Raw genomic sequence first — 72,089 nt, forward strand, 5'->3', positions numbered from 1 at the left:
ATCTGTCCTTCTGAGATCTGTTTTTAATACTAATACTGGTTGCTTCATTTATTCTATTTTTCAAGAATTTGACAATGCTTAATACTTATTTTTTCCAAACTTATACATGCTTAAAAATACAATGCTTTTGGTTCTTCAAAATCTTATTAAATAACTTAGATGTCATCATGTCACGATTTGCGATTTCATTTGTCCTTGAATCCCTCTTATAAAATTTTCTTAGATTCTTATTTAAACTATAGAATTTGACTGCGAATTTAAGAAAATTTGTCACAATGAAGTCCATGAACATTGATAAATGATTCCAGCATCCATGACAATGATTACGCATACCCCTTTGTGCTATTGAAGATAATATTACGCGCATGTACGCACATAGGGATAAAGTGTCATGCGCTTTACAAAGCAGAATGACTGGACAAATAATCCAGGCACTATTCAAATAGCCGGCACTCCAATTAAAATATATAAAAGAACAGTAAACAAATTATAAAGAAAGTTATTGTAGATTACAATGAAATGGGTATATATGCGATGAATCATGGATGAAAATCCAATTCAAATTCGTTTAGAAGGTTGCTAATTATTGATATTTGTATACGTTTATAAATAAAACTTTATTGTATTTACTGTCTTCTGATTGGTTAATATTATTACGTTTATTTTCAATGTTGTAATTTTTTATTGCAACACGTCCACTCTGACGTTATGTATTTATACACTAACATGTGCGTACGTTCGTATTTTTCATATACATAATATAAAAGTTCGTTGAGACTTGTTTTTGATAGAAATTTATTCATAATGAATGGCAATCATTTGCACTTGTTCAGTTTACTGATATGCGTATACCTTCTGTGTGAATTTTTAATATGTTAAAACAGATTATCCCGATATGTCCATGAAAATTTTTAAGGTAAAATGATTGTAACATTTTGCATTATCTATCACAATTGGCAGCACATGGTTCTACTGTAGCAGTAGTTGTTCTCTCTGATTTATTTTATAGAAATTAAAGGATTTAATTTTCATTTGAACCTTATACATTCTTAAAAATTAAAAATGGAATTATGGAATGTGTAAATGAATGAGACAGTCACATGATCAAGACCAGAAAGCAGTCGAAGGCCACCAATTTGTCTTCAACAAAGCTAAAAAAAGCTCTCACCCGGAGTCGGGCTTCAGATGGCTCCTTTAACAAATGTTTACTAGTTCAAACTCCAAGACATAAAAATGAACTTACAATCAAAAACACAAGACTAACACACAAATAGAGACTCCTGAATTGAAACAGGCGCACAAATGCGGCGGGGTTAAACATGTGTTTTTGCCTTTGGGTCTCTTATATATGCAAGAACGACTTTATCTATCAAAATAAGAAAAGCCTAACTCATTCGATGGATATTATATAATACATATAACAAAAACACAGAGTGGACGAGGAATGGTACTTAAACAACAAATAAACATTATTAAAGTACATATCTGAGAGTAATCGCAGTTACTAGAAATCCTGATGACAAGGATTAATTCCGTTCAATTAAAATATGCTACCGTTTAGTATCACACATTAATTCATATCATTAACCTAAGGTTAAATAGTCGTCAAAACATTTGTATACTTGACCCGTTGACGCTATAGTATGATCTAGTAAGTATAATACACAATGAAATCGATTTCTTATAGCCCGAGGAACTTAGGTATACATATATGAATGACAACACTGGCAGAGTTAAAATTGTAGAACGTGCTAGATATTATGTTAAATACTTATTCATAACAAGTTCAAAATGAAGAACGTTTTTAATGCCTATATTTAAATATCGATTATAAAACACGTATATGTACGAACACATCATACATGCCATAGGTTAGTGGATATAAATTCAAGTGTTCTGCACACAGGTTTTCAAACTTAGTATTAACAAATTCATCAGCTAAGCTTTGTAGGATAATTTATACATAGATAACCCGGTATGCTGAGGATAGTGGAATTCTTATAGTAGATCATAGTTTACAATTCACAGTGTATCACTATATTTAATTGTGTATTCTTGAACATGTTCAAATGATAAGTCACATTTTACAATCCGTTGATATATTTGTTATTTTAACATTTTTGATTACACTTCTCGTTGCTTACATTTTGTGGAACAATGTGACCCGCACTCCTATTAATATCCCTGGACCTACTCCGTGGCCGATTGTCGGTAATTTGCCTACATTGGTAGCTTCTTCCTTTCAAAATAAAAGTTCTCAGAACAGAAGTGATCGATTTTTAGAACTCCGGGAGAAATATGGAGATTTAGTGGGTCTCAGTTTTGGAAACTTTACTCAGGTTCTTGTCTTTGGATACGACAAGGTCCATAAAGTGTTGGTCCTGAATGCTGACAAGACAAAATTTCGACCATCAAATGCAGCTGTTGCAAAGAAACTGTTTCCAAAAGAAGCAGGTAAGAATTAATTTAGATAACATGTAATAGAATAGAGAATGGAAACGTGGAAGTTTTTAAAGAGACAAATTAAAAACAACCAAAGAGTTAAAAACAGCCTCAGGTCTTCAACGTACCCGGAAGAAGGCATCAGCTGGCCCTTACAATTATAATTTGTATTCCAGATCAACGTAATGGACGACACGCCATAGTCCGAAATATATAAATAGCATAATGATGAAGTTTTGTCATTGTTTTGGTTTTTATGAAATTTCTACATTCTGGCGAGAAAAGACGTTATATAAGTTACTTTACTATTCAAACAGCATATCATAAGGAATTCGTAAGGTACAAAATATGTTAGCTTTAATTCACCGTGTAGAACGCCACTTGCGGGGTGTCGGCTATGTTTGACATGGGGTGGCAATTTTGAAGCGACGAAAAAGTAAGAAGGTAAGTTCAAGCATCAATATTTCTTATTTCTAGAACTCTCAGTACCATATAATGTATTGCACGGAAGGAACCGCAACATAATCTATTTCCTGAAAGCAGAAGCAGTCGTTTTCAGTGCTCAGTTTTCTCAAACACCTCGCCCTAGTTTTCCGTGTTGCAGATTTTGAGGCTTTATATGCAAATTTCGGTATAAAAAACTACTTTACACAGCTACCCTCCGTATCATTTATATAGAAGTGTATTCCTCTCATTGACTTATACCAAATACCAGTTTCTTAGTTAAAATTAATTGGTTTTAAAACTGTTATTCATCAAAATATAAAGTGTCGCCCGGGGTGTCAGATTTTGCGTCGCAAGGGGTAGAGGCTTGTCATAAAAAAGAATACATTTTCTTATAAATCGATCTCTTTCTGATACTTTTTAATTTCAGATTTTATGAGGGCGCAAAGCGCCCGAAATGAAATATTGATTATATGATAAGATTAGAGTGAGATATAATAATGCATTGACCTTCAATTCTAATCAAATAACAGCTCTTTAAAGTACACCCCTGAATAAAAAATGTTACAATCCAGGTAATACCTTACTGCGCATGCCCATAGGTAACATCGTATACCTCGGGCTACAATAGATTGACTTTCAATGAAGCCAAACCTTAAACCTCAAACAATTATGTTTGATATAAAACAACAAAACCAATATCTGAACCAATAGAATATCATGTTCTTGTTCAAAAGATCTGATACGAAAGTAACCGATTCAGTAAACAATGGATATAGTTCACCATAGACATATTTCTATGCATCTGGATAATGAATAAACAAATTGACACCCAAAATACTAATTATCAGTTCACTAAGCAAAAAGCAAAATCCAACATCTGACCAAACATCTGAATACTGAACTGTTTGGACTGAATAGATACAAGGCGGTTACTTAAAAAAATAACTACAGAAAATAATCATTTGTATTATCAAATGTACATCAAAATATTTCACAGAGTATACACGTTAAAGTCAGTAATTACTTTATAGTCCACGAAAAAACTGCATACGAATGTTCTATATCATATTCCGCCACACTGCTACAAAACTGCAATTATTGTTTGGAATACCAGTCATATTCAAGTCCATCCAACTCTATCCTTTCTGAAAAATTTAATGATATAGATGTATATTTCAAGTTAGCATTCGAGAATAAACATTCTGTGTAATATTTCATATTTTATTGAATACTGTTTAGAAATACTTAGATCAAGAGTCGTCTTATTGTTATCATACCACATCTATTTGCAATGTATTTAATTTCTCTATAATAATGCATTTGGGTGGGATGGGTGGGAAATGCATTATTATATCTCACTCTAATCTTATCATATAATCAATATTTCATTTCGGGCGCTTTGCGCCCTCATAAAATCTGAAATTATATTTCTAAGATTTTCGTGAGATATAATAATGCACGTTTAAAGCAAGCTTACCATTTCTAAAACTTTATCTGCAAAACCCGCTTTTTCATTAGTCCTAAAATAAAATTTATTAAACGTTCTAGTGTTGGACCAATCTGCCATGGACATAATATCATCCATACTGATGCCACTCATCGCTGCCTTGCTAGTTGAGACCATGCGACAAGAATGTGCTTGAAACAATGAGATGTCGATTCCTGCCTCCTTCATAACCCATTTAATCCAATTTCCAACTGTCTGTGAAGATAGACCTTTAAAAGGTTTCTTAGTTGACCTTAATAAAGGATCAGGTTCATGTTTACTAACAGGCCTTAAATGTTCCGTTCTCAATTCATATTCATGTATACAAGAAATAACACATAATTTTTTCTTTGAAAATTTGCAGTATTTCACTGATCTGTTATTGCAATCTTTTTGTGTTTTAGACAGACCCGGTAAATGAAAAATTATACTACTTTTGTTTCTGGACATGAATCTTCTGTCTAACCTTGCAATTTCAGATATCCTTTTTGGCGCTGCCAAAGCCAATAAAATTGATAATTTTTTACCTAAAACTGAAAAATCAAGTTTTTTGTTTATTGGTAAAGCGGATAAATATTTAAGAACAATATCCAAATCCCATGAAAATTGGTATTTTGGTAAAGGTGGGTTATTTTGTAGAACACCTTTTATTAATTGTTTTACTATAGGTAATTGACCAATTGGGACACCATCGATATATGGCAGGACTGAAGATATGGCCGAACGGTGAACATTTAAAGTTCTGTATTGATACCCCTCTTTATACATCCAAGTCAAAAAATCTAAGATAGCGGCCAAAGGTGCTGAAAAGGGATCAATTTCCCGTGAGCTACACCAGCTAGACCACTTATTCCAGGCACTGTCGTAAGAAGATCTTGTTCCCGATTTCCAAGACCCAAGGAGTAATTCTTTAGTTTCCTCTGAAATTCCAATTGAGTTAAATGATCTCCGGAGACCGTCCACCCTGCTAGTTTTAATGTTTTGTTCAGAATCAGTGGGTGTGGCTCTTTCATTGGAGACAATACAGTGTTGTGACTCATGGGAAGTAACACTGGATAATCTACTGACATTTGAAGTAACAGAGGGTACCAAGCCTGGGATTGCCAAACTGGAGTTATCAGAATTATCTGACTGTTTTCCTCTCGAACTTTCGCCAGACACGTACTTATTAGACAGAACGGGGGAAAAGCATAACCCTTTATCTCTCTCCAGGATTGGAGAAGGGCATCTACCGCTTTCGCTTGGGGATCTGGCTTCCAGCTGAAATATTGATTCAGGTGAGTATTTGACCTGTCTGCAAACAGATCTACATTGCAAGGACCTATGCGTTTCATGAGACTTTTGAAAAGTATCGGACTTAACCGCCAATTGCTGAAATCCGCATAATGCCTGCTTTCCCAGTCTGCTATAACATTGCTTTTTCCTGGGATATAGTCCGCAGTGATTGTTAATTGCCTTTGAAGACACCAATCCCAAAACTGATTTGTTAGGGAATTTAGTCTTTTTGACACCGTTCCCCCATTTTGTTTACATAAACAATTGCTGTTGTGTTGTCCATTTGTATAAGAATATGCTTGTTTTGTAGATTTTTGGCATAAGATTGTACTGCGAACATTGCTGCTTTTAGTTCGAGTTGATTTATATGGAGGGATTTTTCCTCGTCTATCCAAAGCCCACCTATACTTATCTGTTGACATGTTGCTCCCCATCCCGACAGACTTGCATCCGACTGAATGGTTAAATGGGGTTCTGGTCTTAGTAACGCTTTCCCGTTCCAAGACCCCAGCTTGGTTACCCACCAATGCAACTCGTTCTGAACTTCCTCGTTTAACTGGATTTGGTGATCGTAATGGCCTCCCAAATGCAGGGCTTTTGTTTTCAATATTTGTAAACTGCGATAATGCAGAGGACCTGGAAGGACAGCTTGATTGGTTGCTGTTAACTGACCTATCAACTGAGCTAAATCTCTTGCTGACACTTTCTTGTGTTCTAGCATTAATTTTGAACTGTTCTTTATTTGCTCTACCTTCTCTTTCGGGAGAGACAAAGTCAACAACTTTGAGTTTACTGTATAACCCAGAAACTCCATTGTTTGTGAAGGTTCCATCACTGACTTGTTTGTATTGATCAGAAAACCTAAGCCCCTTAATATTGACAAAACTGTTGAGAGATCTGACAAAATTTTCTGATTTGACTGATTCATTATTAGAATATCGTCTAGGTAAACTATCAGACGTACACCTAAACGTCTCAATAAAGTCATGGGAACCTTCATCAGTTTTGTGAATATTCTTGGGGCTACTGCAATCCCAAACGGGAGGGACCTGAATTCCATTATTTTTCCCTGCCAAAAAAATCTGAGGTATTTTCTGTGTTCTTTTGCTATTTGCAATGTCAAATATGCATCGGTTAGGTCTATTTTTACCATCCAATCGTTCTTCAAAAGAAGATCTTTTAACAAATGAATTCCCTCCATTTTGAAATGTTCGTAACGTAAAAAAACATTTAGGCCTTTTAGATTTATAACAGGTCTTTGACCCCCTCCCTTCTTTGGTACTAGAAAAATGTTGCTTATGAACGAATCCTTTGTTAGGAAAGACTGTGTTATGGCCTTCTTGTTCAAAAGTCCTGTTATTTCTTTGTTTATCAAATCCTGATTCTCTTGATTGAAAAAGGCTTGATTTGGTATTTAATTTTGGAAAGGTGTTGCTAAGAAATCTAATTTTATTCCTTTTACACACTGGAGAACCCAAGGATCTTTTGTAATTGAGTTCCAATTCTGTAGGAAAAGGCTTACTCTTCCCCCTACAGGAATAGAATTTTGATTGATTATGCAATTCATTGGTAATTGGAAATAGTTTTGTATATGATTGAAAGTTTTCTCTTGACCTACCCGTTCTATCGGTTTGCAGGTTTCTTGAACACTTGGTTGTTCTGAGGTTGAGTCTGGATTTGGTTCTGGGTCTGGTTCTGGCGCTGATTCTGGCGCTGACCATAACTGTTCCCCTGTCTGTTCTGTGACTGGTTTCCCTGCCAAGGTCTCTTCCCTGAAACTTGTGGATGGAGAGCTTGTCTGCCGCCGACAGACTGCAGGTTGTTTGTGGGCCCCTGCTGAAAAAACTGATCATTTTTTCTATTAAAATGAGGTTTACCAGCATGTTTTGTCTTGTTAGAAAACAACAACATTTCTCTAAGTTCTTTGTTATCCTTGTTTTCTTTAGCCAAAGATTTTAGAAACTTATTACCAAAAAGTTGACCCTTAGATTTTGCCAAAGCTTTCTTGCCTTTCTTCTCATTTAAAAAATCTAGACTATCTGGCATTGTTTTAACTAACATTGCTTTTCTCCTGTCAGTGTTATAAACATAGTGAGCATTACCTGCTAGCACAATAGCCCTCTGTGTTAACTGAATTACATCAGAAGGGTCCATACCTTGATTATCTTTCTTAATCCTATGTGCTTCAGACCATAAACGGGACAGAGGACCCATAACATCTAGAATGCGTAGCTGTGTGTTTATTTTACTTCTCTCTAATCTAGCATTCCATTTTCTACCTTGAAAATAATTTTTCTTAAAAAATCTATCTGTTTCAAGAGCCGTTAATCCTTTAGACGAAGGAATAGGCCAATTCAAAGACATATCTTGTCTCGTCTTTTTACTTATACCCTTTAGAGCATACTTCTCTATATATTTGGTTACATGAGATGGTACTTTTTCTTTTTTATCTTTAGACAAAGAAGGTTCTGGGTCAAACGCTTCATTGTCTTCTGAACTCTCTGATTCAGAGTTACTAGAAGATGATTCACTGCTACTAGTATTTTCAGAGGAACTGCTAGAATGATTAACAACTTTCCTGTGTTTAATCTTACCTTTTCTGCTAGGTACGGAGTCGTCCCGTTTCCGTTTAGGGTTTTTGGTATCTAGGTCAGACCAGCTCTGTCTGACATCTTCTTCTGTCCCGTCGACTAACGACATTTCATCATCTTGACGAGAAGAGATATTTCTCCTCGCCTTGTGAGAAGAGCCCAAAGACTCGACTACCTTATCAGTTTCTACCGCCACTGCGGTAAAACTTACATTTTCATCAATGACCCTATGGTCTTCCGAATCAAGTGCACCGCTCTCTCGAGACGGTGTAGCCATCCCTAAAGGAATGTCATTGAGTTGGGCGTTAGCCATGCTAACTAAAATAATAAACCCACTAACCTTTAAATAATTTGGAAAAAAACGTCTTTACTCAAAGAGAGCTAAATTGAAAGTCGATCTATTGTAGCCCGAGGTATACGATGTTACCTATGGGCATGCGCAGTAAGGTATTACCTGGATTGTAACATTTTTTATTCAGGGGTGTACTTTAAAGAGCTGTTATTTGATTAGAATTGAAGGTCAATGCATTATTATATCTCACGAAAATCTTAGAAATATAATTCAAACACACCTACACAAATAGGAACATAAATGTAACCGAAATTCAACCTAGAAAAACACAGGTTACATCAAATTCTTCAAACTTTATTCAATTCCGGTTCGTTTAGAGATAGGTATATAGTCAGAGTAGACCTTCAAAGTATATATGATATGATAGATGGGTAACAGAAAACGGATAGTTCTAGCTGGGCGATTACGAACGAAACAACTGTCTTGAATCATTTTTTTTTTGTAAACCTGTTCCGTTGTATATTGTGTACAAGTCGTTGTTTTCTCATTGACAATTGTAGTGTCATCGTCTTCAGGATTACTTGAAGTTGTGTTGTCATTTGCTGAAAAAGATGCCGGTGGGTGTTTCATTGGATAGAGTGTTCTAGTTCTTTTAGGAGTAATGGATTTTTGCGGCGTGCACGAGTGCTTTTTAGATAAACCTGGTGTTGAACTATGATGCATTTTGGCTGGTGGAGGTTTTCTACCATGTTTTGGTTTATTTAGCCATAGCCTTGACTTTTTTTACCATGATAGTGACTGAAAAGGAAAAGCAATCGTTTACCAGCTTGAAAACTAAATATTTTAAGCCATTTTTTTTACTATGAATGAAATCAAAAGCACATGTTTTATACCACCAAAAACAGGCAAAATGAAAAACCCTTATTTTGTCATTGTAAAGTAGATGTGAATGAAATCAAAAGCATATATTTTATAAGACCAAAAACAGGCAAAATGAAAAATCCTTGTTTTGTCATGGTAAAGTAGATGTGTTTGAAATAAAATGTATCATATGAAGACTAATTTACAAGCAAAAATGTATTTTTTTTATGACAAGCCTCTACCCCTTGCGACGCAAAATCTGACACCCCGAGCGACACTTTATATTTTGATGAATAACAGTTTTATAACCAATTAATTTTAACTAAGAAACTGGTATTTGGTATAAGTCAATGAGAGGAATACAATTCTATATAAATGATACGGGGGATGGCTGTGTAAAGTAGTTTTTATACCGAAATTTGCATATAAAGCCTCAAAATCTGCAACACGGAAAACTAGGGCGAGGTGTTTGAGAAAACTGAGCACTGAAAACGACTGCTTCTGCTTTCAGGAAATAGATTATGTTGCGGTTCCTTCCGTGCAATACATTATATGGTACTGAGAGTTCTAGAAATAAGAAATTTTGATGCTTGAACTTACCGTCTTACTTTTTCGTCGCTTCAAAATTGCCACCCCATGTCAAACATAGCCGACACCCCGCATGTGGCGTTCTACACGGTGTAATTGATAATATGTAATTTTATTATAGGATACAGGTTCGTGGTTATCTTCTTTTGTGATTCTTAAGGGCATATAACATGTACGATACGGATCGGACTGACATATATCTGAAAATAGGTCTTGATTTAAAGTATATTGTTCTTGATTTATTTCGATAGAGCATATCAAAATTGACTTTGGGTCCAATTCTAAATATATTTAGCGTAAAATCTCTTTTGAATAGTATTACAACAACAATTTAAATATGAAAACTCGTCTAATATGATGATTTGAAAATTGCAATCTATTATTTGCAAAATTTCTTGCTCCCACGTGGCCACTAAACAATACAAATGTTTTTGCTTTATGCCATTTGAAGTTGCACATATTGGTTAGCTTTGGACATTCACACGAATGACGAACTCAGTTTAAATGCCACGCTTATAATTTATAATAGACTTTAGAACTATAGTTCTCCATACACCAGCTGTAGTCCTTTAGATAATAACAAAACTTAAAATATAATTATCAAAACTTTAATGTTCATTATTATTAAACATTAAACCTAAATCATATTTTTTAATAGGAGTTGTCCTCAGTAATGGACAGGAATGGGTGGACTTACGAAGATTTACTATGGTCGCGCTCAAAGACTTTGGAGTTGGTAAAAAATCATTAGAAGAGAAAATACAGGAAGAAGCACGATTTCTAGTAGAACTGCTATCAAAGCAAAATAAAAAACCTTTTGATGTCAGTAAAGTCTTTTCAAAGGCCACGTCGAATATAATATCCAGTATAATTTTTGGATCAAGGTACGCACATATAAAATGACATTCAGTTTTTTACTCGCAGGTACAGTCATTGAGTTGTTTGGGGGTAATCCTATCTGATATCATCTGGCCTAAGACCACAATTAATCCCCATTGTCGTAGTCGTAGAAATATAGTTCCTAATTATTATATGGAGTATTTCTTCCTAAATAATCTGTCTACTGTTATCATGGTTATATTTGAAATGTTTACTATTTAAGTGGTACTTTCAGTTGCATATATATTGAAATAAGTAAATCTTGTGGAAACAAATATTGTTGAAAGTGAAAGTAGTGATTTGGCCAAAATGAAAGTAGGGTACAACATGTACAATTAGCCTTTGTCATTTATCAAGCACTGATGGATTGTTTTGGGATAAGCATATTTTTTTTAATTTAACTTGACTTTAATCTAAAAATGCATGGTAGCCAAGGGGAAGAACAATTGTGTTCAGAGGCCTTCTGACCAAATTAAGATCAATAACATGAATAATTCAGTTTGAGAGAAACTTTGATTTTATCACATTTACAATTAAGCCATATGATTGATATGGAGGAATTGGGGGAATAAATTTAACTTTAATTTTGTTTTAATTGAAAATCCACAATTTTCACTTTTGTACGGTAAAGCGATTTTTAAATGAATGCTGTAAAAAATTGACACTCTATAACGGTCACTTTAGTATTATCATAATAAATGTCAATATAATTTAAAGCATTAAGCTAATATAGACATTTTATAAGTTTTTTATACATCTTTATCCGGTCAAATCGATTACACACATAATTTAAATGATCGATGGAATGACATTTACCCTGTCACAACTTATTATGGAAGAGATACTACAAAATGAACAATGATTCTTTAGTTAGGGTAGCGGTCATTTATTTATTGCTATAACATCAAAATTGGGACGACAAAAGAAGGATAAATTAAAATAATATGTAGTATAAATCGTAAATAAATACTTCAATGAACCTCAATTTGTTTCAAACGAAACCAGTGTTACGAATGTTATGAATTTATCATTGAAACGGCCATCAAAATTATCTTTATCCTTGGTTGCTATAAGAAGCCATTCCCTCTCAAGTCAAACTACGGCATATATTACAGGGTTCATAAAATTCGCAGTAAACAAATCAAACTCCTGATAATTATGATGGAGGACCTAGGCAGCGATCCTGGTACCTCTAGCAATTTGGATGGACATATCCAACTGGTAGACTTCGATTGGCTCACGATGCGACATCGCGATTTTTTTTTTGGCTTGATTTGTTTTTTGTAATCTTTCCAAAACGTTTCTTTTGTCGAAATTAAAAGTATTTGTCATTTAATTAAGTGTCTGATCAAAACCAATCTCTTTACTGTAAAATAATATTCGTAAATTATGGATTGTCCGTTTTAACCAAATTAAAGTATAATGTATCTCCTCACAAAGCTTAAAAATAACAATGAATGGGCTCGATAATATACAGCACAATTAGGTGTGTATTATAGTCTATACGCCATCCTATTAACCATCCAGGTGACCTTGAAGAATGCCAACGGTAATATGACCTTATATAAACATACAAACAAATATAGATATACAGCAAACTCTTGCAATTGAATTTTTCTATGTCTGTTTGATTTCACGCTTCAGAACAATAGAATTAATAACTTGTTTTCATTTTTATGGAAGTTGAATTGTTTATTGCTTATTATTTTGAAACATATAATGAACTCTCAGCATTGAAAAAATCAGATGCAGGGTGATTGTATAGTTGTAATGCAAAATATCCGGTAAAATATAATGGCTCCTCGGGCCGTTTAGTTTATAAAGTTTTGGTACCAAATACCTGTTTACATTATAATAAATATTTCAGTTCAATACAAAATTACAGATTATATGTATGTTTACTTTCTCGTTTCAGATTTGACTTTAACGATCCAGTTTTTATACGTCTACTTGGAAATATAGACTATTTATTTAAAAATAATGCGGGAGTGGAAAATATGATACCTTTACTTACTTATCTGAATCCATTTAGTAAGGTAAGACAAGAAATGATTTGATTTGATATTTGGTGTTTTAGCGTCACTTTTAAATACCGCCTTTTCCCCTACGGTCAGTTTTTATTGGTTGACGAAGCCGGAGTGCCCGGAGAAAACCACCGAACTTCGTTAGGAAAATTGACAATTCCAGTCAATTAAGATTGGAGTCGAGTGCACAAGGATGAGCAGGGTTCCAACTCACAACTGCAGTGTTGACAGTGATTACAATATCGACTACATAGACTTCTCCACCACCGAGGCCCCGTAAGGACAACAATTGAGTTCAACTTACACGGTGAATAAAATCATCATAGATGCCAAGACTAAAATTATACACCTACACCAGACGCGCATATCTTCTACGAAAGACTCATCATTGACATTAAATTATTGTTACTGACAGATTATGTCTTCACAAGTTAAATGCATCAGATAAGGTGATTATAAGTTATTTGGGTCTATATAAAATACAGCTTTCTTCATCTTTAGTTAAGTTATGAAGTCATATATATTCATTTTCGTTGTATAGGTCTTCAAGTTGGTCTAGATCGTCGGATCTCAATGTTTTAGTTTGGGGCGTTTCCTAATGAGGGAATATCTACACAAATACAAGTACTAACGTATGTCTGTAGCACTTTTAAGTTTTGAAATTGATCGTTCCTAATTATGGTAAAACTAGAAAAATTCAAGTACTAACGTATGCCTTTTATACCCAGGGTTTGGAATGGAGCATTCCTAATGAATGAGGGCATATATAGAAAAACACCAGTACTAACGTATGTCATTGGCATTCCATGTTTTGACAATCGCATAATCCAACCAGATTGTGTAAATTGGTCTGTAAAATTGCAAGTTCCTTTGGTTCTCTCAACTATTGGCTGCTACTAGTCCGTATTCAGATCAAATCAAAAATGCAGTAGATGCATAGTTTTATTCTTAGTATGTCTAACAAAGTTGTACTTATGGTACTAAAATTCTTTCTTTATATCCATGCCGTTGGGTGAAAAGATAGCCACATCTATGATATATATGATGCCTTTGGTTGACTTAGTTTTAAGCTGATTAATTTTACGATTTTATCAAAACCCAAGGTAAAACAATGTGGAACTTCAATTTGTTTGGCCATTTGTTTAGGCCCCTTTTTATATTTTCATAGGTCCCTATGTAGTTATGAATCATCTGCCCTCCAGCATAGATTGTTTTCACTGTTGTAATAAGATTAATCAAGAAAATTGCAACAAATCCGCAAAACATATTAATTAATAATCTACTTTACTTTCTTACAATATACTAAGTAAATATTAGTGGTTGCCGTACCAAGATAAAACAAATTGATGCAAATACCAAATATTTGAAGAAAAAAAAATCGTTCCTGCAAATAGTGATACGACGAAAAATCCTTTTTCTTTTTTTTTTAGTTTTCTAGTTTGTAATCTTCTAAATTAATATTTAAAAAAATATATATAGAATTATCTAGAAATTATGAAGACATCAGTATGCAAGAATAACTGAGACCCCTCACATGTTTTGGTGGGGTTCATATTGATCAGTCTTCAGTTTTGTGTGTTGTGTTTTGTTGTGTTTTGTATACTGTTGTTTATCGTTTGGTCGTTATTTTGTTTTTTTACATCGGATTGCTAGTTGGTTTTCGACTTATGTGTTTGATAATCCCTTTGGTATTTTAACCTATTGTATTAGGTAAAATAAACTGTTTTAAACGATAAATACTTTTCAAAGCATTGTAATTTCTTCATCAGTTCTGCGACGCTTTAAATCGACCCAAGGAAAAAACAGCAATTAAAACATTGGAAAATATAATCATATATGAATAAGAAAATACATATGTTGTAGTTCATTCTGAAACACTAAAAAAGATTGATAACTCCTTACTATATTAGTTTAAATGACATACATTTAGACCCTGTTTTGTTATTTTTCATAGGTACCCAAGATCATAAAGAATCGCATAGAAATTCAAGATTATATTCGTTCTAGGATAGACGACGAACGACGATCGTTTGATCCAAACAATGTTCGACACTTTTTGGATCTATACCTTCAACAGGAAGGAAAGTCTAACAGTAAAATATCAGGTAAGTTAGTATTTGTTTCCATATTCAAACACTTCCAGATAATATAACAGATTGTTTGCATAATGATTTATTTGACCGTTACCTATCATAGCAGTCCTTATAGATTTGTGCAGTATTTATTTGGGAACCATGTTCATTTACACATCCCGAATCACATCACCCTATGAGTCGATACCGCTTTATATATATATATATATAGACTGTAAGTCTCTGGAGGTAGAGAGTCGATACCGCTTTATATATAGACTGTAAGTCTCTGGAGGTAGAGAGTCGATACCACTTTATATATAGACTGTAAGTCTCTGGAGGTAGAGAGTCGATACCGCTTTATATATAGACTGTAAGTCTCTGGAGGTAGAGAGTCGATACCGCTTTATATATAGACTGTAAGTCTCTGGAGGTAGAGAGTCGATACCGCTTTATATATAGACTGTAAGTCTCTGGAGGTAGAGAGTCGATACCGCTTTATATATAGACTGTAAGTCTCTGGTGGTAGAAAGTCGATACCGCTTTATATATAGACTGTAAGTCTCTGGAGGTAGAGAGTCGATACCGCTTTATATATAGACTGTAAGTCTCTGGAGGTAGAGAGTCGATACCGCTTTATATATAGACTGTAACGCTCTGGAGGTAGAGAGTCGATACCGCTTTATATATAGACTGTAAGTCTCTGGAGGTTGAGAGTCGATACCGCTTTATATATAGACTGTAAGTCTCTGGAGGTAGAGAGTCAATACCGCTTTATATATAGACTGTAAGTCTTTGGTGGTAGAGAGTCGATACCGCTTAATATATAGACTGTAATTCTCTGGAGGTAGAGAGTCGATATCGCTTTATATATAGACTGTAAGTCTCTGAAGGTTGAGAGTCGATACCGCTTTATATATAGACTGTAAGTCTCTGGAGGTAGAGAGTCGATACTGCTTTATAAATAGACTGTTAGTATCTGGAGGTAGAGAGTCGATACCGCTTTATATATAAACTGTAAGTCTCTGGAAGTAGAGAGTCGATGCCGCTTTATATATAGACTGTAAGTCTCTGGAGGTAGAGAGTCGATACCGCTTTATATATAGACTGTAAGTCTCTGGAGGTAGAGATTCGATACCGCTTTATATATAGACTGTAAGTCTCTGGAGGTAGAGAGTCGATACCACTTTATATATAGACTGTAAGTCTCTGGAGGTAGAGAGTCGATACCGCTTGATATATAGACTGTAACGCTCTGGGTGTAGACTGCTTGTGTGTATTAACAATTCAGTTATCAATGGTTTGATACTAAAATTGCTTATCACATTATTTTCTAAAAGTCGTTTTTGATGAAAACAATTAGATCCTAATGCAAAGTTAAGTTGAAAGTTGTCGAATTTGACTATTCTATTTAGGTCCATTTCAACGTCTTTGTGCATCTATATCTGATACAAAAGTAAAACAGCAAATTTTTATTAGAGTTTCATTCATATATATTGAAGTTTATTCTCTGGACAATAAATATTATACGTTTAGAAATGTTTTAAATGGTTAGATTTCACTTTCTAACGGTCAGTAACTAAGGTAAGTTAGTATTTTGAAATACGATCTTTTCTTTTGGTATGAAATTTGTTAAATAATAAACAAATAAGTCACATGTTGTGCCTTGAATTCTGTTCTATTCACACCATTCAGAAGCGGACAAAAAGTATAAATACGACTAGTGTTTGTGTTAAAATTCAGAAATATACCTATGGTGTCACATTGTTTATGTTTGAAATCAGGAGTATACCTATGATGTCACATTGCTTATGTTTGAAATCAGGAGTTTACCTATGATGTTGTAAATATTTGTTCCAAATTCCCCCTTTTAACTGATTTTCTGTGTTCTGCTAGCTAAAACGAGTAAAATGGCCTTGTATTTTTTAAAATTGGTTTAGTAATGAATATTTTATGAAGGTTAGCAGTTGACACCGAAACGCGACAAAAACTGATCTAAAGAAAGGTGCCAAGTCAAAGTGTAAAATCTTGTTTCTACCTCAATTTTTTGCAACATATTTAAAACTATACTTCTTTTGTCAGTTTTTTTTATGTTGAATATCTCAATAATATCTCTAATGATGCAAAATTGTACAAAATTTAGCAATTTTAAGCAGGAAAATGTTAATCTTTATGTTTATTGTACACCAAAGACTTGATTGAATAACTTGGTAATAGGGAATCAATTATTAACATCTGAATCAATTATACATTTGATATATGTTAAATAAATACAATTTACATATATTGTCATTCTTAAACACTCAATCCCATCAGAAGTTTATTTATAATCTAAATATCAATAGATTTGTGGTATGAAAAGTCTTAAATTATACAATTTTGAGCTTAGAAAGTATGCCATAAGGTAGCAGTAAACAGTTAGGAAAAGATATCAAAATTTGCCCGCATAAATTTTACATTTTCATTGCTTTCTTGCAATATTAAGCTTACTATTTGTGACATATATGTGCATATGTATGTAATCAGATTCTTCCATAGATTTTATATCCAGTATATAAAATGGTTAAATATAGTTTCTTTTGGGTTTATCCATGGAAACAATCTGCATTTATTTGCTATAAAATATTGCAAAAAGGAAGGAAAGATGTCACATATTTCCGGAGCACCTGCGATCACCACTAGTTTTTTGGTTGGGTTCGTGTTCCTTATTCTTTAGTTTTCTATCATGTGTCATGATTGTCTGTTTGCCTTTTTCATTTTTAGCCATGGCGTTGTCAGTTTAATTTCGATTTATGATTTTGACTTGCCTCTGGTATCTTTTGTCCCTCTTTTACCCATTTATTAACAATGTCTTCTTTTTTTATTTCAGAGAACCACTTGTTTCTCACTATAGCTGATCTGTATCTAGCTGGCACTGATACAACATCTGTAACATTACAATGGACCATGCTCTACATGATAAAATATCCGGATATGCAGAAAAAATGCAGAAATCAAATTTTGGAGGTATTGTATGCTTAAACGTTGATACAGTATTAAAATGGAGTTAATACATTTTCAGCAGTTGACAATGGTTTTCAAGATACCTGGACCACTGTTATCTTTTCGTTTTGCTTTTTTGATGTTGTGATTTTGTTTTACCACCAATTTACATTGTCTGTGTAATGCTAATTCAGATTTATATTTATAATTGATTTATAAGTCTGCTAAAGGGATTGACAATGGAGCGAGACACAACCTGCCTGTATGATAATGTGTAAAGTTATCAAGTTGTTTAATTTTGAATTCAGGTGATTGGTGAAGATAGAGACCCAGTGGGCAAAGACAAAGATAACTTACCGTATGTAATGGCCATCTTACAAGAAGTACAGAGAATAGCAACTATAGGTATTTACAAATACACAACTCAGCTCCATATTCTTAAATTGAAATGTAAAGAATCTACTTTTGTTAATTTATTTTGTTTCTTTCTCTGTACCTTTATAAATAAGTGTAAGAGAATGATTTATCTTCTTTCAAGATTTAGATCCGTGTTGCGCTGATTGTGAAATTTTATAAATTCGACAGCTTTTGTTGATTTTGATATTGCATATGAAACAAGACGCTATCGAATAAACAGAATGAAAGTTGAATTGTTACATGTTATATAAATATTTTGATTTGCAATTATGAAAGCAGTTGTAAATTGAAATAAAATTGAGAATGGAAATGGGGAATGATTCAAAGAGACAACAACCCGATCATAGAACGGACAACAGCAGAAGGTCACCAATAGGTCTTCAATGCAGCGAGAAATTCCTGCACCCGGAGGCGTCCTTCAGCTGGCCCCTAAACAAATATATAAACTAGTGAAACTCCATTAAAATGTTGTTAAATATGTATTTATAATATGAAAGACACTAGAAGAATATATGATTTTCATTTTTATACGAAAATGTCAGTCTCGATAACATTACAATGCAGTAGCACTAAGCGTTTAAATAAATATTGCTGTCGAATATTGAAGGTCAATGCAGAAAGTTAGAAAGGGAAGTTTATCTTATGTTAGTAAATATAGGCAATGATATAATGGCTATACGGAACACAATTATTAAATAAAAATGCACAAATATGCATCCTTTATTTGATAACTTCGGGTCGCTATCTCATTGATGTTAATCTCCTTTTTTATCATATTAAGTATAGAATAATGTTTTTTTATAATTCCAGTACCTCTAGCCGTACCACATCTTGCAGTTGAAGACATTGAAGTAGATGGAATGACAATTCCAAAGAATGCTATAATATTTCCTAGCTTGATGTCGGTACATCGTGATCCATCTTTATGGGAGGAACCGGATGTATTCAGACCAGAGCGATTTTTACAAAATGACAAATTTGTTAAAAGAGAAGGTTTTTCTGCTTTTTCAATGGGTTAGTTCTCATATATAGAATATAAATCAGTATTGTTACGTGCAAAATACAAGAGACTAGAGATAACTCCCCTCATGGGGTGTCCAAGTAATCACATATTCAAATTTCTTTTGCCAAACACATAATTATTATTTATTATTTATTTTTAAACTACATAATTTATCAAATAATCTAATAATTCTGAAATATTTTGTCTGGTAATCAAATAGCCACCAGGAATTGGCAACATAATCACTTAACCAAAAACACTACGAGGAGGCTTCTGAATTGGTCCTGTTTTGCCATTGGCACAATTTGTGTTGCTTATTTGATATTTGTATCTATATTCAGTAAGTTATCATCGTTGCATCAATTATAAATGAATACTATCTTAGATTAGGACTAGCTACAAATGTATCAAAGTATGAAACTCCTCCCTCATAATTTAAAAAGGATATCGACTTTGTATTAACTTTTTCACAGACTTTTAAGTGTGTTAAAAATATCTACATTTGACTAACAACTTCCATAACATTTTTGTATTTTCACTGTAACTTTGAATTCTGTTGTTCTGCTTGATTCCTTTTTTTGCAGATAGAAAATAACGTTTATATTTTTTCTAATGCAGGTCCTCGAATTTGTTTAGGAAAGCAATTAGCTGAATCTGAACTTTTCTTGATATTCGTATCCATATTACAACGATTTGACCTGTCTAAAGCTGATGAGAATGATGATTTACCTATAGATGGGACCATGACTGGGTTAACACAGCAACCAAAGAATTTTCAAATGTGTTTTCTACCAAGACAGTAAACTGAATCGTTTATAACACAGTTTTCTACCAAGACAGTAAACTGAATCTATTCTAAGACTGTTTTTTTACCAAGACTGTAAACTGGATCTTTTATAAGACTGTTTTGTTTTTACCAAGACACTAGAGTGAATCTATTTTAAGACTGTTTTTGAACATGACTGTAAACTGAATGTATTATAAGGCTGTTGTTTTTCCAAGACAAAACTGGAAATATTATAAGACTCTTTTTTTTTTAACAAAACAGTACACTGAATCTCTGATTAGACTGTTTTATATAAATGTGATAAAATGATTAGCTTTGATTTCTTGCTGAATGTATTATAAGACTGTTTTTTTTTAACAAGACAGTAAACTGAATGTATTATAAGACTGTTGTTTACAAAGACAGTAAACTGAATCTTTATACATTGTAAATGATTTGCTTTGAATTTCTTTATTAATTACAATTACACATTCTAATAATTATGTATCATTATTCAAACAATTTAATGCCACACAGAATGCAGAAATAGGGATGGAAATGCGTAGGTTCATTTGAAAGGAATTTGAACAATAACGTTACGGTTTAATCCAATACTTAAAGAAAATTGCTAGTGGACAACACAATATTTGATTACTTAAACATCTTCTACGTTTTTAAAAGAGAAACAAAACATACAACATGACTAACTATTTTCAAAAAAGTGAAAATTCAAAAGTGATGGCTGGCGCTATACTACTGCATGAGGAAAACGTAAAATACATGTTCCAGATAATTTAAATCTCATTTAAATCATTGTATAATGTGATACAATTGTAAAAACCAAGACACCAAAGACTAAAAATGACGAGACAATCAGTATTATTCAACCAATGATCTGATACCTGCCTTGTAACGTCCAGTCTACCCCTGTCTACACAAAAAGACAGATAAAATCAAGCAAACATGAAAAACGAAACAAAAATTGCAGAAGTTAAAAAAAAAAGAAATAAGACAACAAAAAAAAAGATGGTATTATTTTAAAAAAAACACCCATATACTCTTTAACAAGTGCAAACTTCTGTTAGAGATATTTTCCTTGATTTACAACTTTTATGTTTATGAAAAAATGCATGACAGACAAATAGAGCTGATATGATAAATATGGTAAAGATTGAAATGTGATTTTACTGGAATCTGGCCTTTTAACATATAAACCAGATTGCTACATCTGCTCAACCCATTTAATCACTTATTACAAAGAACGTCAAATTTGAGCAGGAAAAGCATGTCAGCTACCAACGTTAATAATTGGTCGTCTTCTATCATCATCTAACTCTATTGTTGGTGTTCAAAAGCAAAAATCGGGCCGGAACATTAAATACAATTTGAAGAGGATTCAAATTTGTTTTGTCTGAAACTGTAAGTAGGAACACGTATACTTAGCATTTGACCGGTGATTTTTTTCTAATCACATGGTAGAATATACCAACATTATTTTCTGTAAAAAAGGATCAATGCCATAGACTTCATGTATAGCAAACAATCATAATATCCGATTCATCTCAGTTTTAACTTAAGATTGGGTGTTCCATGGGTTATACAATGTCGATTTCGCGAACGTTTCATGAAAATTCATTCATCAGATTTGGACAAAAACGGACGGTCGTCTTTAAAACAGTACAAGCAATAGTTTAAATACAATTCTAGGGACATAGTATAAAATTGAGAATGGAAATGGGGAATGTGGAAAAGAGACAACAACCCAATCAAAGAGCAGATAACAGCCGAAGCTTAAGCTAGGCTACCAATGGATCTGCAACGCAGCGAGAAAATCCTGTACCCGGAGGTGGTCCTCAGCTGTACTTTAAATAAAATTGTGTACTAGTTCAGAGAAGATGGACGTCAAACTATTCTCCAAAACATATAAATGAACTAAAAATAAAAAATAAACATACAAGACTAACAGAGGCCTGAGGCTCCTGACTTGGGACAGGCTTTTTCGTTTTTTGAGAACCCTCCCCATATACCTCTAGCCAATATAGAAGGGTTGATATCTCACTTAAACTATTTAACCTCCCCTTGTTTAAGTGAGGGTCCTATAGTGTTTGTCAGTCTTGCGTGTTATTAATATTGTAACGATTTCGCCACTTAAACCAAGTGGTAAGTTAAATTGAATAAGGAGGCTCGATCGAACATAATTTGCATGGATCCTTTGAGTTGGTATATGATCGTATATGATTGAAATAATAACTAAGTCAGGTAACATTTCATAGGTATTTTATATAATATCTATATATAATCAAATATTTACAATTGATCATAAAAACATACATTAATATTTATAAACAATTTGCCGTAATCATCTCATAAAGGTTTCTCTCTGCTAAAGTGAAAGTAGATTTCTAGAAAACCTCTCTCATCGTATTTATAGAAAGTTGACTAAGTGGAACGACAGCTGACGTGACTTTCCCGTAGGTCGAAGGTCGTCTTCTTCTTCTTCAAAACAAACAATTGTCATGTGTAAGAAGGTTTAGTTTTCTTAAAACATTCAAAACCTTCACACTAAATTATAAGGACATCAAGACAGCATAAATTCCGACTGCTCTTGCAGGCGGTGAGATTAAATCTAAAGTTCGTTTCGTCAACCTTGTATTTATAATTTTCCAGTCAATGGATCGACCAATCAAAACGTTTGTTATGTTCACAGGCAATCTCGTGTTGCAGACTGCCAATACACAAATAAATATGGCTTCTCTTGTAAATAAACTATGGCACTGCTGGTATTTAGACGATTACGGCTAAAACACAAGTTATTACATTAAGAAAATAAATAAGCAAATAAGGTAAACACATTATCGCATCATGTATCATTGAAATACATGCCAACCAACTGTAAACATGGTAAATATTCTGTACGAGGTGACATTCCATCGTAAAAATAGCGTTGCGAAAACGTAAACAAAAACAGCTGACTCATAAAATTACTACTGTAAAATATGGATTACACGAGAACCATTAATTTAATAATACGATCACTAAATCGTAACACAGCCCCCTTACCACTAGGCGTTTGTCCTCAAATGCACAGACACTATCTATACATTAATTAAATTAATCCACTATTAAATTGATTGGTTGGCTCAAAACTTGAAAACAAAATTCAATAACTGCTAAGACAACAACTGTCTTACAGTATACATTTAACCTTAAAAAAAAACCTCATGTATTCACATAGAATTATTTAGGTAACACATATATAAATATATAACACAATGTTCATTTCTTCCAATAAATGTTCTAGGCTGACTGTTCAACATCTTCTGTACTGCAAACTCCACATATTTAATTAAACCAAACAGGAACATCTTCTCCTAGATATGGCTTCAACCTGTCTTGGTGCACTACCCTAGGTTTGGTCTTTAGTCCCTTTTGTATTCTGTATATGACATCATTAAGTTTATTTACAACAATAATATGGGCCTTCCAATTATTTTGTAACTTTGGACACAATCCCTTTACACGACGAGGATTGTGCAACCATACTGGATCTCCTGCATCATAATTTCTTTTCATCCTGTCGCTTGACAGTTTTAATTTACTTCGTGCAAATTTATGAATAACCTCCAACTTTTGGGATAATTTATAGGCATAAACAGTTTTTAAATATAAAGGTGACTTTTCAGTCTCTGGTCTACTCAGAATTAAATCTACTGGAAGATTAACTTCTCTTCCAAATAACATGGAACATGGAGATGTACCCAAACTCTCATGTTCTGATGACCGATAGGCTAACATTAATAAATAAATATATTCGTCCCAATCTCTCTGGTGTTTGCTTACAAAAGCAGATAACATCGTCTCAATGGTTGAATTCGACTTTTCAACCATACCATCCGATTTTGGTCGGAATGGTGTTGTACGGGTTTTATGGATACCCAAAATAATACACATCTCTTTAAACACATTAGATTCAAAATTAGACCCTTGGTCTGAGTGGATTGAAAGAGGAACCCCAAAAATGGCTACTATTCTTTCCACAAATTTCTTAGTCACTGTCACTGCTTCAGTGTCTGGAATTGGTATAGCTTCCGTCCATTTTGAAAAATAATCCTGAACTACCATCAGATAGCGATTATTATTGACACTTATTGGTAAAGGTCCTAGAATGTCAATAGCCATCCTTTCCCAAGGAGCACCCACAAGATACTGCTTCATTGGGGACTTAGGTTTTTTACAAGGTGCTTTCTTAGAAGCACAAATATCACATTTGGTACACCAAAATTTAACATCCTGTCTCATTGTATACCAAAAATATCTCTGTTTTATTTTTGATAGAGTCTTTCTTACACCAAGATGACCACCGGTCACTGTGTTATGTACTTGGTTCAACACGAACCTTTTGAAATTAGCTGGAAGAACAATGTGTAGATCATAATGTTTTCCATTATAGCTTTCCCATTTTCTATATAAGATTCCATTGTCAAGAATTAAAGAATTTAATCTTGACCAATAAAATTTAACTTCAGGACTCATATGGGATACATCTGCCCATATGGGTTTAACTTCATCTATTTTCCATTGGATAATTATACTGATTCATCATCAGATAATTGAGATTCTGAAACATTTTAAAAATTTATCTCTTTAACTGGGTCGTCCTTCTCATTTGACTGCAACCATAATCCTTAGATCTGGTACAAACTCTTACTATCTCAGACTGAACAGGGAGTACATCAGGGTTTATATCTGGACCCTTACTTCTAAATTCATTATGCATTACATGACTTTTTACTGTGTGGCAAGTTTCGTCACTTGTCATGTTTGGCCAATCTTCATTTTTACAGCTAATACTAGTTGTTGTAACTGATTGTTTGACACTTACATCTTGAACATTTCTGCAAGATTCACTAACAGTGACATTATCATTACATTTTTCAACCGTTAAAACGTTTTTCTGAGTTGGAACCAATTCATAATTAATTTCTGCTCTAGCACAGTGAGGACATTTTTTGTTATAGCAAAGACGTCGACTTAGGGCGTCTGCATTATTATGGGACCTTCCAGCTCTGTGCTCAATTTTAAAATCATATGATGCCAGGACCTCGAACCAACGAGCTAACTGACCTTCTGGATTCTTAAAATTGAACAACCAACTTAATGCACCATGGTCACTTCTAACCTTGAAGTATTTACCATATAAATAATGGTGAACATGTTTAATAGAGGCTACTACAGCTAGTAGTTCTCTTCTGGTAACACAATATTTTCTCTCAGACCTACTGAAAGTTTTACTAAAGTAACAAATTACTTTTTCTACTCCATCCTGGAGTTGGGATAGCACTGCTCCCATACCAACATTACTCGCATCAGTATCCAAAATCAATAAATCCTCCCTTGTAGGGTAGAATAAAAAAGGTGCACTAATTAAAGTAGTCTTTAATTCCTCAAAAAATTGTTGACATTCTTCAGTCCAGACAAACTTTTGGTTTTTCTCAGTAACTTTATATAAAGGTTTAGCTTTATCAGCATATTTCAAAACAAATTTTCTATAATTGGATGTTAACCCTAGAAAAGTTCTCACTCTTTTATACTCTTGGGCACTGGCCAGTCCTTAACTTTTATTAGGGTCAGTAGCTACTTTACTTTCGCTAACAATGTGACCTAAAAATTTAACTTCTATTTGAAGAAAGTTGCATTTCTTGGGATTTAGCTTTAAATTAGCTGCTTTTAATCTTTGAAAAACTTCTTTCAAGTACTTAATATGTTCCTCAAAGGATTTTGAGAAAACAATTATATCATCTAAATAAACTAAACAAATTTTCCAGGTCAAACCTGATAAAACTGTTTCCATTAATTGTTCAAAAACAGGGGCACTATTACATAGACCCATTGGCATCCTCTTGAACTACCAGAGACCACCCCCTGGAAAGGAAAAGGCTGTTTTTGGTCTATCCTCTTTGGCTACCGGAATCTGATAATATCGTGACTTTAAATCGACGGTCGAGAAGAACATGGAACCCGACTAGGAGTCTATAGTGTCATCTATACGAGGTAAGGGGTAGGATGGGCGAAAAACCAATAAATTTATGGCGCGAAAATCAATACAAAATCGCCAACTGCCATCGGACTTCTTCACGAGAACTATATTGAAGTTCCAGGGACTGGTAGAAGGTTCTATAATATCTTGCTTCACCATTTTCTGAATTTCAGCTTCAGCATCCTTAATTCTAGCTAGGGGTATTCGTCTGTGTCGCTGACGTACTGGAGGGTGATTTCCAGTATTTATTGTATGTTTAACTAAATCAGTTAAACCAATGTCCTCAGAGGACTTTGAGAATATGTCACTATATTCTATTAAAAGGTCTCTAAATTTTTCACTTTGATCTTTATCAAGATTAGCTTGACAAGACTCAAATACTTCATGTAAATAATCAGGTAATTGTCTCCCCTTATTTACTTTAGCTTGGCCACCAGCCACACTATTAACAAACTCAGAAGTTTGAATATCTTCTTCATCTACTTTATTGCAGGTAGCAATAAGTGTACCCTAATATAAAGTGCAGGGCTCTTTACTTAAATTTATTATCCTCAAAGGAATATCATACATCTCTTGATGTACAATTGATCTTGCCACCAATTAACCATTTTTCTCCATAAATTTCTCATTAGGTTCTATCAAACCAGCTAAACCTCTAAAAATTGGTCCATCTGCCTCTCCAGAAACAATCATTTCTGAGTTTGCAGGCACATCTACTGTCTCTTCAGTCTTGTATAACAACTCTATAACAAGATTTAGCACTACTTGCATAATGATAACATTGAATTATCTCCCCTTTAATCTTCAACTTATTTTGACATAATAAGACATCACAGTCATGAGTCACAAGAAAATCCATTCCAATGATACCTTCATTGGAAATATCAGCCACTTAAACATTGTGGGGATAAATATAATTTTCAAGACAAATTTCAACATCACCTTATAAATGGTGCACTATCACCAGTAGCAGTAATTAAATTAATATTCACAGGATTCATTTTTGGAAGTAATGAGGGATTTATTTCATCAATAAATTTCTTACTTAAAATAGTAACATTTGCTCCTATATCCACAAGAATACTAAACATTTATTATTAATTTCTATTGCCCTGACCAAAATTCTTATTCTGGTTATTATATCCTCTCTGACCATTTTGATAGTTCCTCTGTTGGTTACCCCCCCCCCCCCCCCCCCCCCCTTGGCTATTCCTATTCTGGTTTTGGAACATACCCTTTATATTTCTGGTCAATGGGACCAGTTCTCTTTTAAAATCACATAATTAATTTTTTAATCTTTTTAAATCTTCCCCCTTGTCATCATTCAACTCTGTATTAAATTTAGTATCAGTTTGAACTGAATCTGCTTGTCTAACCATGCGACCTTTTTGTCTCTATGCTAACTTCAATGTCTCTAGCCTAACAGCTAGTGTTTCTGCCTCATGTATAGATTTAGAGTTAGTCTCAGATCAGCATCTGGTAAAGCATCTATAAAATGTTCTAGTGCTAACACACTAGTTATTGTGGATGGGGCACTTGGATAAGCTTGCCTAGTTAATTTCTTAATTGACTGGGCCAATGCGGGTAAACTTTCTTCTTTACCTCTCATACGGGTCTGGAGTTTTGCCCTAAAAAGTTCTGATTTCTCAGCTGAACCATATCTATTGTCCAAAACTTTTACCAAACTATTGTAGACTTTCCTAGATTCTTTATCTAGTTAAAAGAGCTCTTGCTCCCCCTTTTAAACTACCAGCCAAATATAATGATTTGGTTACATCATTCCAACCATTTATTTCAGCTAAAATTTCAAATTGAGCTAAATATTCATTTAAATCATCATCTCCCTCGTACAACTGTGGCTTCATGGTTACATTACTAGACTTGGGTGAATGGGTATGGGAATTGGTCAATCTTGGAACGGGAGGTCTATCCAGCGCAGCATAGTTTTGATTTATATTATACATTTTATCTTTATTAAATGAATAAATATTATCTGTGTTTTGTTGTTGTTTTTCTGTATTTTGATCAGTCATCAAATTGCCAAATATGAGAGTACAAGGATAAAGGCTGTGGATTTTCTATAAAAATCTTGATTTATTTGCCACAAAGTCCTCTTTTTCTATCAAATGCAATGAAACAGTAAAAAATAATGCTTTGCATCAAGTTTCCCCTTGGAACATGTACTAAATGGCCTATCTCTATTATTTATTATATATTTAGTTTTGATACAACTGAGGTTTGAAAAATTCGTACAAAAATGGCTACAGAAGGGTACATAAACCTTAAAACATTCAAAACTTTCACACTAAATTATGAGGACATCAAGACAGCATAAATTCCGACTGCTCTTGCAGGCGGTGAGATTAAATCTAAAGTTCGATGATGATATGTGAATGTTTCACGTCCGGCTATCCTGTCTGGAAAAACCCATTTTTAAAGACTGGAGTCTGTTTGTCTTTTAGCTTTCATTTTACTCCGACTGCGTTGGTGTTGCTGGTACGGAGTATCAGGTCGTGCTGCTTGTATGGCTGCTTGTATTGCCTCTTTGGTGTCTTCGTTGACGACGGGCGATGTGTGTGGTGGGGTGCGCAGTAGGTCTGGGTCGTCGATGTCATACCTTTCTTCAAAGTCGATCCTACTGCGCTTGCCTCTGTCATTTGTGGAGGTGTAATATACCAGGCGATGGCAGGCCTTTTTGGGGTTGTAGGGACTGGTGACAATATCCCTATTGACTACAACCCCAACTGGTTCCCCTTTGTACTTAGTTGGTGTGAGTACATGTCCAACTACGCTGTCTCTTGCCTCGATTTGAGTGATGGTGGTTTGCTGGATAGGGGCAGCAGGTACAACGGCTGTTTTGTTTGCCATCCACTGGTCGTAACGCTTGGCGTCCCTTCTCCTGGTGGATGGTGGCTTACTCTTCAGGGCCGGCTTGGGTTTACAGGAGGGTGCCTCTTGTTTCTTAGCCTTGGTCCACGTCAACTGTACTGACTGTCACCTGGTCAGTACTTGCCGAGAACTTCCAGGCAGGTTCTTTACCAGTCAACTTCATGGCTGCTAACAAAGCATTCAGTTCATCAGGGATATCCGTTCTATTCTATTCTACCATATAGTGACAGCCTTCAACAAATTGAAGATTATGTCACATGATGATTGTCCAAAAAGTGAGAAGTGTTAAGCTGTGATCAGTACGAGTACATCAAACGCGTAAGTTCGTTTCGTCAACCTTCTATTGATAATTTTCCAGTCAATGGATCGACCAATCAAAACGTTTGTTATGTTCACAGGCAATCTCGTATTGCAGACCGCCAATACACAAATAAATATGGCTTCTCTTGTAAATAAACTATGGCACTGCTGGTATTTAGACGATTACGGCTAAAACACAAGTTATTACATTAAGAAAATAAATAAGCAAATAAGGTAAACACATTATCGCATCATGTATCATTGAAATACATGCCAACCAACCGTAAATATTGAATTCTGTACGAGGTGACATTCCATCGTAATAATAGCGTTGCGAAAACGTAAACAAAAACAGCTGACTCATAAAATTACTACTGTAAAATATGGATTACACGAGAACCATTAATTTAATAATACGATCACTAAATCGTAACAATATGTATTGGAGTTACGTATGGCATACACTGAACTTGTATACATTATTGTTTAGGGGACAGGTTAAGTATGTCTCTGTGCGTGGGATTTTCTCGCTGCGTTGAAGACCCTTACGCTGTCTTCTGCTCTTTGGTTTGGGTTTTATTGTCCCTTTGACACATTTCCAGTTCCCATTTTCAATTTCATGTATAAGATAAATTAAAAAAAAAAATAATTATAATTACTCGTTGGTGCGGTCTTTCGCATTTACCTAGCTATGAGGTTTGCAATATAGATATTCTATAGAAAGTACCCTGTTCAAAATGATTTTTATTGCATTATTACTTTTTCCTATTGCCTCAGAAGGTAATACCCCTGTCCCGAGTAACGACCCTGGTTATAGTGTCTGTCCTTTATGAAATACTAATGGTTTTTCAGTGATTGATGGATACTTATCTCTTTTAAATGTATTCACATTTTCTCGAATACAGATTTAAATTATCATATTTGAATTATTAGATATCAAGGGGTACAATCAAAATCACGTGATGGATATACACACACCGGAAGTTACAGTCGAACTCGCCGCTTGAAAGGTTAGTAGTTGCATTTTCTTGTTTATATCAATTAAATTTTGATTAATAACTTGGCACACCGAATGTCAGATAGTATGTAGTTTTAAAATACACAATTGTTTTTGCTAGAAAGCGTGCAGTTATTGCAAACACTTCGACGGTGAAATTTTGGAACTGTGTCGAAGTGTTAGCATTAACTGCACGCTTTCCAGCAAGGATAATTGTGTATTTCAAAACTAGATAGTATCCTACATTCGGTGCACTACGTTATTTATTAAATTTTAATGATATAAACAAGTAAATACGACTACTTACCTTTCAAGCGGTCTGCTCGACTGTTACTTCCGGTGTGTGTATATCCATCACGTGATTTTGATTGTACCCCTTGGATATGATAGATACAGTTTGTTGAAACCCGTATTGAATTGGTTTTGTTGAGAAGTTGATAAATGTCATACCATTCTTGTAATAGAAACAGTAAACCAATCCCTCTAATAACAATGAGACGTAGACTATGCTCTTTATAAAAGTTTGAACACCAAGAACAACATCTTTTAATCTTGTTTCGTACACACAGCAATGAAGACTATAGTCCACATCATAAATATCATTATCACATATTTATAATGAAAACATTGAGTTGAATATCCTGAAAATTGTCCTTCTCATATGCAGCCCGGGGCGAAATAGAAAATGGTTATTGGTAATTGTGTCCCTATTCAAAATGACGTCATCGTTGCGTTCTTCAATACATCGGCGAACAATGAAGGTGTTTGTATCGAAAACTATTAGAATTTTGCTACAATATCTTCGAGTATCACTGTGCTATTATTACCGATTTAGCTCAAGTTATGCCAAATTATTACTATTGGTATTACTATATTCAAAAATGAGGGGAAAATAGCACAATAAATTCGTATGCAATATGAAAAAAGGTTAATCAGAAAGTTAAAATTGAACGTTTTTCTCTTTTCTACAGAACTTAGATATGTGATAAATAGATTATAAGATGTCTAGTCCTGATTGGTGTTGGTATCATCCCTCGGGTAAAGCCTTTGGTTGATATGGGAGTCTCGGAAAGCTACTAGGGTCAATATGGAAAATGGCATGCTATAATCTATCATTATTTTTAACTCACAAACTTTGATCATACTTTAGTATGTCCGCGCATGTGCCTCTGTAAGCAGATTGCGGAATCAGATTAACTATTGTTCTTCCTTTCAATTTTACAAAGATTTGATTTGACAAAAGGTGACGTCAACGCTATACTGTCTATGATTGGTATTCAAACTTGCACTTCAAACCAAGCACAATCATTCAATATCTGCTTGACACAAAGAATAATGTCCGTCCTTTACATTGTTGTCTCTTCCGTTATTTTATTATCATACTTCTATAAATATCCATCAACGTTTGAACATTCCGTTATCCTTTAGCCGGCGAAAAATTATCCATGGCCTTTTTTTTTTTGCCTGAAATGCAACTTTGTTCTGAACCTTTTTTCATTAAGACCGTCGTTATTTACCTAATATTTGGATTACTCATTGCCAAACTAATGTTCGAAAATGGTACTAGCAAAAAAATGGTCAAATAATATACGATAAAAAAAATAATGTTTGCTCAGAACATAGTGTTAATATGGTATCGATAAGAATAATACTTTACCGAAACGCGCATAGAGGTACTAGTCATGTGATCTCATTTCGTATTACCGAATATTCCTTTTGAGGTTATTTATATTGAATCACAAAGGTTTAAGAACACTATACTCGGTGTTTGATTTATTTCAAGAATTTGACAATGTTACCCTATACATATTAAAGTCAAAGATATTGTATTTGTACAAACATCAATCATTTCGATCATTCAAAACCTGACACGGATGACTTGATCTACATACAATGTGTACGATACATTTGTGTGATCGAAAGTCTGCAAATATCATTTTACAATTAGTGATGTATATACAGCATGTACATTAACTTAGATGCTTATTGAAAAATAAAAAGATAAGTATACACGTATTGATAGGAAACGACAACGGCATTCATTAATAAATATGATATATGTACTTTTACAAAAAACGCAATTTGTGATATAAATTAAATTATCTGATAAAATAGGTATCAAATTAAAGGTACAAGGATCACAATTTATTACGCCAGACGTCCGTCTCAAATTCTTTTAATTTCTATAAACTTACAAGTACACTCCTTGTTCAGCATTCATCTATATTTTCTTGAATGACACTCTCGAAATGACTAGTCTATCAGTGTACAGCTTTCAACATTAAGTGATGATTTAATGTAGACAATACAAATACCAAATAAACCAAACAGCAGTTTTTCCCGTAGCAATTGTCTTCTACTAATTTAGGGCAGGATGGGTGGGTTTGATGAAGATAAATATATGGCTAAAATTATTTTGACGTAACAGGAGGAAAATGAGTAAACAATCAATTAAACTACAATTTCCTGACAGGCAAATACAGAATGTGGCGAGGTTATGAGGTTATACATGTATGAGCGCTCAGCTCCCCCTGGTGAAACAGTACAATATATATATATAAACGAACTATCAAAATCATTTGCAAAAAGCCTAAGTCTTGAGATGGATACTAATAGAAATACATCTAACAAAGCACAGTGTTGCCGTGCATATGTACTATCAATTCACACAACAAACAGACATTATGTACAGATCTGAAAGTACTCGCAGTTACTGGCAGCTAGAAAATAAATTATGAAGACATGGATTAATAACGTTACATGTATCATGGTGCAATGAAAATATTTGCTGATGGTTATCATCACGCATTGGTAATGGATTGATTCATATAGTAAGCCTAAGGTTAAATAGTTGTCGCAACATTTATAGTACGCACGCTATAGTATATATAAAACCCAATGATGTTGTATTCTTTTGGCCCGAGGACCTTAAGTTAACACTTTAAAAATGATAAACTGGCATGGACGTCAAGTTGGTTACTTATTCCTATTCCCTATTCGTTACCTATTCCCTATTCCCTATTCGTTACCTATTCGTTACCTATTCCCTATTCCCTATTCGTTACCTATTCCCTTTTCCCTATTCGTTATTTATTCGTTACCTATTCCCTATTCCATATTCGTTACCTATTCGTTACCTATTCCCTATTCCCTATTCGTTACCTATTCGTTACCTATTCCCTATTCCCTATTCGTTACCTATTCCCTATTCCCTATTCGTTACTTATTCCCTATTCACTATCGTTACCTATTCCCTATTCCCTATTCGTTACTTATTCCCTATTCACTATCGTTACCTATTCGTTACTTATTCCCTATTTCTTATTCGTTACTTATTCGATTTTTAATATCCTTCCCCCTTTTTAATTGTTTATACTCTTATATCTGGTAATAGTTCTAAATTTGTTGAGGTAAAATGATCTATTTATGACTTATTTATATGTGTTTGTGCTCAACCGATCCTTTTACTTTATGTTCGATACTCATTTGTTCCTTATTTGATTTTTATACGTTCTACCTTTTAACTGCTTTATGTCCGTATGTTTGAAGATGGATCTTGGTTCGAAGGGATGAAATCACCGTGTTAGCGCTTGCATAAAAAAAAGATGTGGTATGATTGCCAATGAGACAACACCCCACAATAGACCAAAATGACACAGAAACTATCAACTATAGGTCAATGTACGGCCTTCAACAATGAGCATAGCCCAAATCGTGTAGTCACCTATAAAAGGCCCAGACATGACAATTTCAAACAATTCAAAGAACAAAACTAACGGCCGTATTTCAAATACCAAAAAATAAACGGAAAACAAATATGTAACACAAAAACAAACGATAACTACTTAATTTCAGGCTCTTGTCTAGGGACAGGCACATACTAACATAATGTGGTGGGGTTAAACATGTTAGCAGGGTGTACATCGTTTCGGAGATTAAATTACCCTATTAGCGCGCATGTAGCCGTTCCAGCGCTCGGTTAATACCCTGTTACCTATTCGTTACCTATTCGTTACTTATTCGCTTTTAATACGTTTGTTGTACGTTGCACCTTTTAGAAAAGGATTTTCAATTGTGTTCATATCCTGGGTGGTAATAATGTGTTTCTATAGATGAAATACCCCTATTAGCGCGTATGTACCCGTTTCAGCGCTCGGAAAATACCTGGTTAGTTATTCGTCCCTTATTCGCTTTTAATGCACAGGGTATTTGTTGCACCTTGAAATAAATCGTTTTTTAATTATGTTCATGTCTCTGGTGGTAACAATGTGTTCTTAGAGATAAAATGACCCTATTAGCGCGCATGTACCCGTTCCAGCGCTCGGTTAATACCCTATTACCTATTCGTTACCTATTCGTTACCTATTCACTTATAATACGTTTGTTGTACGTTGCAACTTTTAGAAAAGGATTTTTAATTGTGTTCATGTCTCTGGTGGTAACAATGTGTTCTAAGAGATTAAAAATTAAAAAACGATTTATTTCAAGGTGCAACAAATACCCTGTGCATTAAAAGCGAATAAGGGACGAATAACTAACCGGGTATTTTCCGAGCGCTGAAACGGGTACATACGCGCTAATAGGGGTATTTCATCTATAGAAACACATTATTACCACCCAGAATATGAACACAATTGAAAATACTTTTCTAAAAGGTGCAACGTACAACAAACGTATTAAAAACGAATAAGTAACGAATAGGTAACGAAAAGGTAACAGGGTATTAACCGAGCGCTTGAACGGCTACATGCGCGCTAATAGGGTAATTTAATCTCTAAGAACACATTGTTACCACCAGAGACATGGACACAATTGAAAATCCTTTTCTAAAAGTTGCAACGTACAACAAACGTATTATAAGTGAATAAGTAACGAATAGGTAACAGGGTATTAACCGAGCGCTGGAACGGTTACATGCGCCCTTATAGGGTCATTTCGTCTCTAAGAACACATTGTTACCACCAGAGACATGAACACAATTAAAAAACGATTTATTTCGAGGTGCAACGTATACTTACCCCGCGCATTAAAAGCGAATAAGGAACAAATAAGTAACAGGGTATTATCCGAGCGCTGGAACGGATACATGCACGCTTATAGAGTCATTTCATCTCTAAGAAGACATTGTTGCCACCAGAGACATGGACACAATTGAAAATCCTTTTCTAAAAGGTGCAACGTACAACAAACGTATTATAAGTGAATAGGTAACGAATAGGTAACAGGGTATTAACCGAGCGCTGGAACGGGTACATGCGCGCTAATAGGGGTATTTCATCTTTAAGAACACATTATTACCACCAGGGATATGGACACATTTGAAAATCCTTTTCTAAAAGGTGCAACGTACAACAAACGAATTAAAAGCGAATAAGTAACGAATAGGTATCGAATAGGTAACAGGGTATTAACCGAGCGCTGGAACGGGTACATGCGCGCTAATAGGGTCATTTAATCTCTTAGAACACATTGTTACCACCAGAGACATAGACACAATTGAAAATCCTTTTCTAAAAGGTGCAACGTACAACAAACGTATTATAAGTGAATAGGTAACGAATAGGTAACGAATAGGTAACAGGGTATTAACCGAGCGCTGGAACGGGTACATGCGCTCTAATAGGACCATTTCGTCTCTAAGAACACATTGTTACCACCAGAGACATGAACACAATAAAAAAACCGATTTATTTCAAGGTGCAACGTATACTTACCCCGCGCATTAAAAGCTAATAAGGAACGAATAAGTAACCGGGTATTATCCGAGCGCTGGAACGGGTACATATGCGCTTATAGTGTTATATCACCTCTAAGAAACAAACCAAATCTACCACCAGAGACAACAAAACAATTGAAAATCATGTTTTAAAAGGTGCAACGTATGATACACGTATTATAAGCGAATTATAAGCGAGTGATGGAACGAATTAAACAAGGTAATAGCATGCTCCGAAACGATGTACACCCTGCTAACATGTTTAACCCCACCACATTATGTTAGTATGTGCCTGTCCCTAGACAAGAGCCTAAAATTAAGTAGTTATCGTTTGTTTTTGTGTTACATATTTGTTATCCGTTTATTTTGTTGTATTTGAAATACGGCCGTTAGTTTTGTTGTTTGAATTGTTTGAAATTGTTATGTCTGGGCCTTTTATAGGTGACTACACGATTTGGGCTATGCTCATTGTTGAAGGCCGTACATTGACCTATAGATGATAGTTTCTGTGTCATTTTGGTCTATTGTGGGGTGTTGTCTCATTGGCAATCATACCACATCTTTTTTTTATGCAAGCGCTAACACGGTGATTTCATCCCTTCGAACCAAGATCCATCTTCAAACATACGGACATAAAGCAGTTAAAAGGTAGAACGTATAAAAATCAAATAAGGAACAAATGAGTATCGAACATAAAGTAAAAGGATCGGTTTAGCACAAACACATATAAATAAGTCATAAAAAGATCATTTTACCTCAACAAATTTAGAACTATTACCAGATATAAGAGTATAAACAATTAAAAAGGGGGAAGGATATTAAAAATCGAATAAGTAACGAATAAGGAATAGGGAATAAGTAATGAATAGGTAACGAATAGGGAATAGGGAATAGGTAACGAATAGGTAACGAATAGGGAATAAGGAATAGGTAACGAATAGGTAACGAATAGGGAATAGAGAATAGGTAACGAATAGGTAACGAATATGGAATAGGAAATAGGTAACGAATAGGTAACGAATAGGGAATAGGGAATAGGTAACGAATAGGGAATAGGGAATAAGTAACCAACTTGACGTCCATTAAACTGGCAGAGTTTAAAATGTAGAACGTGCTAGATATTATAATAAATACACATAGCGCAACAATAAAATACAAGTTACTGACAGCTAGAAAAAAATTATAAAGACATGGATTAATTACGTTACATGTATCATGGTGCAATAATTATATTTGCTGACGATTATCATCACGCATTGGAAATGGATTGATTCATATCGTAAGCCTAAGGTTAAATAGTCGTCGCAACATTTATAGTACGCACGCTATAGTATATATATAAAACCCAATGATGTTGTATTCTTTTGGCCCGAGGACATTAAGTTAACACTTTAAAAATGATAAACTGGCAGAGTTTAAAATGTAGAACGTGCTAGATATTATGATAAATACATATAACGCAACAATAAAATACAAGTTGAAAATGTAGAACGACTTTTAATAAATGTATAAGTATCGAGTGTAAAACAGACATTTATCATAAGTTAGTGGATATACATCGATGTGTTCTTCACACAGGGTTTTAAACTTATTAATAATATTACCAAATTCATCAGCTTAGTTTTGTAGGATAATTCGTACATAAATAACCCGATATTCTGAGGATAGTGGAATTCTTAAAGTAGATCATAGTTTACAATTTACACTGTTTAATCGTTAATTCTTGCAATGATAAGTCACATTTTACAATCCGTTGATATATTTGTTATTTTAACATTTTTGATTACACTTCTCGTTGCTTACATTTTGTGGAACAATGTGACCCGCACTCCTATTAATATCCCTGGACCTACTCCGTGGCCAATTGTCGGTAATTTGCCTACATTGGTAGCTTCTTTCTTTCAAAATTCTCAGAACAGAAGTGAACAATTTTTAAAACTTCGGGAGAAATACGGAGATTTAGTGGGTGTCAGTTTTGGAAACTTTACGCGGGTTTCTGTCTTTGGATACGATAAGGTCCATAAAGTGTTGGTCCTGAATGCTGACAAGACAAAATTTCGACCATCAAATTCAGCTGTTGCAAAGAAACTGTTTCCAAAAGAACCAGGTAAGAATTAATATAGATAAAATGTTATAGAATAGAGAATGGAAACGTTGAAGTTTTTAAAGAGTAAGAAACAGCCACAGGTTTTCTACGTATCCGGAGGAAGGCATCAGATGGCCATTAAACAACAATATATATACCATTTCAGCGAAATGGACGACACGCCATAGTCCGAAATATATAAATAAGATAATTAAGTCCTGCTCTTCTCTCCATTTTTTTTTATGAAGTTTCTATATTATGGCGAAAAAACGCACTGACATATCTTTCTGCACTAGCGTAAATTCCAAAAAAGCCAAAAGATAAACCAAATTAAATCTATGTAATGTTATGAACAACAAACCAATTTGCAAACATGGCTAAAGGGCATTGATAAGTATGCTCCCGTTATATATCAACATTTTACAAAACACACAAAGAGAAGTTTGGTAAACTTTATAACCAGATATCCAATGACTAGGATAACCAAGGTCAAATGGAGGCCTATTATATACAGGCTACTATAGCATTGCGTCAATGCAACGATATATACTCTAAAAATAACGATAAAACAGTTATCATATTAAGTTATTGATTGTATGTAAAAAGGGGTTAAAGCTAAGTAAAACATCAGTTTTAGGTGTTGTTAAAGAAATTCATATAGCATCGACCTTAATTAGAGAAGATACAGGCTAGTAAATTACAATTTGGTCTTGATGCACAATTGTTTTATGTTGCTTTATTTTCCAAAAGTGTTATGCATATCATAATAGATTCGTAAGGTACGAGAACATCTTTTTTTCATGAATTTTAAGGGCATACAAAATGTAAGTCTTGATTAACAGTATATTGTTCTTGATTTATTTCGATGGAGCATATCAAAATTAACTTTGGGTTCAATTCTAAATAAAATCAACGTAAAGTCTTTTTTGAATAGTATTACAACAAAGATTAAAGCATGAAACCTCGTTTAATATGATGATTAGAAAATTGTTATGTGATAGGCAAGTTGTCTTGCTCCCACGTAGCCGCAGCACTTTAAAAACGTTTAGTTAAATGCCATTTAAAATTGTACACATTTCTTATGCTTTGGAAATTCACACGACTGAAGAACTCACAACATTTATATTATACGTCAGAGCTTAAGTTCTCTATACTGAGTGTAAACTGAAAAATTGAATATACCCTGGCTTAAGACCTTGATAGAAAAAAAAACTTAAATTCCTATTATTAATAATCATTAAACCTAGTTTTTTTTATTTCAATGTTTAATAGGACTTATTCTGAGTAATGGAAAGGAGTGGGTGGACCTACGAAGATTTAGTATGGTCGCACTCAAAGACTTAGGAGTTGGTAAAAAATCATTAGAAGAGAAAATACAGGAAGAAGCACGATTTCTAGTGGAACTGTTTTCAAGGCAAAATAAAAAGCCTTTTGATGTCAGTAAAGTATTTTCAAAGGCAACGTCGAATGTAATATCGAGCATAATTTTTGGATCAAGGTACGCATAAATAAAATGTGATTCGGTTATTTATTTGCAGGTTCAGTTATTGAAAATCTGAGCTATTTTAGTAATCATTTGATGTCTTCTGACCAAATTTAAGATCATGTATCAAAATAATATATATGGATCAAGGTACGCATAAATAAAATGTGATTCGGTTATTTATTTGCAGGTTCAGTTATTGAAAATCTGAGCTATTTTAGTAATCATTTGATGTCTTCTGACCAAATTTAAGATCATGTATCAAAATAATATATATGGATCAAGGTACGCATAAATAAAATGTGATTCGGTTATTTATTTGCAGGTTCAGTTATTGAAAATCTGAGCTATTTTAGTAATCATTTGATGTCTTCTGACCACATTTAAGATCATGTATCAAAATAATATATATATATGTATTTAATTTCTCTGACGTCAGTCTAATGTTCTAACAGTGGATTATTTTTCTAGATTCCACTGACCATCATGTTAACTTAAGATAACTTATATCATAACTTTAAACTTTTAACTTACGATATGTTATCCTCTTAAAAATGAGTGACTAATGAAAGGTTCGAACTCGAGTATTTTCGACAGTAAAGTCTGTAGTCTATGCATGATACCACTAGACCACGAGTGCTGATATAAATTATTATTTAAATATCACTCTTAAAGAGTATATTTGCAATGCATGTCAATAAACTGCATTTCTGTCTTTTTGTTATCTAATAAAATATAAATAAACAAAATAAAATCAAGGAGTTGTAAATATTACTTATTAGTACAATTACTTGATAAAATAAACATCCATGTACATATTACACTTATCACTTTAAACGCACAAGGCCTTTCCCTTTTCATCATAGCAAATGCTTACTTTTGGTTTTAGGATTATAATATTATCATACTATAATCACTTGGTTTTCTTTGTTTGATTATAAATAGTCCAAATATACATCAACATTTAACTGACTCTTATGTGAATAAAGTGTGATAAGCTACGACTGTAAAACCTCGTCTTTGACGGTAAAACCAGAAACAAAATCGTCAACTGTATAGTAAAAATGAATGATAGATACCTCTAAGATTAAAAACAATATTTTGGTAGAGAAAAACATTACAAAAAAAAAATCATTCCGGTTACTAGACTTGAACTTGGCACTGTTAATATCACAGTTATTTCTTTCGGTACCATTGACTAGACGATCACGGCTATTAACAACTTACAAGATTCAAGATTTTATTTGAACACTCAGACACAGATACATGTGTAACATGAGGTCATACATAATAGCATTATATAAACATGACGAAGTAATTATGTGGTATCAATGACATAGTATAAAGATATAACAATAACATACAACATGTTTTTTTTAACATTTTCAGAACATATTTGCAATGTTTTTGATAAATACAGAAAGACGTTTATACAGTTGTACATTACATATTGAAAGAAGACCTTCCATTTTTTTATAATTAGGGTTCACTGTGTAATAGCTTGGCAGAAACTTTTCCCTTAATACAACAATATTTTGATAAGTACACTTAAATAGCAAATGAAATTCATCACCAATATTACTCTTACACAAAGTACATATTCTATCATGCCTCGGGATATTTTGCCATCTGCCTGTTTCTATAGGCAGACGCAGATTTGAACACCTAAAGTGTGTGATCCAAAGCCTGCAATATTCGGGAAGTTTTAGCAGATATGTTTCTAAAGTAAAATCTTTTTTAAATATTGAGTAGAATTGACCTCGTGATGAATTTTCAATATTACTAAACCACTGTTGTACAAATTGATCACAAAGTATCTGTTTTAAGTACATTTTATCACAGTAGCCTATTTGATTGGCAAAAATATATCCAATGCCAGTATCGTTTAATATTGCTTCTATACAATTTACCCATTTAAAGGTGTATTTAGATTTAGGCCTTAAACCAAGCATCAGTCTATACAATAAACTGCATAGTTTTGATTCATTATTTACAATTTTACACCAATATATAATCATTCTAATTTTCACCTTTATTTCAAGAGGAAATCTACCCAATTCTCCGTACACCATAAAATTAGGCGTAGTGTTTCTAACTTTCAGCGCCCTTTTGCAGAATTTTAAGTGAGTTTTTTCGATAATTTTCAGGTTTTCAAAGCCCCAAACTTCAGAACCATACAGTAAGATAGGTTCTATCATAGAATCAAAGAGTTTAAATTGTAGATCAATTGGTAAAGATTCATTCCGTATGATTTTGTAAATATAAAACAGTGCCTTTTGGGCTTGATCTACAAGTTTCTTCTTGGTATCAAAAAATGTACCATTATATTTAAAAATTACACCCAAATACGAATATGTATCAACAATTTCAAGTAAATCATTCTGCAGTGTAAATTTCAGATTTTCTTTAGGTTTCCTCTTGCTAAATACCATAACTTTGGTTTTCTTAACATTCACCTTCAATTTCCAATTTTCACAGTACAACTGGAAAATATCTAAGGAATGTTGCAAGCCTTCTTTAGTTTCTGAAAAGATTACTGTATCATCAGCATACAGAATTACGAACAATTCAAAAAATATATGAAGTTCGTTTTCAAATTTTTCCTTTAAAAGTTCTAAAGGAATACCATCTAAATTTCTAAAATATTGTTCCAAATCGTTCAAGAAAGTAGAAAATAAAAAAGGAGACAAGTTTTCCCCTTGCCTAACACCAATCAGACATGGAAAAAATTCTGATTGTTCACCATTATATTGAACACAAGATTTAATACCTTGATACATATTAAAGATAACTTTGAAACATTTCCCCTTGATTTCACTAAGATGTAGTTTTTGCCATAATCCAGTTCTTAAAACAGTGTCAAAAGCTTTTCTAAAGTCAATAAATGTACAAAAAAGTTTTTTTCCAAATGAAAAATATAATTCTACAAGTGCATGTAACACAAAAATATTATCTGTTGTTGCATATCCTTTTCTAAAACCAGCTTGATTTTCTGATATAAGCGAAATTTCATTCGCAAAAAAATTTAGTCTAGTATTAATAATAGAAGTGAATAATTTTCCCAAACAGCTGATAAGAGTAATAGCTCTAAAATTATCAGGATCTGTAGGATTGCCTTTATTTTTGAACACAGGTTTAATAATGCCATTTGTCCAAGAGTCTGGAATAATTCCAGTATCTAATACAATATTAAATAATTTACAATACAATGACATAAAAAAAGGTGGTGAATTTTTCAAAAATTCATTAAGTATTTTATCAGAACCAGGTGCCTTGTTATTTTTTAAATTTTTCATGGCTTCCAAGACTTCCAGTTCAGTAATACTTCCATTCAATATTTCATCATAAATGGGGTTACTAGATATCTGATTAATGTCAAGATCGGGTGCATGTATATCATCTTCTTCGCCCGCGTTTAAAACCTTAAAATAATCGTAAAATGTATTTATATCTATTGGTGGAGATTCTTTTTTAGTGTAAGACATTTTTTTTAGTGTTTTCCAAAATCCTTTGGTGTCATGCTTTGACAATGTTCTCAGCTCATTTGAACATTTGTCTTTATATTTGTGATAATTAACTTGTAGAATTTTTTTATATTCTCGAGCTGTGTGATTTAATACGGTTTTGTTTGCATCTGATTTTGCTTTATTGTATGTACTTTTGCTTTTATGAAATGCATCTCGTTTGATTCGACATTCTTTATTGAACCATGGTTTATTTTCATGGTCGGGGTTGTGTAGTTTCTTTTTTGATTTACCAAATACAGTCTCAGCCGTGTCTAAAAGTACACGACCTAGGTCATTTACTAGACCGTTAACACTTTCACTGGTGGCTGTGTCAATTTCAATACTATTCAAAATATCATTTAACTGTTGTAATGAGCTACCTGTATCGTTTGTCAACACCTGAGTGAAATCGTCTGTTTTTGTACTGTCCCACCTGATGTAAGTATTACTGTTTATTGTATGATTATGCGAATTGTTTAATGAATTGCTCGAGGGAAACGAAAATGAAAAATGTAATCTATTGTGAACATCAGAAAACATAGGATTAAAATCAACAATACCGAAATCTGATGTTATATCAAACATACATGGAGACATAATTAAATAATCTACTAAACTTGCATCTTTACAAGTTGTACAACCAATATGTTTATCAGCAAATAATCTGCCATTACAAATATATATACCACTTCTTTTACAAAGTTCTATTAACATATTACCATATTTATTTACTCTACCACGATCTTTACTACACCTCTCAAGAGGGATATCTTTATCTTTAAGATGAAGGTATGAAAAAATATTATCATCATTATCATAAAAATCATTGACATCTAAAATTTCTAATAAGTTTTCGTCAGGAATAATGTAATCTGAGACAGTAGAAGTTCTGGCGTTAACATCACCAATTAATACAATATTTTTTGTATCAGTTGAGTATTTAATTAATTCATCTTCAATTTCCAAAAACGACTCTTCAGAAGTATATCGTGTATTTTCGGGGGGTATATAAATACAACCTAGCAAAATGTTTTCTCGCAAGTTTGATAAATTCTTTGAAATTTCTACCCACTGAACAAATTCAGATTCAGAATTTATAAAATTTAAAAATTTCGACAGGTGTTTTCTATAAACAACAACAATACCACCTGATTTCTTTTTACATTTTTTTCTGTTTTGCATAAAAAGTATAATCGTGTGGTAATTTCAAGTCATCTAGATCATCAGTTTTAGTTTCAGTAAATATAAGAATGTCATAACTCTTTATTAATGTAGCAAAATCTGGATTCAGCAATTTAGAATTAATACCACAAACGTTAAGATAGGTAAATTTTAAATTGTCAACTGTCCAATTTAAAGGTCCATGATTGTCTGATGTGTTGTCCTAACTGTAATTTCCTCTACCGTTGTGTATTGGATTAGGAGGCTCGTCACGGGATGGATTATAAGGTTGTCCGTCTACCATTATTTGGTCGTAAATTAAGGAAGCTTTTGTACCTCGGCGCTGGAGTTCTTTAAGTTTAGGGATCAACGCTTTACGGCGATTGCTAATTTCGGTTGGATACTGTTGGTTCACTGAGAATTGTGGTTTTGTTTTAAGTTTATTGGGCACAGATTTACGTACACGTTCGTGGTCACGGTAATTTGTAAATCTAGCGATAATATTGCGAGGTTTTCCATCACGACGTTTTCTTAGTCTGTGCACGTTTTGAAATTGAATAGCATCTGCATTTGGGATTTCCAGTTCTTTTTCTATAAAGTTTTTAATCACTGCTTCTGTGTCTTCGTGATCATCATCAAGGGTCTGTTGAATTCCGCCAAAAATAAGGTTATACTTCATAGAGTGACTCTGAAGTTTTAAGAAATCTTCCCTGACATTGTTTGAATCAATTTCTATATCTTGTGTATAGTTTTCTACCACTCGCATTCTATCAGAAATTTCGTGATGATGTTTTTCTTCAGTTTTTAAAATGTCATCATGCATTTTCTGTGTCTCCTTAATTTCATCTATCTCTTGCCTCATCCCTGTTAAATTTTGATCTATTGCTCCGAAACGTTCATCTAATTTTTTGTCAAGTTGAGAGAAGCGGTTAGTAAATTCCAAATCAAACCTTTCAAATCTTTGGTTCATCACATTTATTGACGAAAACAACATTTCCATAGTTATATGGGTACGTACACTATCACTTGAGACAGGAAATGGTTGGGATGCAAACGGAGGTTGTGGATTGTGATATGCAGGATATGTAATGTCTGTTGGTATACTTGTACATTCAAACGTCTGGTTCATAGGATTATGTTGATATTGTGGTGGAATGGGCACACTTCTGTTAGATAAATTATGAGGTGTGCTAGTATGCAGAGTGTCATGAGCTTGGTTCAGTACTTGAGAAAAACTTTGTTGTTGTTGTTGAAAGGGCGACGCCATATTTGATTTTGTTTTGTTTGGAGGTGTAAAACCTGTTTGGCTACCAGTGCTCCTTGTTCTCTTTTGCCCATTTAGATCAAGATGCATATTAAATGATCAGTATATATCACTTTCGAAAACAAAATTCGTTTCAAATTCATGTTTTTCAATCAATTCAGTCGAAATTTTGCGGGAGCTCTTGCATACCGACCTACTCACTCCGCCATGTTGTTTCCCTCCCCTTGACACAATTATATATTGTACATTTGTAGCAATTGCAACAGTCACTATGCTTAGGTTTCAAAATGCGTACCACAATTAATACTAGTTCATGAACTGATTGACGATGGAGGCCAAATGTAATAACGTTAAAATAATCAAAACATAATGAAAGGGAACCAGTTTACACAAAAGTTATATACAATTTTTCAATTAAGACCTAGCATTGTATCTATTGTCACCAAATGGTGTCTAGTGAAGTGGTGTTAGGGTGAAATTTACACTTCATTTACATATAAAATGTTTATAGTCATTTTGTATGTGTGTTGTAATTTCAACCACATGGGAGATATAAACGACATTGACTTGTATATTAGGTTGCTAAATCCTATATATGCGTATATTGAAGGTTTTTAAATATTGGTAATTACATTTATTTAACTTTAAAAAAAAAAAAGATTTTAAAAATTCCATCTATTAATTATATGTCTTTTTGAATGAATTATAAATACTAAGATCTAATCTTTTTAAATTATTTGTAATGATTTAAAATTGAATGAAATAATTATTTACATATATAAAATCTGGTAATAAAAAGGGGAGATAACAACACATTTAAGTTGAATTGAACTTGAATAAAGTTAAATATAAATGTGAACCGTATGGATCTAGTCATTTCCATCTATTAGAGGATAAAAAAGACAAAATACGAAATTATTTTCATGAAATTCCGTTGATTCATGGTCAGATCATGAAACAGATAGTCTTTTTACTAGAAATGGGTTAAGCTAGAGAATTGATAAGAAGTAGTGGATTCGAAAACCATAATCAACTCGCGACTAAAGTCGCTCGTTGATTATCGTTTACGAATCCACTACTTCTTATTTATTCTCTACTACAGAAGAGAAACTGTGACTTTATCAAAACTTGCAAGCATGACAAGATGTGCAATTAAGTCTCATTACCAAAATCGCCAGACGGCATATTTAAAAATAACTGTCCTGAAATGGCTTGCGAAGGAGTGTTGTCAATGTTTGAGTATTCACTAAAGTCTATTGGAAAACATTATTTGATTGATAAATAGGAATTGCAAGGAAAGAAATTCAATTTTACTTAAATTTGGTTAAAACGAACGATTTACGAATAATTACAGTCAGGCAAACTTTAAATGAAATTTGTCAATAGTTGATTAAATTCATTGGTAAATGCAATACATAAAGTAAGTCACTTAATAACGGTCACTTTATATGTATCATAGTAAATGTCAATCACCTTTGAAGCCTTATTTTAAAAGTTTTATCCGGTCATATCGAATACACACACAATTGGATTGATTTGTAAACCCCCGTCATATTATATCACGATCGCACTACGCTCACTGCGATATAAAATAAATTCAGATCCTGGTGAGGTCGCGGTATGAGTGACATGAAAATGTAAATTTTAGTTTTTTTTTGGAATGCTAAGCTACTAATCAGTACTACGTCCTCTTTACGCGTTAATAAGATCAAACTAAGATCATACCACGTTCTTGCGACAGGGCTATTCTTAAGCCCCAGTCACACTAGACCACGATCGCACCACGCTCATCGCGATTCAAATAAATACAGATTGCGGTGACCTCGCAGTATGAGAAGCATGAAAATGTAATCTTTCGTTTTAATCACGTTGCTACTACGCATCATTACGCTTCTACAACGATCCTACTATGATTATACCACGTTCTAATCACGCTTATTCTGCGAACTCACTACGGTTATCACGATGCCACTACACTCATCACGTTCTCACTACGACAATACAACGATTCATCCGATTGCAACACAATCTTACAATGCTTGTTCTGCGATTACAGCACGCTCTTACCACGACCATACCACATTCAGGCGACATAGCTTCTCTAAATAGAGTATATGTCTTCTTGACTATTTTATCAACTCAACTTCATCGAACATCTTGAGTGACATTTAAAAAACAATTAAGACGGAAGGTGCATCCCCGGTTCTTAATTGAACACAATTTTGCTTATCATATTGAAATCTCTACTTGATATGCAGGATCTCTGAACATCATTTAATTCAGAAAGGTTTGGTATCAAATGCGTGTTTACATTATAAAAATATATCTCAGCTTACATAATTACTAATATTTATATGTATGCATTCTTTCTCGTTGCAGATTTGATTTTGACGATCCTGTTTTTAACCGTCTACTTGGAAATATAGATTATCTATTTAAAAATAATGCAGCAGCGGAAAATATGATACCTTTACCTTTTTATCTAAATCCATTTAGTAAGGTAAGACAACATTTGAGCATAACTTGTATGGTATATTATTGTTACCGACAGAGTATGTCTAAGGTTATGTGCTTATGAGAAATCCAACTTTCGTCTTCGTTAGTTACGCTATGAAGCTATCTATATCCCAGTTCATCATATATGTATTAAGTACTAACGTATGTTATGGTTCTCCGGGTTTTGGAATGCAGCTTTCCTAATGAATGCGGGTGATATATCTGGAAAAACACAAGTTCTAACGTATGTCTTTGGCACTTCATATTGTAAAATGGAGAGTTACTAATGAATATATATCTAAAAAAACGGTTGAGACGCACCTTTATTAGAGGTTTCCAGATTTGCGACCGTACCAACCGTAGTACGAAGTGGGAGCCGTCATTTAACTTTTGAAAATTATTGATGCATACACTTTATATCAACACATGTTTTAGGAATCATATGCAGAACTGTTTTGAGAATTTTTAGCTGTAATTTGGGACTAATTTCATGTGGTTTCTTCTTGTATTCGTAGGCAACAATAGTGTGTGCACTCGATTATGCTTTCAAGCAACCGTTGAAAGTAACCGTTGATACGAAAGGTTTATAGTTAAGAGTTATTTCCCCGTGAAACTACATAGATACAAAGAAGCTAAATTACAAAACAAATTTAAAACTTTATAAATTTTGTTTGTAATTACTTTATGTATCATTGTAAAATGTTAAAGTTTTGTATTCATTTTGGTTAGTTTTTAGAAAACACGATCAAATAAAATGAATTTGAACAAAATAAATTGACCTTAATAACAAAAGAAAAATGACAAAACTAATACAAAACCATCTGAACGCGTGAGGTCTAAAACCTATGTCAATGGATATTGAATCAAGATAATAAAAAAGCCCAGGGAGACATACTTTATATAAATTAATACTCTGTTTCAAAAAACCGAAGGTGTCAAAACGTTTGATTTTCTAATTATTGTACTGATTATCTCTGTCATTATACTTTTAAATAACATTGCCTTGTGATAATTTTGTGTTATATGTAATATATCTGTTGTATATATATATGTTGAAGAATTAAATAAAGATTAAAAAAAATCAGACGTCCGGAAAGAAATTATAAAAAATACAAGGTCGTTTACATCTTCAATTTGAACAATTATGCATAAAGATATGGCTGATATCGTATTTACTTGACATCCTTCCTGTTTGGACAATTATCTTTACCCTCGGGCTTAAAGTTTTTCTTTATAAAAAAAACCCCTCATAAAATCAATATGCTATATAAATTTTAGAAACAACACAACTGTTCATATATCTTTTTCGCAGTTAGCCGAGAGAGAAAACTCAGAAAAACTGAAGCTATCTATTTTAAGTAGTATCGTATTCATGATACTAGTACATATAAACCTGAACAAATTACATAGAAACCTTTACCAACCGATGAAAATAATCCTTAATTTTGAGTCCATTAATCAGTTTTCAATGGTGGAAAAGACATTATATAGCAACATAGTATTTTCCGTACAACATTACGAAGAGTTAGAAAGACATATTCATATTGCAAATAGACTAAGTGTAAATAGAGCGTCAAGTTTTTGCCGTTATCAGTTAACAAAATGCGCTGTGTTGTATGAAGTTTTTTTGGCAATGCTGTACGACAAAAGGATTAATGGATGGATATTGGTTTAACATTACTCCTCGTAGATTATATTATACTACTCCCAGGCATATGCAATACACAATTTTACTCGCGACAATATTTACAAATATTAATGTAATAACAATATCTAGTGACATAATGATAATAATAAGCGATCACGATGAAGTAACATCGTGATGATAAATATTTCGACTCAAAAAATGGTTTTCGTTAGTGTCATAAAATTTATATTTATTCTTTAAGTAATTAATATAATCAACAATTTTATTAAAAAGTTCAGTGACAAAATATAAGGAAAAAGATAGATCGATGGTTTTACAATGTGTGTTGCGTTTTATATAAAAATTTTGCTCCAATGATCGGGAAAAGATAGTTTAATTAATAAAAAAATATTTTAATGAGAAATCAACACAATTTTGAACTCATTTTTGCCATAAGCACGTGTACTAGTTTAGTGACGCATCTAGAACTTTTCATAAAAGGGGGGCGCTCCATGCATGCATTCAGTGATTCCCTATATAATCAACCAAATTTTTGCCACGAAAGGGGGGGGGGCCAAGTCCCCTCCTCCTGGATCCGTCTATCTAGTCATTAACGACACCAGTAAGGTACAAGTAAGATATTATTAATAAGTAATTTCTAATTATTCCAATTTATATTTGAGTATTAGAAAACATTCTTTATTCTGATCCTTTTCTCAATATAAACATAGCCATACAAAAACGCAAATCTATTTTTAGAATATAAAGGTCGAGGCAACTCAGTCCAGTAAGGACTGTTTGATTCATTCTCTTGTGCACAAAATAAATTTTATCGTATAAAATCACGTGCAAGGTTTTCTAGAAGCAGAGAAATCGTTATAAAATAAAAGATTAAGGTTTTTATCACTGATATGCAATTTTGTTTCTTTATTTTCATCATGATACATACAATAATCTCATGCATTAAATGAAACCTCCCAAACAACACCAACGGTTGTGTTACGTACCAACCGTACCTGATACGTAGCAAATCTGGAAACCTCTATTAGGCGTCTTTTGATTATCATCTTCCTTCAAAATGTCTTCTTGACGCATAATAGCTTCCAAGAACAGGTGTCGTTCCCATAATGCAAACCAGATTTTATAAATTGGTCTAAACAATTGCAGGTTCCTTTGGCTTTCTCAACTTTTGGTTGCTATTAGTCCGTATTCAGATTAACCAAAAAATGCAGTAGATGCATAGTTTTATTTTTAGTATGTCTAATAAAGTTATACTTATGGTACTAAAATTATTTCTTTATATTACTGTATCCATGCCTTTGGGTGGAAAGCTAGCTGGTTTGAAACATCAGTAAAATCAGCAGTCATTTTTTAAGCATATATGCTACCTTTGGTTGACATGGTTTTAAGCTGATTTATTTCGTGATTTTAGTAATAAAATAAAGTAGGGTTACATCCGTGTCATACAAGGTTGAGCTTCAATTAATCTGCCCATTTGTTTATTTCTCTTTTTTATATATAGGTCCGTATGTGGTAAAGAATCATCTGCCTTGGAGCATAGATTATTTTCACTGTTGTTTCTTGAATAAAGTCAATCAAGAAAATTGCAAAACATTTACAGAAAAACAAAATCACGTTTTATTGATTCATAATCTACCCTACTACCTTGAAATATATTAAGTTGGTGTTAGGGGTTGCCACAACAGCTATCAAACAAATACCATTTCTTTAATAAAATCGTTTCTGCAAATAGTGATACCCCGAAAAATCCGTTTCTATTTTTTTTTTTTTCATTTTCTAGTTGTATCTTTTAATGTCAACACACGTTTTATATTGATAGAACTATCTAGAAGTTATTACTACATTATTAAGTAGAGACCCCTCACATGTTTTGGTGGGGTTCATATTGATCAGTCTTCAGTTTTGTGTGTTGTGTTTTGTTGTTTATCTTTTGGTCGTTATTTTGTTTTTTTGCCATCGGATTGCCAGTTGGTGATCGACTTATGTGTTTGATAATCCCTTTGGTATTCTAACCTGTTTAGAGGTAAAATAGGCTGTTGTGAAACGATGAATACTTTTCAAAGAGTTGTAATTTTTTTCGTCAGTTATGAGACGCTTTAAATTGACCAAAGGAAAACAACTGCATTTAAAACACTGGACAATACATTAATAATTGTATATGCTGAATCTAATTCTGTAATATTAAAAAATATTGATATTCATTACTATATCAGTTTAATTCACATATATTTAGACCCTGTTTTGTTATTTTCCACAGATTCCCTTGATCATAAAGAATCGCAAAGAAGTTCAAGATTATGTTCGTTCCAGAATAGACGAGGAACGACGATCGTTTGATCCAAACAATGTTCGACACTTTTTGGATCTTTACCTTCAACAGGAAAGAAAGTCTAACAGCAAAATATCAGGTAAGCTAGTATTTGTGTCCATATCCAAACACATCCAGATACAATAACAGGTTTTTTGCCTATAAGTTTATGTGACGTAACCTATCGTGAATGGTACAATATAATTTCTTAAGTCCTTGTAGATGTGAGCCGTATTTGTTTTTGGAACATTATATTTTTACACATCCCGAATCAAATCACTCAAAATCTATGAAGGTTTCATTAATTTTATATTTCTGAGCCGATACCCTATCCATAGACTGTTAGTCTCTGAATGTAGTAACAACTCAATTATCAATGGTTTGGTACTGAAATTGCTTGTCACATTCTTTTCTCAAATCTTTTTCGATAAACATAGAAAATAATAAGAACCTCATGCTAAGTTAAACGTAAACGTATTTTGCTATTCTTTTTAGATCTATTTCAGCGTATTTGTGCATCTCTATGTGCTACGATAGTAGATTCCTATTTAAGTTTCATTAGATATATATGTATTGCGGCTTAGTCTCTGGACAATAAACGTTATACACTGACAATATTTTGAACGGTTAGATTTTACGTTCTATCGGTCCTTGAATAAAAGAAACCACCATGATTTTGAATTCCGATTTTGATTTTTGATATGTATTTTTTTTTTAATAAACAAATACGTCACATTTTTTGCATAGAACTTTTTTTTATAATATTCAATCTATTCAGAAGCGGACTAAGAGTACAAATACAGCTAGTTATCATGTTTGAAATAGGGAGTCTATAGCTATGATGTCATATGGTTTAGATGCCTATGACGATGTTACAACTCTGTGATTTTTTTTCATTTTTTGCGTTTTTTTTTCAATTCAAAATACTAATTGAATAAAGGCAACAGTATTATACTGTTTTCAAACGTTGTAAATCGATTGAGAGAAAATAAATCCGTGTTACAAACTGCCACACCCCTGATTTGGTACAGGACATTTTACAATGTTTTAAGAAACAAATGATGGATTGTTTGTGGTTGAATGGCTAGCAAAAAATCCTGTTTATATGATAATGTTAACAACTAAAGAATTTATTTTAAAATATTGCATTCGAATTGAGATAATTGTATATTATTGCTTAGATAACTGTGCTTATTGGTTTTTATAATTAACAATGCCTAATTTTTAAAGCACCTTTTAATCAAAAGAATGTGTTGCACTATTCATCTTTTTTTTTTTATGTCAGAGAACCACCTGTTTCTCACTATAGCTGATCTGTATATTGCTGGCACTGATACAACATCTGTGTCATTACAATGGACCATGCTCTATATGATAAAATACCCAGATGTACAGAAAAAATGCAGAGATCAAATTTTGGAGGTATTGTATGCTTAAACTTTAATACAATATGAAAAAGGAGCTATTATTACATTTTTTTTTGTCGAAACTGGCTTTGTAAGATACCAGGACTAAGGTATAAACATCCATATTACACCCAATACAAATATATTGCGAATGGCACTAAGAAGTTTCTCCTCTTTTATGAACGTCTACTCTAGGTCACAATTATTTAAATCAATATCTCGTAATTTGTCTTACCATCAAAATGTAACACGTGCAACTCGATAGATATGATGCATCAGAACTGCTCAATCATCTGCATGTTTTTGGTTGTGTTGTGTTCAGTTTTACTTTTAGTTTTGCTTTTTTATATTGTGATTTTGTTTTACCATCAATGTACATTATCAGGTAAATGCTTATTCTGATTTATATTTATTATTGATTTCTATAATATCGATAGCTGCAATAGGGATTGATATTGGAGCGAGACACAATCTGCCTGTATGATTTTTTTCAAAGTTATCAAGTTGTTTCATTTGTTAAATTTAGGTAGTTGGTGAAGATAGAGACCCAGTGGGCAAAGACAAAGATAACTTACCTTATGTTATGGCCACCATACAAGAAGTACAGAGAATAGCAACTATAGGTATTTACAGATACTAGTAAACATGTTATTAAATTGAAATATTAACGAATATACTTATATTTGATTATTTTGTTTCTGTCTCTGTACCTTTATTAGTTAGTTTAAGAGAATAAAGTATATACTTTCAAGTTTTTGATCTGTCGCTGTGCTGAGTATAAAAAATTATTAGTTTGACATCTTTTGTTGATTTTGATATTTCATTTGAAACAGAATAATTTGAATGTCAGCAAAAGTTGAATTGGTACTTGCTATATAAACATATGATTGACAATAAGAAAAGCAGTTGTAAAATGAAACTCCACTAATATGTTGTTAAGTATGTGTTAATCTTGGAAAGTCTCTAGAAGAAAAGATGATTTTGTTTTGTAGTTGAACACTTTGTGGTAACATATCAATGCAGTAGCACTATGCGTTTGCATGCATATTGGCGTCGAATATTAAAAGTCAATGAGGAAAGTTAGGAATGATATAATGTCTATACAGAACGTAATTATTGAATAAAAATGCACAAATATTCATACATTTCTTTTTTTAACTTCGGGTCGCTATCTTATTGATGTTAATCTCCTTTTATATCAAATTAAGTATAGAATAATGTTTTTATAATTCCAGTACCTCTAGCCATACCACATCTTGCAGTTGAAGACATTGAAATAGATGGAATGACAATTCCAAAGAATGCTGTAATATTTCCTAACTTGATGTCCGTACATCATGATCCATCTGTATGGGATGAACCGGATGTATTCAGACCAGAGCGATTTTTAAATAATGACAAATTTGTTAAAAAAGATGCGTTTTCTGCCTTTTCAATGGGTAAGTTCGCATACGTATAGCATAAAGCAGTATTGTTATGTGCAACAAATAGCCAATGTCGTAAATTTTTTTTTTAAATAATTTTTTCTTATTTACCAGTGCTTGTCAAATCGTTACAGACGATTGCATTGAGTGTGTAGAGAAGGGTAGACTCCTTGGTTAGCGTGCTTGTTAGCTCTACCGTGAATTAATTATTAGGTAAGTTGTACTACTCTCCTTGGTAGATACATATAGATTGGTTGTACATCAGACTAGTGTTGTCTTAAAAGAGGGTTGTCTACCTGACCTAATAATGACTTAACAGTTCAGCTTACAAGCAAGCTTACAAATGATTTTACATTCCCTACACACTCAATGAAATCGGCTGAAATTAATTGGCCTTGCAATTGTTTTGATTTAAGTGCTATTGATGACTCTGACCTGCACAAAACGCGTGTTTAATTTAGCCAATTATAAAACTTGTATCTTTCATGATTGTATACACGTAAAAACTGTGCAATTATAAACATTAATTGACAAATGACAACTCAGTACCCCGAAAATGACAAAACAGCAAACAACAGACAATACAACTGTAAACATAAGACTTACAGATATAGCAATAACCATGTACTCCTGAATGTAGCCCATTATGAGGGTTTTCAAATAATCACATATTCACATTTAGTTTGCCAAACACATAATCATTAATTGTTAATTACATTTTCAAATACTAGTAATCAAATTATTCTGAAATATTTTGTCTGGTAAGTAAATAGTCCTTATATATGGAGTGGCAACATAGTTAAAAACACCACGAGGAGGCTCCTGAATTGATCCTGCTCTACTAGTGGCACAATTCGTGTTGCTTATTTGATAATTGAATCTGTGTGTTCAGTAAGTCATCATTGTGCATAAATAAAAAAAAACCAATATGTCTTTATGTTTAGATTAGGATTAGTTACAACTGTATCAAAGTATAATATTACTACCTAATATTTTAAAAAGGATATGAACTTTGTATAAACTTTTCACAAAACTTTAAACGTGTTCAAAATATCTACATGGGATTAACATAAGGTATATTTAGGTATTTTAACTCTGAAGTCTGTTGTTTTGTCTACTGTCAAATATAATTTGATGTTTTAGAACAAAATAATTCCCATATTTGCGGATAGAAAATAATATTTATATATTTACTTTTTGCAGGTCCTCGTGTTTGTTTAGGAAAGCAATTAGCTGAATCCGAACTTTTCTTGATATTTGTGTCCATATTACAACGATTTGATCTGTCTAAAGCTGAAGAGAATGACGAGTTACCAATAGATGGGATCATGACTGGATTAACACAGACTCCAAGGAAATTTAAAATGTGTTTTCTACCAAGATAAGCTGAATCTATTATAAGACTGTTTTACCACGAAAGAAAACTATATGTATTATAAGACTGTTTTTACGAAGACAGTTAACTGAATGTTTTATAAGACTTTTTTTGTGTTACCAAGACAGTAAACCGAATGTTTTATGAGACTGTTTTTTTTTTAATTACCAACACAGTAAACTTAAATTTATGAGACTGTTTTCTATTAATTTGATGTAGCGATGAGATTTGATTTTTATGATTAATTATGAATACATTATTCATTATCCATATATCATTATTCAAACAGCTTAATGTCATACACAATGCAGAAATTGGGATACCATTAGAAAAAAACAAAACAATTAAGGTTACGGTTTTATCAAACACAGCAAGAGAAATCATCATAAGAAAACATTATTTGATAATTAAACATGTACAAGGTGTTCAAAGTAGTAACACAAACATATCAATTTTACTTTTCACAACAGTGAGGATACAAGAGGGGACGGATGGCATTATTTTAATACATGACGAAAACGTTTAATTCATGAATATACCATCATTTGTTTTATATGCTTTAAACAACTATTTAAAAGTGAAAACACCCTCATGTAGGAAGCATTTGATGAAGGAGGGGTTTTTCATCAGTTCTGTATATTTCGTTCCTAACCAATGCATGGACTTCCATGAAACTTTCATGGAATCTTTACTGCAGAAATCGAAAGATCCCATGTTTATGGTTAGCAAATATCCCATCAAACAACTTACTTGTTTATATATATTTGAGGAAACCTCACCAGAGTAAAAATGGAATGACGTAATAAGATGAAATTTATATGGCGTAAATTGATAAAATATAGTGAAAGATTCTTTTCTTTGAAAAACAAATATTCATCCTCTTTTTATCATAAGTATGTGATAACTGAGCTTTGGGGTTCAAATTTACAATGCCAAAGTGAAAGTGTGTTAAGTATTTGATGGGATTTTTTGTTTACAAGGGATGGGAAGCAAAAATAGTAAGGACTTTATACTTTCCTTCATTCCCCAATTTCTTTAGAACTAATAAAACAAAGTAAAAAGAGTAAGATATGTTAATCTATGTGACAAAGCTGGGAAGGGAATCTAAGGTTTAAACAAAAGATGTGTCCAACGAAGTGAATTCATGTGCTACAAATTACACAAATAAAAGCCATAAACACATATAAAGCACATAATTTTTCACGCATTAAAACATTATAGTTACATTTGATGTATGTTTCATTATGATACTTTATTCTGATTGGTTAACTGCACATCACGTGATATTCCGTAAGAAATTGCATTGCTCAATAAAACGCTTTCACACCCCAATGAAGTTACAAAAAGAAACATTCAATTCTTAATTAAACCCTGCCACATTCTGTTATAATATGTAGTTCAGTGGTTGTCGTTTGTTGCTGTATATCATATATAAATCAGGAGAGATTTTCACTATTAAACACTCTTTTCCGTGTGCATCGAGCAATTTAATTTATGTCATCAGATGTAATCGGTGTATAAAGGATTATATTGGACAAACAGGAAACACTTTACGGAAAAGATTTACTGTTCACCGTCAACAAATCCGACATAAAGAAATTAGAATGATTAACGTAAGTGAACACCTGGATTCATGCGCTAGTACCAAATCACCCAAATACAATGTTTTCCCATTTTACCAATGTGACGACCAATTCACCGACGAAATGAGGATTAATAAAGAAAATATGTTTATACAAAAGTGCAAACCAAGCCTAAACAGATAAGACGTTACTTTTGTAAGGGTTACGTCCCTTTAATGCATTGTTACAAACTTAGTATCGTGACGTTACGTTACCGTTAGTTACATTCATCCATGATTATCACAAAGATGTGAAACCTGTTTGAGAAAAATGTAAAGAATAAAAGGACTTTAAGAGCATTTTGAAATTTAATTTTATTTATATTTCTACTAGTGTGGACACAGAGTTCAATTTTTAGTATATATATATATATAAGTGTCTAAGAATGTAACTTTAACACACTAATGAGTGTTATAAAATTAGTTGTTATATTTTATATATTATTCACGCAATATTTCGCTAAACAAATTAGCTTCATCGGGCGTGTGCATCGATCTAGGTGAAATCGGATGCATGACAAAAAAATATCTTTGTAGCTTGACGTTTTTGTGTAAAAGTTTAAAATATTGATTGATGGGGTATATACAAGATATTTTTGCCGTTTATTGTACATAACAATTTTTAAATCTAAACAAATAGTTGGTTTAGTTAAATAGAATGAAATTCATGATTTATTCCTTTGGTTTTGGGTAGAACTGTTTTTCATCCCTCTCATTAAGTCCATCAGGTTCAAGAGTACGTAGCTGATGCATCCAGAACCTTTCTCTCTGTTTTCTCCTTTCGGAGTCCCAATTTTGATTTACCTCAATTATTTGAAAGGTGATATTATCAAAAGTATGTCCTGTTCTTAAGAGGTGTCTCGTAATTGGACAGTTTCTTCCTTTTGTATAGAACGACCGGTGATTGTTAAGTCTGATGTTGAATGTAGTTTCTGTTTCACCAACATACTGCAGCTTGCAAGTTCCACAAGTAAGAATATAAATACTATTTTCCGTTTTGCAATTAGATGTAACATAGATGTTGTATCGCTGCTTTGTTACTGTGCTGCTAAAAGAGTGGTCAGTGTTGGCGGCTTTACAGCACTTACAATTGCTTCTACCGCATTGTTTGTAACACCCAAATTTAGAAGTTTCTTGTTTCTTTACTTTTGATGTCACAAGTATGTCTTTGAGATTTTTGGGTCTGCGATAGGCAATAACAGGAGGTGATGGAAAAATTTCTTTTAAGGAAGAGTCATTTTCGATAAGACGCCAGTGCTTTCGGATAGTAGATGAAATATTTGTCAAATCGGGATGGAAGGTTACAACAAACGGAATTCTATCTGCACGGGTCGTCTTATCTTTGTATTCCATGAGGCTAGCTCGATCTTTTTCTTGGGCTTTATCAAAAGCGTCTGTGATGTTTTTGAACATTTGCAAGATTTCCTAGATCATTGTAATCAGTTCCATCACTCAATTAAATTTACATCTGAATTTTCAAGCGAGAAAATTGCTTTTCTCGACACCACCACATTTGTAAAAAACGGGATCATGACAACTGATCTCCACACAAAGAAAACTGATAAACACCAGTTCCTTTCTCCAAAAAGTTGTCACCCGAAACACTGCTCCAGTCAAGCCATCAGACTAAAGCGAATTTGCTCCTCGGAATCCAAACTTAACTATCGTTTGGGACAACTAAAAACACAGCTGAAATCAAGAGGATATAAAACCAAAAACATCACAGACGCTTTTGATAAAGCCCAAGAAAAAGATCGAGCTAGCCTCATGGAATACAAAGATAAGACGACCCGTGCAGATAGAATTCCGTTTGTTGTAACCTTCCATCCCGATTTGACAAATATTTCATCTACTATCCGAAAGCACTGGCGTCTTATCGAAAATGACTCTTCCTTAAAAGAAATTTTTCCATCACCTCCTGTTATTGCCTATCGCAGACCCAAAAATCTCAAAGACATACTTGTGACATCAAAAGTAAAGAAACAAGAAACTTCTAAATTTGGGTGTTACAAACAATGCGGTAGAAGCAATTGTAATTGCTGTAAAGCCGCCAACACTGACCACTCTTTTAGCAGCACAGTAACAAAGCAGCGATACAACATCTATGTTACATCTAATTGCAAAACGGAAAATAGTATTTATATTCTTACTTGTGGAACTTGCAAGCTGCAGTATGTTGGTGAAACAGAAACTACATTCAACATCAGACTTAACAATCACCGGTCGTTCTATACAAAAGGAAAAAACTGTCCAATTACGAGACACCTCTTAAGAACAGGACATACTTTTGATAATATCACCTTTCAAATAATTGAGGTAAATCAAAATTGGGACTCCGAAAGGAGAAAACAGAGAGAAAGGTTCTGGATGCATCAGCTACGTACTCTTGAACCTGATGGACTTAATGAGAGGGATGAAAAACAGTTCTACCCAAAACCAAAGGAATAAATCATGAATTTCATTCTATTTAACTAAACCAACTATTTGTTTAGATTTAAAAATTGTTATGTACAATAAACGGCAAAAATATCTTGTATATACCCCATCAATCAATATTTTAAACTTTTACACAAAAACGTCAAGCTACAAAGATATTTTTTTGTCATGCATCCGATTTCACCTAGATAGATGCACACGCCCGATGAAGCTAATTTGTTTAGCGAAATATTGCGTGAATAATATATAAAATATAACAACTAATTTTATAACACTCATTAGTGTGTTAAAGTTACATTCTTAGACACTTATATAATTTAATTTAGTAACTGCATCAGTTTATTTACAAACTGATCCACACCTAGATAGATTGAATGTTGATTGTTGCTATTTTTAGACACTATATATATATATATATATATATATATATATATATATATATATATTTGTGAATTATTTTATACATAAAAAGTATAGGAACTGACCTCTGAACTGGAATTTCTTACCCTTCTGATATTCTGATTCCAAGTATTTCATTATATTTTTAAGTATTTTTGCTTTGTTTTTTGGTTAAGGTCAAACTCATAAATCGAAAATAAACTGACAACGCCATGGCTAACAATGAAAAAGACAAACAGACAAACAATAGTACACAAGACAAAACATGGAAAACTAAAAAATAAGCAACATGAACCCCACTAAAAACTGGGGGTATCTCAGGTGCTCAGGAAGGATAAACATATCCTGCTCCCCATGTGGCACCCGTCGTGTTGCTCATATTATTGAAAAACCGGTAAATAGACTAATTCGGTAGGTCACATTCATGTAAGGGAAGGGGATTTTAATTAGTTACGACGTAAGGAACATATCCGATATCATTCCATAACGGTCAACCAACGCGTGATGGCGTCCGTAAAATTTACAAAAGGATGCTTTTAACTTCACCATTTGGAACTCCTGGTTAAATAGCTTACTTGTCAGCAGCAACCCTCTGTCAAGAAAATCATGATAGAAAATGCAAGCACGGGAATAAAGTATCAATTGAGAGATAGATACCCCGTATGCAAGTGCTGCTGGAATGTTGCTACTTAGAAATGGAAAATTCAATTGGAAAGCTGAAATCATCTCTTTTGTTGTAAAACTGTGTTTTTAACCGCCCCTCATTATTAATTTCTAGATGTTAGTCAAGATGTGAGGCCGACTTAACTGTTTCTGTTGTATTCTGTATCTCTAGTTCGATGGGATATATGCGTTCAAGATAGTAACTAAATTTTGAATAATTTAGTGAAAGATCATCCTTTATATATTGGAAAGTAGAGTAAATATCCAGTTGCTCTAACATTTGTAACAAAGTACACATGAGTATCCTAATTAAGTTTGCAAGGAAGCTTAACAAATTAACAAGAAATACTATGCCTAGGAGTTTTAATGTTTCAGAAAGTATCTGCAATACACAGAATATCTTCGAATATGAATAATAGAAGAATTTCATTTTCGTAGTGCTATCTTTATTTCATTGATACACAGAGGTTATCTGGCCTTTTCCTCTAACAGATGATAATTATAGTTACCTTTTTAATACTATTTAATTTAGTCAAATCCAAGCATACTTTTTGTCCTATTAAAACATTTCAGTAAAAAATATTATTATAAACTAGTGTCGTTGTTTATAACAAATTTCGAGAATAAAACCTTTTCAAAATGTATGCAACTCAAAACCGATGTTACATGACTAAAGATTAAGAGTTCAGAAAATTTAACATTGTTTAAAAATGTCTTTACTAGTACAAAGTTTAAAATATACGTCTGACAAATTAAAACTCGTTTTAATAAACATGTCTTTACTAAAATAAGTATAATATTAGAAAATTAAAATGAACAAAGAAATCAACATTAAATAATGAAAAATACGAATGTTTAAACAATAAATTATTCATTGCTTTCATAATCCAAATAATGCCTTGCTCAAGGCCACACTTTAAAATATCTTGGTTTGCCGAAACCCTAACCTAAGGTAGAGACTGTGGTTAGGTAGGTAGGCATTTTTTTTTACGACAAAGAATAATTGGAGTTTCAGATGGATTTTTGTCTTCATGCCTATCTTATTTAAAATAAAGATCACATCAAAACAATCAAAGATTTTGAGTAGGCAGCTTTTGTCTTGGTAGGAAGGGGTTAGGGTTAATCAGCGTATTCCTTTTAATGGCCATATTCTCGCAATTTTTACAATATCAAGAGATGTGGCATGTTAAGTTTACACAATTCTACTATTTCTTAGATAGTTTGAACCTTTCCTCGAAAAAAAAAGAATTACACTATCTGACACACTACCGATTTGTGTTCAAATATAGCATTTCATAGCAAATGGTGACCATTTTAAATTATAAATTTTGATATGATTTCAACTCTCCGCTTGGGATTATGTTCTTTAATGGAAAAAAAACACCGTTGTGTTCCTTTAAGGAAACAAAGTTTGCAAATAATGAAATATATCATTTTAAAAAGACATTGTTTATTCAAATGTTTCGTCGTTTGATAATGCATCCCATTTTTATAGAATTAGATGTATATTATATAATAGATATAAGAAGATGTGGTGTGAGTGCCAATGAGACGTACAACTCTCCATCCAAATAACAATTTATAAAAGTAAACCATTATAGGTCATTGTACGTCCTTCAACAAGCTATAAAGGGCCAAACGGTCTAATCTATATATAAAAAAAAATTGCATTCACGATCCTAAACAAGATATTTTTTAATCCAATCGTAATGCTTTATCATTATAACTTATTCATTCGTTGCAATTTCTCTTCATTTACCGAGTGAAAGCGAGGATATACTTTTGTTTACATTGATTTGACTTGAACACACTGTTAAACAGTCTAAATATAAATGAATTCATGTTGGTACACATGAGATAAGGCACACTTACAATCCCATTCTAACCAGCGATTTTTAAATTGTGTGCTGATTTAATGCTCTGTAATATGTGCAAGGATAATTAAATGTTATCACAAATGAATTCATTCAGGTTTAAAACGTTAATAGTGCGGTGACTGAAGGCTTTTTTTTTTAATTTAATCTCCCCACCGAACACACACCTATATAATATATCATTGGAAAGAAGAAACCTGGTACTATAACTATATGCCTGTCGTCAGGACTTCATATGGTTACTTTTTTTTTAAATTGAGGTTAAAGGTCATATGTAAAAATCTGTGAAAAATTGGGAGGGTTTCAATTTTAACATTTTTTTCTATTTCTAAAGTCAACTTATTACAAATGATACTGTTTTGGCTTTAAATAGTAATGTCAGTTATTATACATAAACCTAAATCATTAAGATCTTTGTAGCCAAAAAAATCCTAAAACGACGTTTCATAAACAAAACTTCAAAAATAAAATTTTCAACCTATAAAATGTTTCGAGCTTTTAACCTTATAAAAAAAATCTTTTTCAGGTAAAAATCAAGTGTCATGCAGGACAATACTTTAAAATTATTTTTTAAACTATCATTTTGGTAAGGTATCAAACCAAAGCAATAGAACACTACAGTCAAATATGACCTCAAATTTAATTTGCGATTACTTCTGTTTTTTTTTTATATACTTCTCGTTGCTTTTGGTTTTTTTTTCACAAATATTACTGCTTCGGAAGTTCCATAGTACTATCTTTTGTTGTGTATTTTACTCTGGTTAATATCTATATATATATAAATATATAATACAGTATAGGTTTTGTTTTTATACCTTCCCCTTTTTTTCCGTACCATAATCTTCAAAAGTATTCCATATAAAATAAAAAGAATGATATGATATGATTGCAAATGAGACTTCTCTCCAAATGAGACCAACGGAGACATAAATTAACAACTAAAGGTCCCGTACGGGCTTCAACAATGAGGAAATTTATGATGCATAGTCTTCAATTCCAGAAATAAAAAATGTAAAAAAAACGAAAATTCTAACGGCCTGATTTATGTACAAAATAAATAAGAAAGAAACAAATATAGTATATAGAAACAAACGAAAACCACTGCATTACAGTCTCGTGACTTGAGACAGACACATACATAATGTGGAGGGGTTTAACTTTTATAAAGGCTCGCCAACCCTCCCTTAACTGGGACAGTGTGTACCAGTGCAACAAGCTATATATAAAATCAATCTCCATCATCTTCATTTCATCAACCGTCAAAAAGACATGTTTTAATAAATCTACACGTTTCAGTCATGGACACAGGTCTGCACATAAAAGGTTCTGCTCAAGGCAAACACGTTATTATGAGCACACAATTTTTTTTCAAGTACAGACAACGTATTGTAGGAAGTCTGAAGCATTTGTTACTAAATACCAGCTTTAAACCATCCCTATCAATTTATCCAAGATTTAACGGAGATCTAATAGGAGATATAAAAGTCGGTTTTGGAAGGTATGATGATATCCATATAAATATGCTTGTCTGCAAAGATGCTGTGGAAACATTATACGGGACGTACACACTATTTTAAGTTCGCTCAATTTCATGGTTGACAACACTTATTAGATAGCGTCGCACTTTAATTTAAGAAGCACAAAATCCATTGGTATTCAATGTTTCTACAAGATGTTTTGAACCAGACGCATCGTACATCGTAAAGCCAATCCTAAATAAAAAGGAGTAAAAACAAATTTGGCCACATAAACGATTGACTCAGCAATTGACAAGCATTTACGCAATTTCTCTGGTGCCATTTCCTGAGAATAGACTTGGCTGTATGCAGTATCATCGAGTAACCATAAAATGAATTGCAATAAATACGAAGCTTAAGCATTGACTGAATTGAAGAAGGAAAAGTCAGTTTATCCAAAGTTAGGTATTCTTCTGTGGAAGTTTGTAGAGTTTCGATGTCTTTTCAAAGTATACTTGCAGCGGAATGAAATATATGTCCGTTATTTGTGTCTATTACAGTTGACATTGAAAATTTGAGGTCAGTTTTCAATTGATTAGCGGCTGATATCAATGGTTATTTAGCTACTAAATATTATGTTAGATTTGCCTTGAACTTGTTGAAGATGTCTGACAACTGAGTTTCTATAGAAATCAATGAGTTAAGACTGCATTTTACAAGTAGAATATTTCAAATAAGAATCAGTAGGAAGAAAAGATCAATATTTATCAAGTAACTTTGTCATGAGGAATGTTTTTTTTCACCATTTAATCGTTGTCAATAGCCAAAATGAAGTTATTAAAAGTAGTATGATCGTGATCTGTAATGCAACCAGAATGACAGAGTGCTTGAAGTTTGAAAGATGAACGAGAAACTATTTCAACTTTACATGTATCTGACACGAATAAAACAGTCTTGATACGCTCATCTGATTCAAACTTGCGTAGTTTTTTTTTATCTTCCTAAAATCTTGCAAGACAATATACAAGCGCTCCAGTTAAACGACTGCATTCTAGAACGCGTACAAACACCCGAAACTGAGGGACAACAATCCGATAATTGTATGTCGGCTTTAAATATTAGATTAGTAGCTTTCTCGCTCTAAAAGGGGGAACAACTATGTATTTTTTTGTAACTTTTGTAGCATTAACGATGATACACTGTCTGCACGGAGTTTTCAAATTCACAGCTGTCGCATGAAACACATTGATGTTCACCTCATCTAATCTTTTATGCATTGCAGATACAAAAGTCGACTTCCCTATACTGGTAAATTGACTCAAAAATTCAGTCGAGGGTGTTTTGACATATTAAGCACTGCATAAAATTTAACGAGTTTTGTCTTTTCTTTGAAATCAAAGGAGCGAGTTACAACTGACTTGACGAATCGTACATATCATGGATTATTTACTGAAACTATCCGTCAATTATTTTGATTTTTACAATAAGACTTTTCTGACATAGTATATTTAATGTTTTTTTTAACAAAAATCACAGAATATAAACATATACAAACATAAAATGTTCTATATATTAATGAAAATATTTGCATATAATAGCGAAAAAGGTAGTAATTCATATATCAATTGAGAGCAAATTATTGACTTACTAATACACAAAATGTGACTGAAGGCAAGTGATTTAGTTCCGTGTCGAATTGAAGTTTTTTTACTTCATTCTTTTTCAATTGATTTCTTAAGGTATTTTCATATTTAGGTTCTGAAATTTTTATCAGTAACTAGTTTTATGAAATACTATATGCTCAAAATATTATGGAATAATTTTTATCACTTCTGAAGAAGAAACTAAAGTTTGTGTCTGAATTTGCTATTAAAATTACCTCAATTTTAAACAGTCTAAACCTAGCAAATTCAATAGATTAGAAGAAAATAAAATACTGAATATTTTGACATCTGAAAATAGCTTCAAAAGAAATAATTTCAATAAAATGTAAGCAAACAAACACATTTCTTCATTTTGAAAAAGGGGGGGGGGGGGTGTGAAACTATCCAATATACTACTAGTCATTAAAACGACTTTTTAGAAAAATGTGACCGTATGAAATTTTGACGACAGGGCAAAAAATAAAGAAGACACATTTGTCTTTAAGCTAAGACCATTTTTAGCCGTGTATTATTTTGGGAGATTAAACTCGCAATCTAGACTACTTTTTACACTTCTCACAGTCACCGCACTATAAGGCCTTACATGAATAATTTATTTTAATTTGAGATTTAGACTAATAAAGACTTTAAAAAATGTTATTGTGGGCAGGCAAAAAACGTTTAAAAGTTGCCCGTTATCATATATTTATGACAGTTAAATTCTCAATAATTGTAGAACGAAAAAGCGTACAAAGATCAATGCTGGTACTTTTTGCATTAGTAAAAAAAAAGCGTACTCTATATTAACCAGCTTGTGTATATATTTATGTACTCACAATCACTGAACAATAAGAAAGAATTCTGTATAAATGTAATCCTCTAAACTCAATAGGTAATATATATAATGTATATGTCTCAATGTCATGAGAATCACTTAATAGTTATCCCATAAGGACGCGGTGTGTCAGTGTAAGATCATCCCGATGGCCGGAGGCCAGAGGGTGATCTTACACTGACACACCAAGTCTGAATGGGATAACTATTTTACATCCCAGATGTTTTAGATTAGACGAAAAACCATTTATAATTCATAAAATCTAGTTTAGAACGCCACACAACCATTATTATATACTTTATATATTACTATATGATGTATACCCTTTATGACCCCCTAACACGATGAGTAGATATCAAACAATGTCAACTCGCCCCACTAGTCAATCGGCCCACACTATATCGCCACTTTATGAAAAAATCGCCCCACTCTTGTAACCGACTCGCCCAACTTTAAAAAGGTGTAAAATCAAATTGAACAATCAGTCTGACAACTCATTTATCTAACGAAAAGGGTTTAAACCCCACTGAGTAAAGGTCTGCCAACTCGCCCCAGTTATAAAAATATCTTGCTTCCTTTAAGTATGTTAAATTTCTGATAGTTCGTATCCAGTCGTCCCATTTTGGTTCGAAATTTTACACTATTGTTCAAGACTAGTAGGGTTAAGCTTGTAAACAAATTACCCCCTCACCTCACACATAAGGTAAGTGCCTGTCCCAATTCAGGAGCATGTGATTCAGTGGTAGTCATTTTGTTGAGTTAATGTCTCTTTGACATATACCCCATTTTCAGACTCAATTTTCAAAGTCTGCCATAAATATTATTTCTTAGTTTATAGTTAAAGCCTTAATAATGCATGGGTTTTCTGATTTATTTGCTTTAAATATTTGTTCATGCTGCTGGTTTTTATCATTATTTATAGCTTGCTATAAAGTATGGGGTTTGCTCAGAAGAAGGTTGTAAGAAGACCAATAGTAGACACATCAGTTTTTTTGTATTTTGTGAGTATGTGTCTTATTGGCAATTATACCACAACTCCATATTTGAGCTCATTTAATACACAAAAAAATCTGTCATTTTACTGACTCTTCTCTCATTTTATAACTGATATCTATCCATGGAAGGAATATACCTAAAACTTTAACTTAAACTGCATTAATGTTGTATCTGTTGTATTAGTATAAAGAGGTAGGGGTAGAAGGGGTCCTCATTCCGAAATCCCTGGCTTGAAAACAATAAATCCTGAGGTCCCAACTTTAAATTAATTTAAATCCCTCATCCCGAAAGGGTAAATCCAGCAATCCCGAGCTTAATCACACCCGAACCCAAACTAGACCCAATGTTCCGTTGAAGGTCCTATCTCCTCGGGGTTTCCCCCCATTAGGGACGGTTTTGAATACAAGTATTGTTAGGTCAAATTTATTCCAATATCATACATTCTTTTCTATTCATGTGATGTCTCTAATTTCTGATGAATTAGCTCTTAAAAAACTCTGATTAAAATATATTTGGGAAGAATACAAACTTTTCATCAATGCCAACTCGAAAGAACATTGATCAATTTTGCGTGACAAGGTAATGCAGAGATTGATCACCAAATAAATTACAAATATGAAGAGATTGTCAATTATTTATGGAGTCCCTTAAGTGCCATGTAAATAAAAGAGATATTTTCTTTTGCCAGAGGTTTAATCTGATCCAGACCGAATTTATACTCGTGCACAACTTTAAAAAAATAATGCTTCGCCGATAGCAGCCTGATACGACCGCTGAGGGTAACACACTGAACAGTTGGTGCATTTTTGGACACACTATTGAAGTTTGATACAGTTTGAATGGATTGTGATCAAGTTTTTGACATAATATAGGTTTCTGACACATAATAAATGTGGCGAAAGATCTTAAAATTTGAAATAGGCAAAATCCCGCTTACATGTTTAACCCCACCACATTATGTAATGTATGTGCCTGTTCCAAGTCAGGAGCCTGTAATTCAGTGGTTGTCGTTTGTTAATGAGTTACATATTTGTATTTCGTATTTTTTTGTACTTAAATGAGGCCATTAGTTTTCTCTTTTGAATTGTTTTACATTGTCATTTCAGTGCCTCTTATAGCTGACTATGCAGTATTGGCTTTGCTCATTGTTGAAGTGACCTATAGTTGTTAATTTCTGTGTCATTTGGTCTCTTATGGAGAGCTGTGTCATTGGCAATCATACCACATCTTCTTTTTTAAACTTTTATACCAACTATTGTTTAATTTTCAATTAAAGATTTCTTGCTATTGCAAAATACTTTGCGATCAGATATTTTTTGGCTTATTGCGCAATACTGTGGAATTGAACAGTTCTTGCTAATGCAACAACTTGTGTAATTGAAGATTGTCTGTTATTTGGCAATTTTACTATGACGCAATTATGTGCAATTGAAAAATTTTTGTGCAATACTGTAAAATTGAAGATTTTTTGCTATTGCGCAATACTGTGTAATTGAAGATTTCTTGATATTGTGCAACATTGTGATATTGCCCAATACTGCGCAATTGAATATTTCTCAATATTGCGCAATACTATTCAATTGAAGATTTCTGACTATTACGAAAAACTTAATTTTTTTATATGTATAAATCAGAAATGATCAATGGGAAAAAACAAAAAATATATGACACCCCCACCCCCCTAAAAAGAATTTTTTTAAGCCCTCTTGGAGTTATTACCCCCAAACTTAACATTTATAGTATGGTACCCTGTGCTAAAATTACAGAGATATCCAATCCCTTAAATAAAAGTAATTGTCAGGAAAATGCAAAAAAAAACTTATTATTGTCCCTTTTTGGTCCCCGATTCTTCTTTACTGGATGGTACCAAAACCCCGAAAATCATTTCCAAGCTTACTATTTTGATATTGAACCATCTGGAAAATTTCATAGAGATCCATTCTCTTAAATCAAAGTTATTGTCCGGAAAGCAAATGTGTCTTCTGATGACGATGATGACGATGACGGCGACTAAGACGACATCATACCAATATACGACGCCAAGAAATGTTTGCGGTCATTTAAAAACTAGTGACCACGACTTTCAAAGTTGACTGATTCCATAAGGAGGAGCGCACAAGTTTGAAAGTCGTGCGAAATATTTTTGAAAGTTATGCACACAAATTTTTGAAACTTATGCGCACAATTTAAATTTGTTCGGATGACGTTAGACGTCATGCACATGCTTTAAAAAGTCGTGTGCACCAGTTTTAAAGTCATGCACACGAATTTTGCGCACCTGATTAAGGTGGTACCCAACACTTTAACTAAAATTAATTTGGCTCGTTTAATTTTCCTAAAATTTTTACAAAGCATTTACTTTGACCCTTTGACCAAAATATAAAAAAAATTAAAAAAATTAAACCACCATTTTATCAGAAAAATTACACTGGTTATATATCAGTTTGACAAACACTAATTTTGATCATTGAGAAGCTAAATATTCCCTTAACAACACAACGTTATTAAAACGTTTAGTTGATTTTACGGAGTTATCTCCCTGTAGTGTTAGGTACCACCTTAAATCTACAGCAAACAAAATTTTTATATTTACATGGCACCTACGGGGCTCTGTAAAGATTAAATCCAAAAAGTTTTAAAAAGATAATAGATCAAATAATATTCACTTTAATTTCTTTTTGAAATGACAACCCTACAATAAAGTCAATTGAGTATTTTTGTTGACAATCTTATATGACAGAGGGAGGTATGATACAAGCCATTACTTAAACCCTGAAATTGCATGGGAAAAAACATAAAAGTAAAATTATACAAGTCTATCAAAAGTATGATAACTTTATTGATAAATCAGCAGGCTATTAGACATTGAATTTTAGACCAAATTTAGTTTTATTTGGCCCAGATATTTAGCATGAGCTATTTTTGTAAAAAATTACAAAGTTTACTAAAAGTGTTGAAAAACTTTCTGCAAAGGCCAATAACTCTTTACGGGTCAATGGCAATTAGCAATTGATTCAACATCGGTTTGTCTATGTAATTTGAAAGGCCATATCTCCTTGGCCAATTTTGGTTATGTTGACTTATTTTTAAATCTTACTTGTATTATGACTTTATTTTCGAATGCAGAGGGCCGAAAATATTTATGGTCACCCTCTCCTTTAGTATTAAAAAATCAAAGAGAAGTGTTTTTAGGGCATACAATACAGTTTTGATCCCATATTGAAATTTTGATGAAATTTGCATATTTATTAATACCAGTCCTGATAAAATCAAATATGTAATAAAATATATACCTTTATGTGCTACTTTTTGAGTAAAATAAGGTCGAAATTTCAGATGTTTGCACAAAATTTGGATTTGTGGACTTAATTTTCCATTCAAAGAAATACATAACTTTTTTTTTATTTTAAATGATAAACACAAGCTGTTTTTCATTAAATTATCTGTAATTTCTGTTTTATAAAAAAAAATCTTTAAATTCGTGATTTTTTTTTAAATAACTCATATTTATCAAATATTCATGAGTGTAGAAAAAACGCATTTTTGCTGTTTATTTATTAAATTTTAAAACAATGCATAATTGACACTTTCTTGAAACTTGATACAAATAATCTTCATACAAACGTTATTAGTTTGAATGATAAAAATCAGTCGAATTATACATCTTTTCCGATATTTCCCAGTTTGACGTCGCGAAAACAATATTTTATGTTATCAGCGTCAAATAAATGTTACCTCCCCTGTAACTATATCGTATGCCATTACACTTGGATCTTGGTCCAGTCACAACTTCCCATAAGAGCCTATGCAATTTTTTGCGTATTGCTGTTTCAAAGAAAGATTGAATGCATACAATCATCGAATAAAGTGGATTCTTGTTTAATTATCATGAAATAATATAATTTAATTACGGGTGCCACATGTGGAGCAGGATCAGCATTCTC

At 33.0% G+C, this 72,089-nt stretch overlaps 2 protein-coding genes across 2 annotated transcripts; both read left to right on the forward strand.

The window, feature by feature from the left end:
• Nucleotides 1–1,728: 1,728 nt before the first annotated feature.
• LOC139498663 (cytochrome P450 2B4-like) lies at nt 1,729–20,580 on the forward strand. The gene is made up of 8 exons (XM_071287163.1): nt 1,729–2,454; nt 10,641–10,866; nt 12,777–12,897; nt 14,840–14,990; nt 17,827–17,963; nt 18,248–18,344; nt 19,167–19,370; nt 19,978–20,580. Exons 1-8 carry the CDS (start codon nt 2,070–2,072, stop codon nt 20,160–20,162), a joined length of 1,506 nt encoding a protein of 501 aa, XP_071143264.1. The 5' UTR covers nt 1,729–2,069; the 3' UTR covers nt 20,163–20,580.
• Nucleotides 20,581–37,604: 17,024 nt separating this feature from the next.
• Nucleotides 37,605–57,689, forward strand: LOC139498664 (cytochrome P450 2H1-like). The gene is made up of 8 exons (XM_071287164.1): nt 37,605–38,171; nt 39,423–39,648; nt 47,944–48,064; nt 51,966–52,116; nt 53,302–53,438; nt 53,949–54,045; nt 54,658–54,861; nt 56,050–57,689. The coding sequence occupies exons 1-8, from the start codon at nt 37,793–37,795 to the stop codon at nt 56,229–56,231; spliced, it is 1,497 nt and encodes a 498-aa protein (XP_071143265.1). The 5' UTR covers nt 37,605–37,792; the 3' UTR covers nt 56,232–57,689.
• Nucleotides 57,690–72,089: the final 14,400 nt, after the last annotated feature.

This window comes from Mytilus edulis, chromosome 12, assembly GCF_963676685.1.
Source record: "Mytilus edulis chromosome 12, xbMytEdul2.2, whole genome shotgun sequence".
NCBI classification, from domain to species: domain Eukaryota; kingdom Metazoa; phylum Mollusca; class Bivalvia; order Mytilida; family Mytilidae; genus Mytilus; species Mytilus edulis.

What these genes read in the sequence shown, in the direction of transcription:
- LOC139498663 (XM_071287163.1), top strand. Translation starts at nt 2,070, where the DNA reads ATGATAAGTCACATTTTACAATCCGTTGATATATTTGTTATTTTAACA. An exon ending in ATCTGAATCCATTTAGTAAG is followed by an intron (nt 12,898 to 14,839) that starts GTAAGACAAGAA and finishes TATTTTTCATAG; the next exon opens with GTACCCAAGATCATAAAGAA. An exon ending in GTCTAACAGTAAAATATCAG is followed by an intron (nt 14,991 to 17,826) that starts GTAAGTTAGTAT and finishes TTTTTATTTCAG; the next exon opens with AGAACCACTTGTTTCTCACT.
- LOC139498664 (XM_071287164.1), top strand. Translation starts at nt 37,793, where the DNA reads ATGATAAGTCACATTTTACAATCCGTTGATATATTTGTTATTTTAACA. An exon ending in ATCTAAATCCATTTAGTAAG is followed by an intron (nt 48,065 to 51,965) that starts GTAAGACAACAT and finishes TATTTTCCACAG; the next exon opens with ATTCCCTTGATCATAAAGAA. An exon ending in GCAGAGATCAAATTTTGGAG is followed by an intron (nt 53,439 to 53,948) that starts GTATTGTATGCT and finishes TGTTAAATTTAG; the next exon opens with GTAGTTGGTGAAGATAGAGA.